General features: G+C 59.6%; 6 protein-coding genes across 11 annotated transcripts; 4 read left to right on the top strand and 2 right to left on the bottom strand.

Annotated features, from left to right (window-relative positions):
* Positions 1–1400: 1400 nt before the first annotated feature.
* On the bottom strand, positions 1401–6037 carry EIF4EBP1 (eukaryotic translation initiation factor 4E binding protein 1). 2 transcript variants are annotated; one of them, XM_042024888.1, is made up of 3 exons: positions 5818–6037; positions 2901–3071; positions 1401–1754 (listed from the first exon to the last, which is right to left on the bottom strand). In XM_042024888.1, exons 1-3 carry the CDS (start codon positions 5963–5965, stop codon positions 1723–1725), a joined length of 351 nt encoding a protein of 116 aa, XP_041880822.1. In that variant the 5' UTR covers positions 5966–6037; the 3' UTR covers positions 1401–1722. The 2 variants fall into 2 exon arrangements, with proteins under 2 accessions (XP_041880822.1, XP_041880821.1); XM_042024887.1 differs by having other exon boundaries at positions 1401–1757; positions 5818–6035.
* Positions 6038–13686: 7649 nt separating this feature from the next.
* On the top strand, positions 13687–17078 carry ADRB3 (adrenoceptor beta 3). Of its 4 annotated transcripts, none has more exons than XR_006015515.1 (3): positions 13687–15014; positions 15916–16099; positions 16322–17078. XR_006015515.1 is itself a non-coding variant. In XM_042024885.1 (2 exons), the coding sequence occupies exon 1, from the start codon at positions 13752–13754 to the stop codon at positions 15012–15014; it is 1263 nt and encodes a 420-aa protein (XP_041880819.1). In that variant the 5' UTR covers positions 13687–13751; the 3' UTR covers positions 15916–17078. The 4 variants fall into 4 exon arrangements, 2 of the variants coding, with proteins under 2 accessions (XP_041880819.1, XP_041880818.1); XR_006015514.1 differs by having other exon boundaries at positions 13688–15010; XM_042024885.1 differs by having other exon boundaries at positions 15916–17078.
* Positions 17079–17575: 497 nt separating this feature from the next.
* Positions 17576–19447, top strand: LOC121663058 (nucleoplasmin-like). The gene is made up of 5 exons (XM_042024886.1): positions 17576–17903; positions 18119–18201; positions 18284–18403; positions 18495–18588; positions 18898–19447. Exons 1-5 carry the CDS (start codon positions 17840–17842, stop codon positions 18981–18983), a joined length of 447 nt encoding a protein of 148 aa, XP_041880820.1. The 5' UTR covers positions 17576–17839; the 3' UTR covers positions 18984–19447.
* A 1459-nt stretch (positions 19448–20906) lies between these two features.
* On the top strand, positions 20907–33940 carry RAB11FIP1 (RAB11 family interacting protein 1). 2 transcript variants are annotated; one of them, XM_042024880.1, is made up of 6 exons: positions 20907–21284; positions 24204–24646; positions 24835–25627; positions 26576–28858; positions 29949–30054; positions 30944–33940. In XM_042024880.1, the coding sequence occupies exons 1-6, from the start codon at positions 20962–20964 to the stop codon at positions 31160–31162; spliced, it is 4167 nt and encodes a 1388-aa protein (XP_041880814.1). In that variant the 5' UTR covers positions 20907–20961; the 3' UTR covers positions 31163–33940. The 2 variants fall into 2 exon arrangements, with proteins under 2 accessions (XP_041880814.1, XP_041880815.1); XM_042024881.1 differs by lacking the exon at positions 26576–28858 and having other exon boundaries at positions 20917–21284.
* Positions 33941–34613: 673 nt separating this feature from the next.
* Positions 34614–37637, top strand: BRF2 (BRF2 RNA polymerase III transcription initiation factor subunit). The gene is made up of 4 exons (XM_042024883.1): positions 34614–34802; positions 35382–35441; positions 35724–36045; positions 36586–37637. Exons 1-4 carry the CDS (start codon positions 34649–34651, stop codon positions 37370–37372), a joined length of 1323 nt encoding a protein of 440 aa, XP_041880817.1. The 5' UTR covers positions 34614–34648; the 3' UTR covers positions 37373–37637.
* An 86-nt stretch (positions 37638–37723) lies between these two features.
* Positions 37724–49229, bottom strand: ADGRA2 (adhesion G protein-coupled receptor A2). The gene is made up of 18 exons (XM_042024882.1): positions 48837–49229; positions 45872–45943; positions 45694–45765; positions 45470–45541; positions 45198–45361; positions 44917–45130; positions 44420–44584; positions 43661–43862; positions 43426–43575; positions 43134–43295; positions 42777–42986; positions 42507–42708; positions 42108–42316; positions 41846–41973; positions 41321–41444; positions 41069–41214; positions 40842–40931; positions 37724–40588 (listed from the first exon to the last, which is right to left on the bottom strand). Exons 1-18 carry the CDS (start codon positions 49196–49198, stop codon positions 39388–39390), a joined length of 3945 nt encoding a protein of 1314 aa, XP_041880816.1. The 5' UTR covers positions 49199–49229; the 3' UTR covers positions 37724–39387.
* Positions 49230–55985: the final 6756 nt, after the last annotated feature.

The raw sequence follows: 55985 nt of genomic DNA, 5'->3' as shown, positions 1-55985 counted from the left end.
GTCCAGGAAACCTGCTCACCGAGGGTTCCCTCGATCCAACCCTTCCCACTGTAAACCCACGCTGGAGCAAGAATTCCGGACAGAGCAGGAGAACGAGCCCCAGCACAAGCACCCGGATTCAGTCCCTGCACACCCTCCCCAGCCTGTCACGGCTATTTCAGTCTCCCCCGAAGGAGGGGAGCTTTGGGGAAATTGCCATCAACATGGGAAGTTTTCCTAAACCAAAAACTGATGCTGCCCCTGCGGAAATTGCAGCTGGGGGTTGCTGTGCCAGCAGTGACCGGAGCAGGAGGGCTCTGAGGACATGAGGAGCTGGACTGCAGCTGCACCACAGCCCAGCAGTGCCATTTTTAATCAAAACCACCAATTTAACACAGAAAAAGGTCTGTCCCAGCTACAGCAGCTCCTCTCTAAACCCTCATCAGAACGTAACTGGTGCAGCTGAGACTGATAAAGTCACACCTGAGGGCAATAAATTTGGATTTGCTCCCATTAAGGTTTCAGAGAAACCCTTAAATCTTATCCTAGAGAAATGCATGTTTATCTGCAGCAATTGCTTTGTTCTGTTACTCATTATTGAGGGTTTGCATATCATAATGTCACCACTGAGCTTCATTAGCAGGTATTTAAATGCTATCTACCAAACCTGATTTGCACAGACGCTCCTTGTGGTTTAGGAAGTCTGAAGTTCAGGCTGTGCCCCGGATTCTCTTCCTTTGAGGTTGCCCCCACCCCCCAGCAGTAGCACAGCAATGTGTCTTACAGACTGTCCAGACCGCATTTATCAAACCTCACTGAGGCTAAAAATGAAGATATTTGCTCTGGGGACCCAATCTGAACATTCCCACAGCAAAATTAACTTTATTGGTTGAAAACGCCCCTCTTGAACCCTGACAGACTTTGTTTCTAACCTCCCTGTGAAACCCTCTTCCCCAAAGCTTTTCTCCCTGCCCACCACATGATGGAAAAGAGAAGTGAGGGTAAAGCAGCATGGAAATTTCAGCAAGGATCACAAACTCAGGCAAACACATGCCAGGAAGAAGGAATTGCAGCAGAGAAGCTGGAGGCTCCTTCCTTTCCCCAGCTCAGAGTCAGGGACCCTCCAAGTGCCTCCAGCTGAACTGATCCCAAATATTCCCACCTGCAGCCTGAGCCCGGCCCCCTGCCAGGCAGGCAAGAGAACGCACCTTGTGACAGAGCCTTCTGGAAACACTCAGGGGACAGTTTCTGTCACAGATCTGGCAGACCAAAACTTGCCCCAGGGACCAGGTGGGACACAGGGGTGTTCAGCCCAGCCCCAGCAGCACAGGGGGTACCTGAGGGTGAGGCACAGAAGCACCTGACCCATTTTAATGCCTCAGGTCAGCAGCTTCTTGATGGAATAAGGGACAGAAGCCACATTTATTGCATTCATCTCCACACGAGGAGACTCCACATGATTTTTTATTTCTCCCTTATATTGCATTTCTGTAACTGTTACAGTATTAAAATGATTAACAAAAGCATAAAACTGGAACCAAAACCAAGGGGTGAGAGTGTCTCCTCCAGCATTCCGAGACCCGGCCCCTGGAACAGGACACGCTCTGCTCTCCCGAGGGAATCATCTGCCTTTCCCAGGAGCAGGAAGGCACTCAAGGCATGGGCTGCTGTAAGCCTGGCTGGTGGGAATCCTCAAGACAACTCCTGGTGCTTCACTGGATCAGCACTCTCCGGGCAGGTGCGTTAGATGTCCATGTCGAACTGCTCTTCCTCACCTGCTGGGAGGGACAAAAGCACAGGTGAGTCCTCAGAGTTCCACATTAAATACCAAAGATTTTAGTGAAGGAGCGACTGGCAGCTGGCTGTGCTTCAGAAATGGGGTCGTTTGGGCTTAAAATCGGCATTCAGGCATCAGGGTTGGTGTGAAAATCATCTTGTGAAGCTCTGGTAAAGGTGTCAGCTCTGGGGGATCCACCAGAGCAGAGGGAGAGAAAATGCCCTTTAAATAATTTATTGTTAACCTGTATTTCCTCATAACAAGGAATGTAGAGAACCACCATGAGGACAGTCGCTGGGACAACCCAGACAGGCACATTTCACACTCATCATCCCAAGAGCTGCTCCCACAGCCAGACAGGAACCAGCGAGGGCAGCCAGGAGCTGTTCCTGAGGACAGGGATTCTCTGGGAGCCACAACCCAGCACCCAGCCTGCATGTCAGGGTGCCAGGGAGCCCAGTGAGCCACTTCAGGTCACAACAGTGTGTCAGGCACAAGGCAATCCTGACTCTAGAAAGATTTTACTTGGAGTGAGCACAGAATAAGAGCCTTCAGATCTTTATTTTTAGAGAGAAGATAAATACTTGCACTTGGTGGGTTCTGGTTGCTTCAAGAAATAACCTCAAATAACTTTAAAACAATTCTTCAAGGGCAACATTGGCTTGTGTTGCTGCAGCAGGGCCTCAGTGAAGTGTCCCTGTCACAAAATGGGGTCAGAAACAGGCAGGAGGAATTTACAACTCAGGCTGATATTAAAAACTCAAGTAAATCCTGCTCTGAATTGTAACCTGAAACTCCAAGCAGCTGCAGCACTGCCCAGCACAGGGAGAGGCAGCAGCAGCTGCCCCTCTGCTCTCCACAGGGCTCCTAAGCCAACAGCAGCTTCCCAAATGCTGAATTAATGGGAATTATATCAAATTACACCTAATAACTGCAAAAGTCACATTGCTGGGGCCCACAGCAGGATCAAACAACTACGAGAACCTTGTTACCCTGTGACACCGAGCCCACTCTGACTTTCCAAGAAGTCATTGGAGAATTGACCACAGTTCACGGGAATCTCCTGGCTCCACTCCAGCTCTGGAATTTCTAGGAACCAGCAGCGCACCTCACGGGTTGTTGGGGTTTTGCTGCCTGCGCTTACCTGCGCTCACTTTCTCCTCACAGTTTTGGACATGGTGGTTTTCAAGCTTCAACTCCTCCACGTTCGGGCTGGTAACGCCTGGAATGTCCGGAAGGTCGGAGGGGGGTGTTTTGGCAACCGGAGAATTGCGGCATTCCATCAAGAACTTACGGTCATAAATAATCCTGGTACCTGGGGGGGGACAGGAACATGGTCAGGTGTCCCTGCCCAGGGCAGGGTGGGGAACTGGATGATCTTTAAGGTCCCTTGCAATCCAAACCACTCAGGGATTCTCGGGTATCTAAGCGATAGCTGTGATGTAGTGCTTCACTGCTCAGTCTGCATCACCTCACCCCAAAGCCAGGTACATTGTCACCATTTCTGCCACTAAAGGTGAGGCATCAGGTACCCAAACGCTGCCAGCTGCTGCCCAGAGCAACACAGGACTCCAAACCCCAGGCAGGGGCTGGAAGCAGCAGATCCAGCCCCTTCCACCTTGCTCAAGGTCACACCAGCCCACAAAGCAAACAGAAAACGGAATTTATTTTCCACTCACGACCAGAACCCACATCCCACCTGAACCTGCAGGTGAATACACACCAGGGGACAGGACGTGGCAGGGCCGTGTCCCTCTGAGCGCTGCCCAGCGGGAATTCCTGCACGGACATGTCCCTTGGCAGAGCAGCAGCTACACACACCTTGCTCAAGGCTTACACAGATTGCTAATGCTCCAAGGGTTAACCAGGAACCACCCAGCTCCAGCCTACCACATCGAGCCTCTGGGCATGGATTTCTAGGAACACCACGGAACACCCTGTTCCTTATAAAGGAATTTCATGGAAAAAGCTCAAAAACCACAGGCAGAAAAGGGATCCCTCCAAACAGCCCACAGCCTTAACCCAGGAAGTGCTGGAAAACAGCGTTTGCTTCCCAAAACAGTGTTTGCACACCCCTCTGGATCAGGTAGGTCCTGCTCTGCTCCTGTTCCAGCCAGAGGGAAAGGAACTTGTCCTTGTGCCCTCCCCAAAAGCGTTAACTAAAGTACACACATGTGGGCAAACAGCTCCCGTCACCATCTGTCCTGGAACAATCAACTCCCTTTGGTTTGAACACTATAAATATAAAATAAATACATAAAACAACATGTCCGGGTGTTGTGTTCCAACCAAGTTCTGCCAGAGAGTTCTCAAAACACTGAAAAACTTTTCACTGATGATTCTGAACTTGACTTGTTTCAGGAGGAGGATCCAACCCAACAGTCAGCTGGCTGGGAGAGGGGTGTTAAATTCCTGGGAAGCTCAGGGAGCAGGACTAGGACAGGGATTCCTGGAACTGCGGCTCATGTACCAGCACCGGGAGCACGGAGCTTCCACGTTCCTCCAACAGCCTCATGCCCAGAGCTCCCGAAAGCAAAGGGCCTGTGGACAGCTGGAGCAGGACACCCTGGGCAGGACACCCAGCCTGGGCTGCCCCAGGCACAAAGAGGCTCCTTCACACGCCCAAAGCCACGTTCCCAGCAGCTCCCCGGTGCTGCCAGGGAGGCCAGGGTGTATTTAGCAGGAAAACCCACCCACCACGGGATGCTCGGCTCCCTGAGAGCACCACAAGGCAGACACGCAGCCCTGCGTGTCTGTCCTCCAGCAGCTCCGAATCCTCCCTCCCTCCAGCAGCGGGGTGATGCCGCAGCAGGGCCGGGCAGCACACGCTGTCCCCAAACGGGCCGGGACAGCCCCGAGCGCTGCCAGGTGGGCACACCCCGGCCACAAACACGGTCCAGCCTCTCCTCTCGCTGCCGACACTCGGCAAGTCCTCGGGGAACAAGAGCTGACAGCCCCGGAGGGCTCATTACTGCGCGCCGCTAATTGCTCATTTCTGCTGTGTTACCCACTCTGGGGAAGTCTCCCACACCCCAACACAATCCCTGCAGCGATCTCCTGCTTTCAGAGGGAACACATGGCCAAAACAACCCCAAACCTCAGCTTTTCTGCACACACAAACCCCGGTGAGTCAGTCAGCAGTGTCACTTCCCCTTCTCTCCGAATTTTAACCCCTGGAATCCTGTGGTAGATCCGAGGGACCAACAAAACCTCCATCCCCTCCCACAGTTTGTTCTTTTGGCTGAACTTCAGGCACGGCTTCATCATTCCTGCTGCTCACATCCACCTGGGCAGGGAGGCAGTGACCTGCATTCTACAGGGTGTGGAAAAAAAATCACCCCAAGCCCCGGCTCAGGGGCACCAGAGGCAGCTGGAATTCCCCACACTGACCCTGTGCCAGCCCCACACTGACCCTGTGCCAGGTGCCATCACCTGGAACCGCGGCCACTTCTCTCGGGGCCAAACTGCCAAAATTAAACACCCAAGGAGGAGACAGGGACACAAAACCTCTCTGATGGAGGAGCCCTTAGCATAATCGGTTTGTTACTCTTACTTGAGGATGAAATCCCCACAGATTCCTCTCCCGGCAGCTTCCTGAGGCTGCACAGGACGTCGCAGCAGACAAAGAGGGAACAAGCCCACGGCCTGTTTGCAGCAGCGGAGCGCTGTGCCTCCAGAATTTGGAGCAATTTGGGATTAGAAATAAAGAAAAAGGCCCCAGGGTTTGCTGACTGCCAAAGAAAACAGCAAATATTAGAGATCAGAATTAATCAGTAACCACGGGGAGGCCGAGGCTGTTCCCTGCGAGGCTCCCGAGGCGCTGCCGTGTTTCCCCAGCACGGACACCTGGGCAGGTGCTGTCCTGCTGCCCCAGCCCCCCCAAACCTCCGCTGCGTCCCGGGATAAAGCGGGGACTCCCCGTTCTCCTGCCGGGACAGAAGGGGAGCGCTCCCCCCTCCGCTCCAACCGAGCCCCCTCCCCAGGTGAGACCTCCCCGCTCTCCCCCCACAAGGGCCCGCCCAGTTCCCCCTCGCAGGGACCCCGCCCGGCCCGGCGCTCACCGCCCGGCGTGGTCCCGAACACGGTGCCCCCCGGCGTGGTGCTGTAGTCGCCGGGCGGCAGCGGGGCCCCGTCGGGCAGGGCGAGGCATTTGCCGGGGCCCGGGATGTCGCGACTGGGCGTCTGCCCCTGGCAGCAGCGGCCCGACATGACGGGAGCGGGACCGGGAGCGGGACCGGCGCTGCCGCCGCCCGCCCGCCGCTTCCGGGCAGCGCCACGCCCCTTCCGGCGGGCGGGCCCGGGAGGGGGCGGGGCCACGCAGTGACGGGGGCGGGGCGGGCCCGGAGGGGCGGGGCTATGCAAAGCAGGCGGGGCGGGGTTTCACGTTAAATGGGCGGGGCCTGGGCGGGGCCTGGGCGGGACCCCCGAAGGGACCCCGGGTCCCCTTTTTGTGCTCCGTTGCCCCCGGGGCACCCTCGGGCCGTGCCCCCCATTCCAGGGTCGCGCTTCCCGTGCCGCGGGCCCTTCGCCACGCGGGGAGCCCACAGAGCCCTCGGGGGTGCTGGCAGCGCTGCCCCTTCGTGCCCTCCCCTGCCCACGCGGGGTGGCCGCCCTGGGAGGTCCGGGTGGTCCCCGTGGGAACGCTGCGGGGACAGATGTCCGCCCGGCTGGGTGGCAGACCCCCATCCCAAATGGCTTTGCCTCCCCCGAGGAGCCGGGAACAAATGCGGGAGGAGCCGGGGGGCCACACACGGGTCCGGCATCCCCCACGCCGTGTGCCCGGGGATGCTCCGGTGGGGCTGCCGGGCCTGGAGCTGTGGAAAAATAGGGTTTGTCTCAATACCTTATAAAAGAAAAGTTTTAAAGAGAGGCTGAATTGTGGTGGGAGGGGCGCAGGGTCGGCTGGGCGGGACCCCTGGGCTGGGCATGGGGGAGGCTGGGGAACCCAGGGATGAAACCCGGGCATGAAACCCCTCAGAGCATCCTTGGGACCACCCTGCTCACGAGTACCCTCTAGAAGAAGCCCTTCATCCCTTCCCTGGTCCCCCCAGCCGTGGCCACAGGGCTCTGCTGACCCTCACCGGACACCGGTCCGGTGCTGACATCTGCTGACGGCCGGGATGCCGGGAGCCAGGCTGGATTCCAGCACGGATGACGGCACAGACACCAGCAGATGCCAGCAGCATTTCGGCAGCGCTCCGCCTGTGTTGCAGCACGGCGGGGTCACCGAGGCTGTGGCAGTGCCTGTCCCTGGGCCGGGGCCTGAGGCTGCTCTCCTGCTCCGGGCGGTGGTGGGACACAGCCAGCCCCGTCCTGCCCAAACCAACAGCCCGGCTCCGACAGATGGAGCTCAGCAGCCACGCACTGCTCCGAACCGTGGCCAGGGCCAGCCTCATCCCTGCGGAGCCACGGTCCCGCTCCGGGGTGCTGGGGGTCCCCAGGGCATCTCTGAGCATTTCCTATGGGGCAGCATTTCGGTGTCCAGGGCAGTGGTCTCCTGCCAGGTTGGGGTATGGACAGGGCTGTTTCTGCCCCCCAGGGTCCTGTGGGACTCCAGGCACGCTGTGGTACCCCTCGGGAGCCCAGGCAGGCTGTGGTGCCTGGCAGGCAGCCCTCGCCCTGTGCCAGCTGCTGAATCGATTACTGGGCACTGGGGCAGGAAAACAACATTTCCGGCATGAAATGACATCAGCAGTGACCCCCAACCCAGCGAGGCAGCCGCTGCCATTTCCTCCTCCTCCTTCTGCTGGAGAATGGACCGTTATGGGGTCAAGGACTGGGGGAAGGTCAGGGTTTAAGGGCACATCCTGGCTGGGGCAGAGCAGGGCCGGCCCTACCACGGTGTCACCATCGCAGTGCCTGCTGGAGTTCGGTGCTCCCGGCAGCACACAGGGAACAGGATTCTCCTGCCCAGCTCCAACTGCCCGGGAGCTGCTGCAGGCAGGGAAGAGGCGTTGGGTGTTCTCCTGCTACCAGCACCCTCCGATTACAGCATGTTCCTCTCCAGGGCATTTTATCTGCCCATTCCATGGGCAGCTCCCAGGGCTGGATAGCCCTTCGTCATCTTCATGTGACACGAGGTTATCGCATTATTGCCTTCTAAATCGGGAGCAGAAGTGCCTCTCCGAGGTGTCCGTCTCTCCACCAGCACTGTCTTTGCTTCTGACCTGCTTTGAATCACTGGTAGCTGAGCCGGGGTGGCTTTTGGTGAAGGACTCACTGCCCTGGCAGGGTCCTGGGGAAGAAAACGTGTTTTATAAGTCATGAAATGCCCCTGTCCCTGGTGTGAGAGCAGCCCCGGGGGATGGCAGCAGGGGCAGCTCCTGCCTGGCCCTGCCATCACCGGCCCCACCAATCCCGACTGGGCTGTGATTACAGGAGGGTTTGCTGAGACAGGAAAAAGGTAACCCGAGGGAAGGATAAACTCCTGCATGGTGGGCAGTGGGGGGCTGGCAGCTTTCATCTTGCCCCATCCATCACCTCCTGTCCGTGTGGCTCCCGCGTGGGAAGGCTCATCCCCAGCCCTCTCTGCACCCCACCCCTCCCATGGAGGCCTGGGGACCCCACTCCAGCCCCATGAAGGACGGGATGATGATGGACCCCATCCCAGTGAGGATGTCCCGGTGCCGCGGCATTTCCACCCCATCCATCTGTGTTTACATTCCCCTCCGATCGCGGCGGGCGATAAGGACAAACCCGGACAAAGCCACATCCCCGCTGCCCGCCCAAGGGCTGTTTGTGCAGATAAAAGTTGCCCCATAAACAAGCCCATCCTGCCTTTGGGAAGGCCATCTCCGCTGGCCCCAGCCCTCGGCAGGAAACCCTGACTGGGACGCCCCTGGCATTGCCGGGGGTGCTCAGCACCCCAAAACGCAACCCTGGGATGTGCTCTTTGGGTCCTGCTCTTGACACCTGCTAGCAACAGCCTCTGTGGCATGGGATTCACCGTGGCACCCATACCCAGAGCCGGAGGGGGAGTGTTTGACTTCCTCCTCCTCTTCCTCTTTCTCCTCCTCCTCGTTGTTGTTGGTTTTCCTCCCTGCAAACATTGGGCTGGAAGCAAACACAGCTTGGTGTCAGCCCCAGGAGGGGCCCAGGGATGGGTGCTGTTGGGCAGTGGGGGCACAGCCGGGAGCTTTGGCAGAGGGTGCCCGGGCATGCAGGGGGCAGAGGAGGGGCAGGGGGAGGCAGCGGGCGGCCCGGTGTCCGTGGTGGGGGGGCTGGCAGGGGGCTCCACGCGGGGCTGCTGGCACTCACTCCCTCATCCCTGCCAGCTTCCCCAAAGCAGCTTCTCTCCCCAAAGCAGGGCTGGACCCTCTCCCTCCCACCTCACTTTGGGGCAGAGCTGGGAATCCCACGGGCAGGGTGCTCCTCTCTCCCTCCGAAAGCCCTGCCTGAAAGCTCGGCTCTCCCTGAGGTCATTTCTGTTGTTGACGTTTTTTCTCGACACTTCCCACACTTTTTGTGAAATCTGGACCCGTGTTATTGCAAACTTCTCCCTCCTTCCCCCACCCCAGTTTGCTTTAGCAACAGCTGAAGGAAAACCAGAAACAATGGGAAAGGAGCTGTGAAAACATCTGTAAAACGTTTGTAGGTCGTGATGGCAGCATGAGGACTCTCCTTTCTCTGGGTACTTGCAGCTGGAGGGAGATGGGACCTGTCAGAAATGAAACCATGGTGCAAGGCGTGATAAAAATGTCAGAAATTGGGAATAACTGCCTGCAGGCACCGCCCTGCTGCTGCTGCTGCTGTAGGAGGCTTTCTTCTCAACAACACCGGAAAGAAAACAGCTTTACTATGATTTATTTTTTAATTTGAAAACATAATTGCGCAGGGATCTGGGGGGCAGGAGCAGGACCTGGGGTTGCCTTAGCGCAGCCTTTGTCACTGGCTGGTTTTCAGGATCTCGATGCCCCTTTCCCTCATTCTCTCACTGCTGCCGTGGCCTCGGGAAGAGTTGCAGCCCCGGGGTGACGAGTGGCTGTGCCTGGTCTCGGACTGCCTGCTCTGGGCACGGCAGGATGGCCCCGGAGCCAGATCCGTGCCTCCATCTCCTCTCCTCGGAAGCGATGCCGGTGGCCATAAGCTGCATTCTCCGTGGCGGGTTTCCCACCCCTCCAGCCCCCATCTGTTCACCCCAGGGTGCCCCAGGCGAGGACAGGGGTCCCACCAGCCCTGCCCGGCCTCTGAAGGACACCACGGCTCCTTCTGCCGAGCTGTGTGTCCGTAGGGCAAAACCCTGTGGGAACGGGCTGATAAACAGGGAGCAGAGTGACCTCAGGCCCGGCTGGGCCAGCTCCGACCTCCCGGGTGCCCGCGCTGCCTCTTTCATCACCACCGAGGCAGGAGCTCCCAGGAGCTTCGCCTGGAAAACAGGATGCGAGTGTTTGAGACGTGGGAGCTTGGAGCTCCTCAGGATCCAGGGCTCACCCCGGGCTGGGATGGCAGCGCCGGGGTGGCACAGGGATCTTCCCCTGGGTGATGGGGAAGCTGTCCTGGGACAGCAGCCGGCTCAGGGGAGCTACTGGACGTGCAACAGGGGGTAAAGCACCCCCGACGCACAGCACAGACCCTGCCTGAACCCCGTGAATGTGGATACACGCTGCCCGTGGGATATTTGCCATGGGATATTGAGCACGCCTTGGGTAACCCACACGCTAAAAACAGCAGCTTGTATTAGAGTCCGTGAAACAGCACGTTTTTAGTGCCTTTTATTATTCTGACACAGAGATTTTTCACTTCCTGCCCAAGCCCTGGCTGACAGTGCTGCAGCTCCCAGAGCTGTGCCCGCCTGTGCCGGGGGAGGAGGGTTTATATGGAGACCAGAGTTTATGTGGAGCTTCCTGCAGGCTTCCTGGGACAGGCAGTACCCAGGGGTTAAAGCTTCATCACAGCCTGTTTATGTGCTGATGAGGAAATGTGGTGACAGAGAATCCCAAACAACTTCAAAGCAAGATTTGTGGATCTGATATGGAAACTATTCTGAAAGTCCAGGGGAGTCTATCGCTTCTGTGGACACACAGCCAGAGCAGGACCCATTCCCAAAGCCCAGCCTGGCCCTGTGCCCATCCCAGCGAGTCCAGAGCTCCCTCCCTGGGGAGGGAATTTGGGGTAAAATGGTTCTCCTTGGGCATCTCCTTCTTAGGCAGAGGGAAGAGCATCCCATGGTCCTCATCCATGTCCCATGCTGTCCCCAGGTGTCCTCCCTTGCGATGGACAGGTGAAACCCCTTGAGGGCTCGTGGGCAGTTTTGGTACCATCACCTGCTGCACTGGGGCTGGTTTTGGACCCTCTGCTCGAAGCTGAAGCAGAGGGGAGAGGGGGACGCTGGTGTGGCCACGGGCAGTGACAGCACTGTGACTCCACCGTGTGATGGGTTTATCTCATGTCCTGTACCGGCGAGTATGTGGCCACGTGCCAGGGAGGGAGCGAGCTCCCAGCTATAAAAAGCTTTTGTTTTATCCATAGCTGCTACTTGAGCTCTCACCCCTCACTCTCTGTGACCAAGCAGAGCCCGTGTGCCCTCAGATGTGTCTGGGATCAGCTCAGGCATCTGTTTCCTCTCTCCGAACACATCTGTGGGCACCAGGAACTTCATGTGCTGCCCAGCAAGGAGGTGCCAGTTCCCATCTGCATCCCAGCTCTCCCCAAGTAGGGATCTCCCCTAATTCATCCCAATTCTCTATGTGTAAAGAAGTAGTTTTAAATACACGTTGTTTATTCTGTAGCAACAGCCAGAGGAGCTGCTCTGATCCATGGCATAAACATATTTTCCCAGAGTTTTCTAAGCAACACTTGACCCATTGGCTTCCTGTGGCGTTTTGCCAGGGCTGGCTCTGCCTCCCCCACTGCCAGTGGCTGTGCAGGTAGAGCTGGGCCAGCAGTCCTGGCCCGTGGCTGTGGTGGGAAAGGGAAGAGGATGCTTCCCCTGGTGGCAGCCCGGGGCTGGATGGTCTCCATCCCTGTGGGGGCTTGGATCAAGGCTCTGGAGCAGCAGGGATGGGGGTCAGGGCTGGATGAGACCCAGCATCTCTGCTTCAGCTTTTCTAGCTGTAAAACTGGGACAAAGATACGGAGCCACGTTACTTCCCCTGCGGTGATGAAAGGCCTGGGACCCTCCCTTCCTCTCCCCAGTCCTGTCTGCTCCCTGGGAATGGGGCAGGGCTTTGAGTCCTCCTGTCCGGGAGTGGTGCTGATTTGAGTTCCAGAGAGAAGACACCAGGATGGGGCTGGATGCCTGCTTGGCCCCTCGGGAGTGCCTGGCTGTCTGTCCTGCTGTGGGCAGTGTGCCTGTCCATGGCTCGGAATGCAGGAGGAGCTCCCTCCAGGGCCCAAAAAGGCCGTGAGGGACTGTCTGCAGGAAAACAGGCTGTAAAATGCCTAGGGAGGGTCTTGCAGCCCCTCTGGTGTCTGGGAGCCAGCACAGAGCCCAGCTCTGCAGGGCAGCTGGGGCTGCAAGGGAAGTGGAGGCAAGGATGGGAAGTGGAGGCAAGGATGGGAAGTGGAGGCAAGGATGGGAAGCAGAGGTGAGGATGGAAAGCGGAGGGAAGGACGGGAAGCCAGCAGCCCCTGGTCACTCAGGAGGGTAGGGGCAGAGCTGGGCATCCTGCCCCATGCCCGGCCTTTGGCGACTCCACACAGCCAAGCCCAAAGCCCTCATTATCCAGGGACCTCCCCTCAGATCTTTACTTTCAGACACAAATCCAGCTCCATGTGCCCTCTGGAGCTGGGGGTGCAGCCACACTGGACAGACGACAGCCTCCCTGCACACGCCGTGCCTGTGCCATGTGCCATTCCGGGGCCAGGACAAACTGCCCTGTGAACAGCAATTCCCTGCTTGGACCCAGCCAGCAGCAAATGCCGGGGCGGGGAGCTGAGTGAGATTGGATCAAGCCCTTGGCTGAGGGCTTACAAAATCCAAAACAGCCTTGTAAAGATCAAGCTCATAAAACCAGGACTCTGCTTTCATAGCTCATGAATGGGAAGAAATGCCAACCAGATCATTTTTACACATATTTTTTCCGTCTTTGTCAACATTCCCCCATTTGGCTGAAACTTCAAACTGCCACATTTGGAGACTGTCTGTCTTAGAAGTTCCAGTATTTGTATAAATAACTGATAGGGAAAGATGATCCACTCTGGAGTCTGCCCAGGGGCCCTGGGAACAGCGATGGGCTGTGGAGCCCTCCAGAGATTGGGTGGTTCCCCAGTGCCAAGGGAGAGGGGCAGGAAGTGCGGGTGGGGGTCTCCAAACACCAGCACCCACCCAAATTCAGGAGGGGGAGCAAGAAAGGTCTCCCCCATTCACTGGGAAGGAGGTTCAGGCAATAAATATGGAAGTGAAATGGTGACTGTGGCCCTGGGTGTCATCTTTGGAAGCGGGGTGTCGCCTTGCCAGCCCTGTGCTGATGTTGGGGCAGGGGGATGACAGGGGTGTCACTGTCCCCACCAGGGACAGTCTGTCCTGCCCAGGGAGAGTCTGAGCACAGCGAGGGGTGCACGGAGAGGGACACATGGGGACGGGCACGGTGAGGGTGGCACAAAGGAGTGAGGGTCCACAGGGAAGGACCAGGGGACAGTGCGGGAATGGTGTGCACGGCAGGGTGCAGGGTGCGTGGAGAACAGGGACAGGTGTGTGGGACTGGGGACACGGAGAGGGGCTGGAGGGCACAGTGAGGGGATGGAGAGCACGGAGAAGGGCGGGAGGGCACGGCGAGGGGCGCACGGCGAGGGGCGCACGGCGAGGGGCGCACGGCGAGGGGCTGAGGCGCCCGGCGGGGATGCCGAGGGGAGCGGGGCGGGCCGGAGCAGCGCGTCCGGGGGAGGAGGTGCCGCCGCCCGCTCCCCTTCCCTCGCCCTCCGGAGCGGGCAGCCCGGGGCCGCCCCGCGCCTTTAAAGGCTCCTCCTCCGGCGCGGAGGGGACCCGGCCCCGCCGGTCCGCCCCAAGGGCTGCGCCGGGAGCGCGGCGGGTAGCGCACGGCGGGCGCGGGGCGAGATGAGCCCCCTCCCCGCGGGCAACGGCAGCGCCTGGGGGGGCTCCGGGAACTGCAGCGGGGCCGGCAGCCTGGGCCGGCAGTGGCTGTTGGGGACCGCCATCAGCCTCACTGTCCTGGTCATCGTGGCCGGTAACTTGCTGGTGATCGTGGCCATCGCCAAGACGCCGCGGCTGCAGACCATGACCAACGTCTTCATCACCTCGCTGGCGTGCGCCGACCTCATCATGGGCTTGCTGGTGGTGCCACCAGGGGCCACCATCCTGCTGAGCGGCCACTGGCCCTACGGCACGATGGTGTGCGAGCTGTGGACCTCGCTGGACGTGCTGTGTGTCACGGCCAGCATCGAGACGCTGTGTGCCATCGCCGTGGATCGCTACCTCGCCATCACCTTCCCGCTGCAGTACGAGGCGCTGGTGACCAAGGGCCGGGCACGGGCTGTGGTGTGCCTGGTGTGGGCCATCTCTGCCTTCATCTCCTTCCTGCCCATCATGAACCACTGGTGGCGGGACGGGGCAGACGAGCAGGCGGCGCGCTGCTACGACGACCCGCGCTGCTGCGACTTTGTCACCAACATGACCTACGCCATCATCTCCTCCACCATCTCCTTCTACGTGCCCCTGCTCGTCATGATCTTCGTCTATGTCCGAGTCTTTGCCGTGGCTACGCGGCACGTCCAGCTCATCGGCAAGGACAAGGTGAGGTTCCTGCAGGAGCCCCCCAGCCCCACGTCCAGGAGCAGCCGGCGCAGGCGGCCCTCCCGTCTGCTGGCCATCAAGGAGCACAAGGCACTCAAGACCCTGGGCATCATCATGGGCATCTTCACCCTCTGCTGGCTGCCCTTCTTTGTGGCCAACATCATCAAGGTCTTCTGCCGGTCACTGGTGCCAGACCAGCTCTTTCTCTTCCTCAACTGGCTGGGCTACATCAACTCAGCCTTCAACCCCATCATCTACTGCCGCAGCCCCGACTTCAGGAACGCCTTCCGCAAGCTGCTGTGCTGCCCACGCCGTGCCGACCGCCGGCTCCACGCCGTCTCACAGGACCTGCAGCGCTGTCCCTGTGCCTTCAGCCCTCAGGGGGGCCCTGCAGAGGACAGCAAGGCGGCCCCCGGGCGCCCCGGGGAGGACGGCGAGGCTCGGGGCAGCGGCAGCGGAACAGAGGAGACTCCTCTGCCCCAGGGCAGTGGCCACCGGCAGCGGCCCCTGGGCGAGTCCCGGCTGCAGGGCGCGCAGCCCGCACTGTGCTCACAGCCTGATGAGTAGGTACCTGTAGGCATTTGCTCGGGAGGGGCTAGGGGGGTCCAGCCCTTTGGGGTGTGCCTGGGGGGGGGGGGGGGTGTCAGTGGTGGGACGGTGCTCCGACAGCGGAGTTCAGAGCTGGGGGAGCAGGCAGACTCCGAGGTGCATGGCAGAGGCTCTGGGGTGTGGAACTGGGAACCACCGCCCTCTTCCTTTATGTTCCCCTAAAACTCTGGCCCCTCCACTGGGCTGCAAAATTGGGGTCGCAACCAGTCCCACTCCAGCCCGCCAGGACCGGGTCTGCTGTTCCTGGGTAAAGGAAACACGGGTGGTGAAGCAAACCAGCTGAGCAGGAATGTGTCCCAAAGCCTGGGATTCCCCCTTCTCCTGCCGGTCCCACTTTGTGCTGCTAAAGAAGGAAAACGCGGGGACCCCCTCCGGAGCGAGGCACTGCGGCTGCCGTCACCAGTCCGGGCTCAGCAGGTTGCTTTGCCCTCCAGCGGTGTAAATCTGGGAAAGGAATTAATTTCATCCTGCTCCGTCCCGTGATGGGAAATGCGCTCCCGGAGCTAGCAGCCCACAGGGTGCAGGGGGCTGGCAGGGGTGGCAGGGGACGCCCATGCTGTGGCTCTGCCCTGCCGGCACCCTGACACCGATTTACACCTCCAAATTGTAGGGTGGGCTTTTTCCACACTGAGGTTTTTTTATTAGTATGACAAAATTGGAGTTACTCTGGTTACTGTGGGTTTTAACCGCGTTTCCCTCCTGACGGCTGAGGGGAGGAGAGGTTTCCTGCCAGACTGCGCGGGCAGCCAGATAGAGGTGCCAGAGGTATTCCCTGTGAAGGATTCACCCGTGCTGGGAACACGGGGCGGTGAATGGTGGGAGGATCTGGCCTCTCACCCCCTGTGCTCCCCTCTTTCAGGTTTGCTGGCGGAGAGACGCCCGCGGGTCCGTCCGACTGACTGGGAGCAGCCGAGAGCTGGGAGGAGAGTGTTTCCCGGCCGGGTCATCATCCCTCCGGCCTCTCCTCTGCCCGCGCTGGCCGCCGCCTTCCCCGGGGACCACAGCCCGTGGCCAGCCCCAGGCTGCTGCCCGGGTTCGGGCACGTGAGTCCGGTGTCAGCCCGGTTACAGCTGCCGACACCTCCCCGCTGCCCCGAGAGCTTTAACCCTCCTTGGGCTGCTGCCTCGGTGGCTCACTGGAGCTCCACACCTTGTGCATGGTGCTCCTGGATCCCTTCTGTGCCTGCCGGGGCGGTGGCTGCGGGTCCCTGTCCCCAGCTGAGCCTGCTGGGTGACACTGTGTCACCTCCCACCCTCTTCTTGCAGGGCCAGGGTTGGAGAAGCAGCACCAGGGGTGCCGGTGCTGGCAGGACCCTCCAGTGCACACACTGACCCAGAGAGGAGGAGGATCTCCCTTGGGAATGCTGGTGGTTTTGGGACAGCACCAGCTCCTTCGTGCCGTTGGTGCTGGAGACCTGGAGCTGGGGAAAAGCTCTGGAGCTGCTCGCCAAGGGGCAGCACAGCCTCAGGGATGTGCGGACAGGGAACAAACTCCCATCTGGGGTGTTCCTGGCTGGCAGTGGGATGTGGAGACCGCCAGCTCTGTTTTCTTGAAGGACGAAGGACCCTGTCGTCCCAGGCTTGGCCAGTTTTGGACCGTCTGTTGAGAAGGAGAGAAGAGCCTCCTGCACGCTCAAGCCCTTCCCAGGATTTCCATCCCTGCCCCAGCTGCTGCATTCCAGGGGTGGGTGCAATTCCAGGAGCTGCAGTGATGCCTTCAGCAAAGGAAAAGCTCAGAGGAATGAGGGGAGCTCCGAGCCTGGAGGACTTCCAAAGCCAGGGAATTACGGTCTTGTCAGGTCTCTGGCAGTTTCTCCCTCTCGTTTGGGACAGATGTCTGTGTCCGTGCCGCTCAGGGACGGGAGGTGGATTCTCATCTCACACATGTGCAGACGTGCTCTGCCCACACCGCGCTGCCACGCAGCACCTTTGGGCCTAAGTTGGTGTCAGTATGTGCAGTGACTGTACAGTTTTTGTCCTGGTTTTTGTCCCTCCTGCTGTGTGAAATAAACCTCCGAATCTCTGTGGTGCCTCCAAATCTGTCCCGAGCAGAGGGTGCTGCTCCATGTGCTGTTCCTGGGTGCCTGCCTGAGGTTCGGGGGGTCCATTCCCCCTCCCGGGGCTGTGGCTACTGGAGAAAAGCCGGGCGCTGGGTGTGCCTTGGTGCTAGCCCCTAAGGCCTGCCACATGTTCCCACACCCCAAAAGGGCAGGCTGAACTGTCAGAGGTGCCAAGTGCCACCTTCTGGTGCAGGGGAATCCCAGCTGCTGCACAGGAACAGGACCTGGGATGCTGCAGGGTCTGCCCTGCTGGGATCCTTCCTTAGTGTTTTGCTTTTAACACCCCGCAGTGATGAAATAACTAAATAAAGAGAGAAAATGCAGCTCGGGGAGTGTTCCCAATTCAGAGCCTCAGATCCCTGTCCAGTGACACTCGGGGGGCTCGTCCCCGATCCCAGCAGCTAATGAGTAACTTCCCAAGCAGTGGAGGGTAGGGTGGGGCTGGCCCAGGGAACAGGGGTCCCAGGGACCGGTGGTCTCACTGCCAGGGCTGGTGGCCTCGTCTCTAATCAAGCTAAAGTGTGCTCAGGTGGGCTGTAGGTGCTGCTGGGGGTGTGAGGGGGTGGTGGGTGCTTTGATGCCACCTCCACCCCCCCACACCTGCAGTGCATTCCCAACCTGCACCTCCCGGGACCCCTCTTTCCTTTATTAGCAGTCGGTGAGAGGGCAGGGGCTCGTTGCTCGGTGGGTGCTGCTGTCTCTGGTGTTGGATTTGCTGCGGAGGATGAACAGCTCGTTTGATTTCTCCCGGTCACTGTCAGAGGATCGGCCCGTGGCTGCGCTGTGGGGTACGGAGCTGTGAGCCCCAGGACGAGACCTGGTGGGAGTGAGCTGGGCATGGTGGCTCCGCTCTGCGGGCAGCCAGGCTGGGTGCGCCTGCCCCTTTTGCACTGAGCGCGCACCCAGGAAAGCCGCCCTTGTGTTTTGGGGTGGGGGGGAGGACCTTTCTTTGCTTTTGGGAGGGGGCAGCTTGTGCGTGCACAGATCCCGCCGTGTTTCCCAGGCTGCCGGCTGGGCACAGGCTCCCGGAGCTGCGTGGTGAAGGAGGATGACGACTTCTTGGATCACCTGGTGCTGCTGAGAACGGTGAGAGCCGAGCCCCGCCCCGGGACCTGCTGGCGCTCGGGCCGGCGGCTCCCTGCCATGGGCTCTCTGCTCGGCCCTGCAGATCTGCCTGGGAGCTGACGCCAGGGACGAGCTGCATGTGGTGGCTGTGGATTCCAAAAACGCCTCCGGGGAGCACAAGCCGGTGCCCATCGCGGCGCTGCGGAGCTCGCTGCTCCCCATGGTAAGGGCAGCCCCACTCACAGCCCCTGCCCAGGGGTGACGGCATCATCTCAGGCTGGGGCCGCGGGTCTCTGAGCTCCGGCTCTTTGCAGATCAGCCTCAAAGGCCTGGAGCTCGTCCCTCCCGTCACCTTCGTGCTCCAGTGTGGAGCTGGGCCAGTCTATCTCAGCGGGCAGCTCGTCACCCGTGAGTGTCATCAAGCTGTGGGCTCTGGGATCACTCGGGGGTGCTCCGGGGTCCCCCAGCATCTCTGCTGGTAGCTCGTGCTCGCTGCTTTGCCCCGGGGATGGAGGGAGGGCTGCTCGGGGGGGATCAGCGCCTGTTTGCAGTTGCAGGCTGGACAAGTCAGTGCCGGCTCCTGGTCCGCTGCCATGGAGCGGGAGGGTGGCAGTGTTCCCACTCCCGGTGTGGGGTGGGATTTGCAGCCGGGGGGCTTCACCCCCTCTTGGCGGGCCAGGGCCACCCCTGCTGCAGCCCTGCCTCTCCTCTCCCTAGTGGAAGATGATGCCATGTCTGAAACCCACGAGGAAGAGCTCTTGGAGGAAGATGTGGGTGATGAGGACGATGATGGAGCTTCATAGGACAGGGGCAGCCTGGAGAAGACTTTGGCTCTGGAGTGGAGCTGGTGTGGTGGTAGGAGCAGCCTGTGCTGGGAGCTGCCAATGCCCTGTGCCAAGGGCGGTGGATCCTCGCAAAGGGACACAAACTGCCCGGGTTTGGGTGTCACCCCTTGTCTCCTCTCTGCTTGTGCCTCCCCCTGCTTGGGCTGGTCCCCTCAGCTCCCCCAGGCACAGCTCAGCCTCTCCTGCCTTTTTGTGCAGGCAAATTCCAATTAATAAATGCAGGAATGCCCTTTTGTGCATAAGTGACCAATTATTTGATGCATGAGCACCCCATCAGCTCCCCCACAAGCACCCGATTCATCCCGTGAGGGTTAAACAGCACAGACTTGAGCACTCAGTCAGTGAGCACAGGTGTGAGGGCCCCAGTGAGGTCCTCGGGTGCCTGGTTGAGGCCCTGTTATCTGAGGGGCAAAGAAAGGGCAGGAGGAAGCATTTCCTTAACTACCTTTTAATTATTTACGTCTTCTGCTGTCTCCGCACCTATACCATGATAAATAACATAATAACTGTGTTAATGGCAACAGCTTAAAATAAGTAAAACTTCCCCCAGTTGAGGTGGGATCTGAGGATGTAGCTTGGGAGGAGGTTCCGGCAAATGGGAATTTATTTATTGGGTGTGGGGAGTTGTTTCTCTGCTGATGCTGGGCTGCTGAAGTCCCTCCTGGAGCAGAAAAAAGAGCGGGTCTAGCTGGTTGTGTGGTTTGCATTCAGCAGCAAATGTTTGACCAAAAGGCCTTTATTCCAAGTCTGTCTCCGAGTGCCACCTCTGAGGTGGGTGTGCACACCCCTTGCAGACACCGGGGTGAAGCAGACAGGGTGTGGAAGTTGGTCTAAAAACCCAATTGATGCAAATTTGGATCGTGGAGCTTTTAGGGAGCTGTTGGGATGTGTGGTGAAAGCGTGGCTGCATCAGCTCACCTAGGGGCTTCCAGCACACGTCAACCCCCTCGGCCTCACAGTCTCTGTACACCCCAGAGACTGTACCCCCACACCTGGACGTGCACCTGTCTGCTCTCACAGGCACCTGTGCAGCCTGGAATGCCCGCACACAGCCCTGCACCAAACCACACACAGCTGTACCTACACCTGTACACACCCGTGCACATCTGTACTCACCTGCATGCACATGTACACCTGTGCACACATGTATACACCCTCACACACACCTGTGCATGCATGTATACACCCTCATGCACACCTGCACACCTGTGCACACAGGTATACACCCTCACACACCTGTACACACATGTATACACCCTCACACACACCTGTACTTACCTGTACACCTGTGCACACATGTATACACCCTCACACACACCTGTACACGCATGTATACACCCTCATGCACACCTGTGCACACATGTATACACCCTTGCACACACCTGTACACCTGTGCATATATGTATACACCCTCACACACACCTGTGCACGCATGTATACACCCTCACACACCTGTACAGACCTGTGCACACATGTATACACCCTCGCACGCACGTGTACTTACCTGTGCACACATGTATACACCCTCATGCACACACCTGTACACCTGTGCACACATGTATACACCCTTGCACACACCTGTACACCTGTGCATATATGTATACACCCTCACACACACCTGTGCACACATGTATACACCCTCACACACCTGTACAGACCTGTGCACACATGTATACACCCTCGCACACACGTGTACTTACCTGTGCACCCATGTATACACCCTCGCACACACGTGTACTTACCTGTGCACCCATGTATACCCCCTCATGCACACCTGCACACACCTGTGCGCCCGGGCCCCGCCCGCCGCAGGCCGCGCCCTCCCCGCGCTCTCGCGAGAGGGGCGGGCCGGTGCCTCCTCGGTGCCTCCCCGGTGCCTGCCCGGTGCCGCCGCCGTTCCCGGCGCGCTCCCGGCGCCGCCGCTGCCCTCGCTGCCATGGCGGCCGCGGGCTGGGCGCCCACCCACGCGCGGGTGACGGTGCTGCGGGCGCGGGGGCTCCGCGCCAAGGCGGCGGCGGGCGGCAGCGACGCGTACGCGGTGATGGCGCTGGGCCGCGACAAGTTCCGCACGTCGGTGGCCGAGCGGTGCCGGGGGGAGCCGCTGTGGCGGGAGGAGGCCACGTTCGAGCTGCCGGCGCGCCCCGCCGCGCTGCGCCTCACGGTGCTGCACCGCGCCCTGGCCGGCGCCGACAAGTTCCTGGGCCGCGCCGAGGTGGATCTGGCGGCGCTGCGGGACGACGGCGACCGGCGGCACACGAGGTGCGACCGGGGGGGACCCTCAGTGTGCGGTGGGGACCGGGGAGAGGTTTGGGGGGAAACCTGAGCGCCCCACCGGCACCAGGGAGAGGGATGCGAGGGCTTCTGTGTCCCACGGGAGCTGGGGAGAAGGATGGAGTGGGTCCTACGGAGGCTGGAGAGGAGGTTTTGGGGGGGGGGGGGTCTCTCAGCCCCACGAGGGCCAGGAAGAGGTTTGGAGGGGACCTGTGCACCCCTCGGAGGTCAGGGAGAGTGATGAGGGGGCTTCTGTGCCCCACGGGGGCTGGGGAGGAAGCTGAGAGGGGGCTCTGTGCTCTTCAAGGGTGTGAAGTTGTGTGAGGAGCCCCAGTTCCCCATGGGCTGTCCCTATTCCTCATGGAAACCTCTGTGTGCCACAGGCATGTGTGGATCTGGTGGGAGACCCCTGTGCCCCCATGGGAATCTGTGTGTCCCTCAGACTGGGGGTCACCCTGTGCCCCAGAGGAGTGGGGGGGTCGTGGTGGGGACTCTTGTTCCCCACAGGGACCCCTGAAGCCCCATAAGTGCCCACGGGGTGACCCCTCGGGGCAGGGTCCCTCCTGGTGTGGGTGAGCCCCCATAGCTGGAGGCCCGCAGAAAGCTTTTCCAGCCAGTCCTGCCTGGTCCTTGGGTTTGACTTTTAAATGTTTCCGTGTGAGTGCTGACGCCGTACAGAGGAAACAGCCAGCCTGACCCCCGAAACCTGCTGTCCTCGGAATGCCGCCTCCTTCCAGCAGGGAATGAGCCTGGGCTCCGCCAGCCGTTTATTTATTTTCCTTAATAAATGCTTAGCACGTGTCAGGGGGATAATTCCGTGTTCCATGGACTGACCCCGCTGCTGTCAGCAGGACTCGGAGCCGGGACGTTCCTGCCCAGCACCAGCTCTGTGTCACACTCGCTGCTTTGAACATAAACACTGGGGCGGTGAAACCCGGGGGTGGTTCCCGGGGGTTTTACTGGGAGTCAGCAGCCTTGTAATGTGCTGGTGACTCACCTTCCTCCTCTGGCTCACCTGAGCACCGGGATGGAGCCGCTTGTCAAGGCTTAATTAGGCCGTGGGTTCATTAAGGCTGTGTCAGACACTGCTGTGTTTACACTGCGGAGCCCCTTGGTCAGCAGAGCTCAGGGCCGGTGCCTCAGGCTCCCGAGCGCGTTCCTTTGTGTCTGGGCAAAGGAAAATTGAGGGGGAGAAAAAATGAAAACACAGCTTTGGTACTCCTGGGGAAATTTCTCATATTTTCAGTTGTTTCCAGCCCTTGATTTCCGGTTTGAAGCCTGTTTTGTTCTTGCTGCCATGGTGATGTGTAGCCATAAAGGATTAGTTTTATTTGGCAGATAGATGCACGTTGATTGACAGGTGCTCGCTAACACAATAAATGCCATTAATGAGATTTTTTGTGGACTGGGGGGTTGTCAGTCCATGATTGCCTTCCAGCCGCCCCCAGGGGTGCCGTGTTCAGCCGGGACTGAGCTGCCTTTGCTGAACACATTGTTTGCCCATGGCTCCCAGGGCACACGGGATCAATTGTGGCACCGAAGCCCTGCGAGCACAGGATGCTCCTGGAAATCACGGGTTGGGAACAAAAGTGCCCAGTGCTGGCTCGTGTTAAAGGGGTTGTAATTGCCAGGCTGCTGCAGCTTCAGGGACTGGGCAAAGCCTCAGTCTCCTGATAAAACCCCTTCCCTGGGTGTCTTCTAACTCCAGGTCAGAGCGTCTGACTGTAGCTCAAGCGTTCATTGAGAATCCCAGAATGGACCTTTAAGCTCATCTTGTTCCACCCCCTGCCTCAGGCAGGGACAACTTCCACCAGACCCATTGCTCCAAACTTGCCCTTGAACGTTTTGAGGGACAGGACAGGCACAGCTTCTCCAGGATCAGCACCCTCACAGGGAAGAATTTCTTCCACATTTCCATCTGAAGTGTCTGTAGCAGATTCCTGAATCCATCTCCTTCAGTTATCCCCATTAGTTTTGAATTTCCTCTGGAGCAAATTGCCTTTTCCTGTTCTCATTTGTTGCTCTCAGTACATCCTTGGAGGTTGAAGCACAAATTTGATGGCAAGGGCACATTTGCATGCTCTGTTTGCTTCCTTTATTTTCCCGTTGCAGCTGGTGAGGAGGAAGAAACCAGCAGTCTCCAGGCAGCCTTTCCTATGGGTTCTGTGGAGTCGGGAATTCTGCAGTTCCATCAACAAACAAAACCATACTGGTGTGCAGTGCTGATAATTCTCTTTGCTGGCTCAAATGTGGTTTGAATGTCACTGAGTGGTGGTTGAGGGCATGTGGGTGGTGGGATTGTGGTTTGGGATGCCCTGGGCACGCCTCACACAGAGCTTGACATTCTGGAGCCGTGTTTGGGGAGGGAGAGGGCTCTGTCTGAGCAATGCCCTTCCTGGTGCGTGCCAGTCACGAGCCTGGAGGGGTGAGTGGAAATCCCCCGCAGTCTGTAAGGCTTGGGTTGGCTCTCTGGTGCTGATTAGGGGTTCCTTGGCTTAAGAGTATTAAGGAGCTGGAATGAAAGGTATGAGGGCGTGGGACCGTGTGCAGCTCCGAGGCTGCTGCTCTCGCTCCCACTTCAAAGCCGTGGCCTCTGCGAGTGTCAGGAGGAGAGATGAAAGGGCAGAGGAGAGTGGCTGAGCTGAAATACAGGAATTCCATGTCGTGTTTCTGTTTTTTCTCCTTTTTTTTAACCCTTCCTGATCTGGGTTTTAAATCAAATCTTACAAATAACTTTCTGTTTACGATAAGGAATGTTTTCCTTGGCACCTGGGGCTGTGCCCATGACGTCGTCATAAGATTAAGGGTGTTCTTTTCCTACACTGTGGGCTGATTTGATTTTTCAGCCATAAGCACCCTCTGTGCTCTCAATTACTGGTGGTAAAAGAAACCTCCTTGTTGCTGCAGGTGGTACAAGCTTCGCTCCAAACCGGGGAAGAAGGAAAAAGAGAGAGGGGAGATCGAGGTGGATATCCAGTTTATGAGGAGCAACATGACAGCCAGCATGTTTGATCTGTCCATGAAGGACAAGCCCCGCTCTCCCTTTGGGAAGCTCAAAGACAAGCTCAAGGGCAAGAGGAGCAGCGGCCTCTCGGACACGGCGTCGGCGATCGTCCCCAGCACAACCCACTCCCCTGCTGACAGCGAGGATGAGGCCGTCGAGAAGGAGAAGAAGAAATCCAAGTTCAAAGCGCTGTTCTCCAAGCCCGGCCTGCAGAAGACGTCCCTGTCGCAGTCGCTGTCGGTGCTGCCCACGCAGCAGCCCGTCACCCCGAGGGTTCGGCTGCGGCCCAGCGACTTCCAGCCGCAGTGGGACGAGGAGGAGTCCGAGACCTCTCCGACCTCAGAACGTGAGTATTGGCACTCGCTGGGCACAGAGCCTTCCTCCAAAGGGTCGTTCACACTTTCCACAGCACTCGTTAAATTCTTCTTTCTGAACAAATTTGTAGGAAGTCCCTCCTGGTACTGAGGCTGTCAGTAGTGTCAGGGAAAAGGTTGTTTTTGCATCTTGAATTTCTCCCTGGTTTTTTTTTTCCAGGATCCTTTGAAAATGCCCTGGAAGAGAAGCCAGCTCCTTCTCCTCTGTTCAAATCTCGTAAACCAGCGTTTTTGGACAGTAGGCAGCTCACCCAAGGAACCACTAACCACACCAAAAAGGATGGTCTCTCTTTGTTCAGCGGCCTTAAATCCAAAAGCGATCCCGTCTCCAAGTCCAGTCTGTGCATCAATGGCAGTCACGTTTATATGGAAGAGACCACGACAAAGGACAAGACTCCAACCTCCTCCCCCTCTCCTCACAACCTCAGGAGGAAGCAGCTCTTTGCCTCAGAGGAGAACCTGTCCTCCAGGTCCACTAAATCACCTGAGGAGATGGGAAGAACCTCTCCTGGTCAGGCTTTCTCTGGGTCCACATCCTTGGAGACCTTCAAATCCATGACTTTGCCATCATACAAACTCCTCAGCAGCGAGGAGCACCTGGACACCAGCGTTCCACCGAGCGTCGAGGCTGTTAGAGAGACCAAAAAACCAGACCACAAAAAGTCTGCCTTGCTCTCCCTGGTCACTGGGAAGAAGGAAACGCTGAAGCCCAGCGATGCTGAGATTATTCCCGACAGGACCCTGCAGAGTGAGGAAAACACAATTCCAGAGGAGAAGAGTGAAGAGGAGGCCAAATGCCCCGAACCCCCAGCAGATGGGGGAGGAGGGAGCCCGTCAGGAGACGCTCACCATGGGGAGGACGCCGTCACAACCAAGCAGCTGCTCAGCCCTCGTGAGGAGGAACGGAAACCCGAGAAAGCTGCGCCAGCCAAGACCAAAGCTGTGAAACCCAGGTGAGTCCCAGCTGCTGCCAGGGGGCAGGAGGGGCAGTGGTGGTGGCAGGTGGCAGTGGGCTGTGTCCTGCCACACCTGAGCTCAGGTGCTGCTCTGTGCATACCTGCAGGTTTTACGCTGGCGTTGGGCGCTTTGATAGCAAATAACAACTCCCAGGTTCTTTCTCAATGTGAAAAAAAGATGGATATGGGGAGCTCCTTGTAAGTGATGCTGAAATAGTGGTTCTCTAGTGCAGGCACCTGTGCAGGTACTGTAGGGTGATTTTTCTTGCTGGATCTCTTGCACAAACTAACTCTGTCTGAGCTGTGTGACTGCAGCCTCCCCAGGGTCTGAAATGCCCGTTCTAACATCTCTGCTTTCCTCTTCTCTACTTGGCTGTGGTCTTCCAGAGGGTAGCCTTGGAGCCCTTGGAGCCCTTCTGCTTTTGGCATCGTTCACAGCAGCACAAAGGGATTTTGTGTGGATTTGTACACAAGGCTTTTTTGGAAATTCTGCTCCTTTTTCCTTCATACACACATATATATAAATTGTGTTTGGAGTTTTATTATATATATATATATATATATATATATATAGGTGTGCCCTACTAATAAGGCTGTGTTTTGTGTATGTCCCTAACTCCTCATTTTCAGTGCTTCTCAAGTTTAAATTTCTTGCCTGTGCAGTGTTTTCCGTACTAACAAACCTGCTTGGGGTGCAAAGAGACGGTGCTTAAAGCAGCAAAACCAAGCTCTGCAGCAGAAGAGTTCTGACATAAGTCCAGTGCTTGGTAAAGATGCAGTTCAGGATATAAAGTCTCGCAGACAGGGGGACCTCTCTCTGAGGTCTCTTTAAAGTATGGTTCATCTCCAGTGGCAGAGCTGATGGAGGCTGGTGCTGAAGCTTGTCTGTTCCTGCCTCGTGTTGCATCTGCAAGTGACATCCGAGTTTTTTGTCCCTTTTTGCAGACTGGGCCTGTCTCCAGAGGAGGAACCCAAAGCCACACTTCCTACTCTTGCACCTGACCCTCTCCCTGCTTTTCTCTCTGTGCACTGTATCAGCAGTGCAAATAATCCTTTTATTTCTAAAGTGGGGCAGACAGTCCAAGTGCCAGACTCTAAAAACATCACCAGTTCTCCTGCCTCTCTCGCTGCTCCTGCTTTTGCTGCAGAGCTTTGGAATGACAAGAACCCCTTTACTCCTGAGTGGGACAGGGCATCCAGAGCCCAGGATCCCAACAGCATCACCCGTTTCCCTTCATCCCATCATCCTGCAGCGTCTGTTCCCAAAGCTCCTCGTCCTGGGCCAGTCTCTGCTAGGGGCAATAATCCTTTTGCTGCTGACTGGGGGCAAGGTCCCGAGGGCTCTGACACAGAGGCTTCCCGGGGTCTCTCTGGCCCACCCACACCTTCTGTCCCCTCTGGCTGTCATTTCAATGACAATAATCCCTTCGTGTCCAAGCGTGGGGGACAGCCAGTGCCAGGTTCCCAGGCTGTCGCTGGTTCTTCCCCTTCCTGCCTTCCTGGTGGTGAGAACTGTTCCTCTGCAGGACGCCCTGGTCCTGGTGCTTCAGGGGGCTCTTCGGATGTGGCTTTAACCAGGGATGTCACAGCTGTGCCAGACCCTCTTGGCACCTTGTCTGACCCCCCTGCTGGCCCCCCTGGGCTGGCTCCAGAGCTGCACTGTGATTCTCCCCAGCTTCAGCCTGAGGATTCTTTGGAAAGCAGTGAGCCAGGCAATGCGAAATCTAAGTCCTTTGTCCTTGGTGGATGGCAGGGTGTTACATCAGGTGATGCAGGTTTGGGTGGGCAGGAAGGGGGAGAGCAGCACTCGGGTTCCAGTGGAAGGTTACGGACGGGTTCAGGGGCAGCAGGAGAGGGAGCAGGGTTTGGGGGTGAGCTGGGAGCAGGGGGTTACCCATCGACAGAGCTCTCTGGTGACAGCACACATCCCACCTGGAGCAGGGATGGAACAGCTGTGGAGGTCACTGGTGTAAACACGGAGCCCTGCACGAGGGGTGACAAAGGTTTTGTGTCTCTCTCCAAGTCCAGTGACAGCCTCGTGCCAGAGGCTGACCAGGCACCGTCCCCCGAGAGCGAGCTCAGGGAGAAGCAGGAGAGCTGTGGTGGAGATCAATGGGTGGAATGTGTGCCCATGGTAGAGCCCCAGGCAACTCCACTTGCTGGAAATGAGTCACTTTCTCCAGTCAAACCAACCCAGAGAGCCTGCCCGGTGTCCCCTCGGGACTCGGGTACAGGAGGGGCTGGCAGCGAGATCCTTGTCCCACCAAGGCCAGCCCCACGGCTCGCTGCACTGCTGAGGAAATGCCCACCCATTTCCCAGGCTGAGCTAAGGGGTGATGTCCCTGCTTCAGGTGATGGTGTGAAATCCACACCAGGGCTTCTGTTACTGGGTGATGAAGCCTCAGCTGCTCGTGGGTGCCTCCCTCAAAGCGGCTCCTTGGAGACTGTCACCCCTCCAGTGACACCCAGAGGTAACAGCAGTGACAGGCCTTTAAAAGAGGAAGGTGATGACAATTTATCTGTCAGTCTCACAAATCTCAAGTCTGCCATTCCTGTTCCCGGAGACCGGGGCTCGAGACTGGCCAATCTTCCAGTGATCCCAGAGGGAGGCTCTGATGACGAGCTGCTGGGGGACTGTCAGGAGGGCTGTGGGGTCACTGCAGGTGGTAAAGGTGCTTTACAGACTGGAGAGCAGCCCCGAGGTCTGACGCCTTTGCACGGAGAACAAAGAGAGCTCTCTGATAGCTCTGCTGCAGCCCTGGTGATCCCGGCTGCTCTGGGAGGAGGAGGAGCTGTTCCTGGTGCCTGTAAGCCAGGGAGTTCAGCTGTGCTGCCTGCTGGAGTGGGTGCTCCCAGGGTCTGTGTCCAGGGAGCTGACTCAGGCTTAGGTGTGACGTCTCATTCCAGGGAGTGCAGTGGTCATTTTGAGAAACAAGAGCTGGAAAGGAGTGCAGGTGTTGAGGAGCGTGCAGAGTGTGACTTCTCTGAGCCTTCTGCTTCCTCTTCCTCCCTGTCAAGTCCTTGCCAGCCCTACTCTTCCTCTCATTCCCTTCTCTCTGACACCCCAAATCGTAGAGCAGAGTCTCCGAAAAAGCCAGCAGCCGAGGGCTTCGCAGATAAAGCGGGAAATTCGGGCAAGAAGAAACTTCTCCAGGCACGGGTTTCACCCTCTGAAACGTTCCCTAACCAAACCCCATGGGGTGGTGAAACCGTGTCTCCCAAGCACAGGTGAGACCATGTGGGGATCCCAGCAGGTACCTCTGTGCAGGGGTGAGCTTTGCTTTGCTTTGTGGGTGCAGATCTGTCTCTGCAGCTGCTGGATCTGACCGGGATCAAACAGCCCTGACTTCCTTCGGGGCCTGGATTTGTCAGGGCCTGGGTCCTGTCCCCCAGTGTGGGGTTGCTGCTGGCTCCAGGAGGATCTGTGCAGCTCCTCAGGATGCTGAGCGGAGTGGGTGCTCATCAGAGCTCTTAGGGGAGCCATTAGGGAAAGGGCAGGTGGAATAGAGTCATGAATACCAGTTGGGAAAATGGACTGGGATTGAGCTGTTTGTCAGACACGGGAGAATGGTCACCCTGATAAATGGGGCTGCTTCATTTCCTGGCTGAGTTGGGCTCCTCAGCGTGATCACCACAAGTGATGCAGCTCAGGCTGCTCCTGAAGATGCAGCTCCTGCTGTGTGGGAGTGCTGCCACTGACCTTTCAGCCCTTGAGACTTCACCTGCACAACTCTGCCTGGGATCTAGGACACCTCTGGGCCAGTGTTTGCTGAAACAGAAGTAAAATTTTCTTCCTGTGTTAAAATTGGTGTTGTAAGTCCTGCTCAGGCAAGTAACGACAGCACTTCTTCGCAGCTCGTGGTGTCAGTTCAGACTGGAAAAGGCCTAATGCTTGTCTTGGGATAGCAGAAGTATTTGATCTGTTGTAAGACCACAAATATGTTCTGATTAGGAAAGTCGGGCTGAAATACCAGTGCCTGAGGGATCAGAGTAGCTGCCCTGTGCTCTGTCTGCTCGTGTAGCCCGACGCGGCTTTTCTTCCATGACACACACAGGATGTATTTCCCTTCCTGCTGCTGCTTTATCTCCAATGCCTTAAGTCAATAAAGATAGTAGAGAACTGGAAAATACTTACAAAACCCCTGTGGCTTAGAAATACCTTGTCTTCCTGAAGCTGAATCTCTTTTCTCTCAGGAGATAGAGCAGGGAGGGAATCTCCCCCAATTTCTTGCTGTATTTGTTTTAGTGTAAAGATCTGTGTCATGCTGGTGTTACGTGTCCTGCATAAACAACAGAAACATTTCTTTTCCTGTTGCAGACTCCATCCCGTGAAGCCAATGAATGCCATGGCAAACAAGCCTCAGAGTAAGAACCTGAATGTCATCAGCACCATGAACGAAAAGCTGCTGGAAATGAGTGTGAAGGTATGGAGGGAAGTGGCACTTCCACTGCCTAAGCTTTGATTTAATTGAAGAGTTTGTGTATTCCGGATAGCTGGGACATGAACTTTCTTTCGGTCAGCTCCCAAGTGTGGGGACAGTCCTTAAATGCTCATTTTCTTGCAGACTGGTCTCTAATAGAGTTGGTGCTGGTGTTTTGTGGAGGAGGTTCTCAGGCACAGCCACTTCCTCGGAGTGTAGTCGTGCAGTTGGGACCAGCACTGGGACTGAGAGGAGCTTTCAGCATAATCCTGGCCTCAGAGGAGACCTCCAGGCTTGAGGCATAGCTTACCTGCCACGTTGATCTGAATGGCTGGGAGCATCCCCTGGTCAGCAGGGAAAATCCCGGGTCCCCTTATTGTCCCTCGGGGTTTTTTTGGGGAAATAGAGAAGTTAGAACTGAAATAATGGCAGTGCCTCCTTCTGGTGTGAGGGGAGAGGATGTGAGTTAAGGGATTCAAACTGACACGCTGCTGTTTCAGGGGAGTTGAAAACTTGCAGTGGGTGTCGTGGTGCTCTGGTTCCACCTAAACTGTGTGATGCACCACAGGAGCCTCTTGTGCTCACACTCCCTGCCTGGGCAGTGTTCTGGGAGCTGCAGGAATCAGCGGAAGTTGCCCAGTACCTCTCAAGTTCCTTAAGGGTTAAAAACAGACTTTTCAAAGAAATAGGAGGAAACACCAAAGGCCTGGGTGGGTGTTTCTTGCTGTTTAACCTTAATTTGGCTTTACCAGTCTGTATTTAAGCAGCTGGTTTAAGCTTTAGGAGGTTTGTTGAAGCAGCAGCTATCACAGTGCTGCTCTGTGTGTTCTGTTGCTGCTTTGGAATGCCCTGTGTCTGCACTGACCCTGCTTTCCCTCCCTCCCTCCCCAAGAAATACGATCCCTCAGACCCTGCCTATGCGTATGCTCAGCTGACACACGATGAGCTGATCCAGCTGGTGCTGAAACAGAAGGATACCATTACCAGGAAGGACCTCCAAGTGCGGGAGCTCGAGGACTACATCGACAACCTGCTTGTCAGAGTCATGGAAGAAACCCCAAACATCCTCCGTGTTTCCATGTCTGGGAACAAAAAGGCTGGGAAGATGTGAAGGGTCTCGGGATGTCGGTGAACAAGGACTGAATTCCCACCAGAGGAGTGTGAGGAGCTGGTGTGGAGCAGGTGGTACCGGTTGTGCTGCCCACAGAAAATGACCTTTTTCCTGTTTCTGCCTTGAGCAACTCTCAGATTGATTAATAGTTCCATCAGGTGTTGTAATGAAGTTGCCTTATCATATTTATTTTTTGTTTTCTTCCCATTATTTGGGAAGATCAGGCATTAATCCAAAGGCTGGTTGTGATGTGAAGGAGGAGGGTTTTTGATGTGTTTTGCTTCCCAGCAAGGCGCTGATGATCCTTTAGGAAGATGTTTTTAACTGGTTTTGTTTTGTAGCAGCTTTGATAGATCAGTTACTTTTCTTTCCACATCTGAAGTTGTAGTGCAATATAAATCCTTGTACAGTAGAGCTTGAGGATTTGATTGCTTCTACAGTAATAATTAACTACACTGGAGAAGTCCAAAGATGTCCCAGCTTCAGACCTGGGCTGTAATTTAAAAGGAATTAATGCCCTGAATGTTGACCATAAGTTGACCAAATCTCAGTTCATCTCATCAAGTGGACATTCCCAAGAGTTCTCCAAGGGCAAGTTTACAGGTTTTTTGGAGTAGGAGACGTTGAGGTTCACGGTACGTTTCTACCATAGAAATGGCATCAATGAATTTGGGCCAAAGGTACATTTTAAATCAGAAGTTGTTCTCTTGGTGTCTTAAAATTTCTGCTTTGGAGGTCGTTCAGAGGAGGCAAAGGCCCCCTGGCTCTGCTCGGTGCTCTGCAGCAGGCCTGGGTCTCACATCTTGTGCCGTGTGGGAGTTCTGTGACCGTTTCCCTTTTACATTGAATTCATTAAATATAAACCCCTTGGATTTTGGAGCTGGGGCTCACCTTGAATGCCCTCCAAAGGTGATCAGTCTTGCAGTGCTTTTTTCTGTCATTCCTTGCACAGCCCAGAGAGGGGAGGGAGCACTGGGGCTCCCATCTGCTCTGGCTCCTTGGGGCTGGCTGCTCACAGTGGGAGGAAAACCTCGTGTAGCTGAGGGGTGCTGGTGTTGCTGGAGAATCGATACCTTTGGTAGGGTCTCAGTGGATTCAGGGATTTCTCCTCCCCATCCCGTCAGACAGCGGGAACAGCTCTTTGCTGGTGAGCAGCCACCACGGCTTCCCCCACTGAAAACTACATGGGGTTTTGTTTTGGTGAGCTCTTGGCAAAGATCTAAAAAAAAATCAGATGCCTTTTTGCACCTCTGGGATTTACCAGGGTAGGGAGAGTCCATAAAAGGCTTAGAAGGAAGTTGGAATACCAACAGAGTGGAAGCAAAGGACCAAAGCTTCATGAGGACCAAAGCTTAAAGCTTTCCAGCCTGAGTTCTGTGGAAATAAACACTCCTACCTTTGGAAGTTTTATTGGGTCACTTCTGGCTCAGGGGTGAGTTCCAACTCAGTTTTCCTACAGCAAAGCACTTTATGGAGGGACTGGAGCAGCTGGATGGACTCTCACCCTGTGAGCAGTCTGCTTACAATTGTCATAAACCACTGGAAGCGACTGGAGACCTCAATACTGTATTTTTGTAGCAAAGAGCAGTTTAATATATTTTCACGGAGATGTAAACATTTATTAGAAAAATCAAAAAAATGCTGTTAATGACATTTTTATTCCTGTAAACTGACCTGCTACCAAAGTCCAGAGCTTTTCTGGCAGAGCTGTCCCTCAGGGGCAGGCTGACCTCAAACAAGCCTTAGGAGTTGAGAGTCTTCCAAGACTTCAGGTACTTTTATCTCATTTTAGTGTTATTTGAGCAGTGGAGGCATTCTCTCTTTTCTCCTGTCCCCTCTGCTCTGAACGAAGGGTCCGAAATGCAGGCGGCCCTGGTGGTGGTGGTGGTGAAATCCTGAGTGGTGCTGCTTGGCCTTGCTGAAACTGCTGCTGCTGCTTCTTGTGCCTTCCCGAGTGAGGAAGATGAAGGATTGATTTGTTTCCTCCTTGTGCCTCGGGGGATCTCTGGACAGAGGATCCTGTACCTCACTGATAAATTTGTATTTTAGACTTTATTCCGCAGCTTTCCGATGTTCTGGGTCAGAGAGGAAACCCTGTTGTGCCCTGGAACAGCGACTCAGCGGGTGAGAAACCCACACTGGTGTTACTGGTCACTGTACCTGGGCACAGGGGAGCAGGACTGGGCTCGCTCTAGGACAGTCCGGGTCCGACGGCTGCTGGCGGCACCTCGGGGTGTGCGACGCTTTTGGAGCCTGGGTCTCACGGAACTGGCCTCGTGTGCATCGCCACTGCACAGAACCAAAGCAATAACGTGTGCTTGTAGCAGAGATGAAGCCTTAAAACCTCTAACACCCTCCCCTGGCAGCCTTTTTCTGCCAGCTCCAGCCGTGTCTGTTGGGATGGACCCCGAGCTGTGCAAGGCTCTTGTCCTGGGGTTGTTCTCTCCAGTGGCTGCAGCTGTGGAGCCTCTTCCCGAGCAGACCCAGCGCTGGGGGGGCCACAGGGGGGTCACAGTCCTTGACTTCCCCAGCTCCAAAAGCATTGCACAACCCTCATACCTCGTTTTTATTGGCAATACTTGTTAAAGCCTTCCTTCAGTGTGGGGGGACTGCCATTTTACATCCTCAAGGGCCTTAAGAATCAAATATATTGTTTTATTATTGAAGGATCTGAGTGCATGTTCCCTGTTTGTACTCTCTGCTTTTAGCCCAGGTACTGTTTGTTTTTAAACACCTTTTGGTTTTACGGAACACTAAAATAAAAATACCTTAAATCCAGTGTTCTGATCACTGTGTCTTTGTTCTGAAATAGTTTCAAAAGGGCCTCGTCCCCTCCTTGTGACCAGCTCCGCTCATCCTCCAGCTATTTTGGGGCTGGTTTCATCCCTGCAGCGACCCATGCAGGAACTTCCTGGTGAGCACCTCGCAGGGTGGGGAAACCTGACGGACGGGCTCGTCCGCATCTGCAGAATCGAGAGTTTCTGTAAAGCACAAACAGTGACCGTGTGAAACATTCTCGGCCCGCAGCGAAGTGACCCCGGCGCTGGTCCCTGATGGCAACACTGGCCTCAGATTGCGGGGATGATGGAAGGAGGAGGAGGAGGCGGAGGAGGCAATCAGCCTCCCGCAGGCGGGGCCACTCCGCCTCCAGCCTGCCTTGGCTGCAGGAGCCCTGAGCGCGGTTGCCGCCCTGATCCTCCGCGGCGACAGGCGCCGGGGGCCCCCGAGCCGGGCTGATGTGCGGTTCCCCGCCGAGGAGGACGCGCTGTCCCCTCGGTGCCGCCGCCCTCCGCAGGCCCCGGGGCCTCCTGCCCGGCGGAACTCGCGGGGGCGGAACGCAGCGAGCGCGGGCGGCGCCTCGGCCGGGCGGGCGACGGGAGGCACTGCGAGCTGTGCCGCTATTGGTGGGCTGGGGCCGGGCGGCGCCGCTATTGGCTGTTGGTGGTGCGCCCGCCCCGGCGCTCCCCCAGCGCGGCGGCGGCGGCGATGGCGGCGCGGGGCCGGTGCCCCGAATGCGGGTCGGCGGCGCTGGTGGAGGACGCGCACTACGCGCAGCAGCAGCTGGTCTGCGCCGCCTGCGGCTGCGTCCTGGCCGAGGGGCTCCTCACCACCACCTACACCGAGGAGGAGCATCTGCGGGGTGCGGCACTGGAACCGGGAGCGTCCGGGCGCGGGGTGGTGCAGAACCGACCGTGCGAAGCGCGTTTGGGCCTCTCTGAGTCGGTCCGGGAAGCGAAGCGCTTTCCTGAGCTGTGTCTCGGTGCGCGGGGCTCTCCCGGTGCCCGCTGGGCACTGTCGGGTCAGAGAGGCCGCTTCCTCTCCCTCCGTCCCCCCGAACACCATCAGGGTTTTCCATCATGGGGCACACCCGCAGCACTTCCCTGCCAGGGTTTAGGCTTGGAGCCGGTGATGAACTTTTAATTTAAAGTGTGGAATCGCTTATTATTAAAAGAAATTATTACCATCTCATTTAAACCTCTTAGAAGAGCTTTAAGTGCAGTGGAGCAGCCCCGAGGCCATTGCCTGGCTCTGTCTGTAGAGAAGGCATGGCTCGGAGGAGATCCCACAGCTCAGTGTTGCCTGTGCTGCTCTAACTCGGGGCCCTCAAACAATTCTGATTGTTGGAATCCGGTTCTGTGGGCATCTGGTTGCCGCAGAGCCGAACGACTCTGTCCCCTGGATTCCCTGCAAGACTGACTGATCCAACCCTGTTTTCCAGAGGTGGCCTATTCCCAGAGCACTGGCCAGAAGGAGCAGCTGAGCCGCTGCCTGCAGCGAGGTAAGAGCAGTTCCTCCACACCCCGATCCTCCTGGCTGCTGCTCCAGTTTGTTGCTAATGGTAAAAAAGTGTTAAAAACCCTTCGGAGCTGGCGGCAGAGCGGGGGGAGGGCAGTCGGTGCTGCATCCAGCCGGTGCCTCCCCTGCCCTGAGGGCCTGGGAGGTGTTTTAGTGCCATCTGTGGGGCTGCTTGTGCCCGTGCCGGGGCTGGGTGAACGCTGCCTGCTGCAGTTCTGAGGAGAAATTGCTTGATCCGATGTCTGAGGGCAGCATCTTCCTGCAGGGATCCGGCGGGTCCAGGACCTCTGCAAAGTCCTGCAGCTCCCAGCAGTGTTTGAGGAAACGGCCGTGTCCTACTTCCAGAGGGCTGTGCAGCTCCCCACCTTCCACCTGGTCAGCCTGGAGAAGAAGGAGCTGCTGGGGGGCTGCTGCGTGTTCGTGACGTGCCGCCAGCACAACTGGCCCCTGACCATGGGCACCATCTGCTCCCTCCTGTACGCGAAGCAGGACCTGTTCGCCAGCGTCTACCTGAGCCTGCAGAAGGAGCTGGGGCTCTCCGTGCCCGCCCTGAGCCTGGCAGACCTGGTGACAACGCACCTGAACAGGTGATGGGGCCCCTTCCAACCATTTCGCAGCCCTTGTTTGTCTTGGGTGGGTGGAGAGGCCGAAATGTGGCTGTGGGCAGGGCTGAGGTGTGACACAGATGTGTGTGCTCAAGCTGGGCTGCCTTTTGTCCCTCCCTTGTCACACCTGGGCTGTCATCCTCATCCTTCCCCGTTCTCCTCAGTTTGGAGAGGGCAGAGAGATGCTCAGGGAGGCACCATGAATCACAGAATCCCAGAGTCACTGAGGTTGGAAAAGATCTCTGAGGCCATCGAGTCCAACCCGTGCCCGATGCCCACCTTGTCACCCAGCCCAGAGCACTGAGTGCCATGTCCAGGCCTTCCTTGGACACCTCCAGGAATGGGCACTCCAACACCTCCCTGACAGCAATTCCAATGCCTGAGAAGCCTTTCCATAAAGAAATTCCTCCTGATGTCCATGAGCAGCAGCCCGTGGCAGGAGCAGGGTGTGTTTGTCCCAAAGGCCCCCCTGGAGCCTGGTGTCCCAGGTTTCCCCTGACCGTGGCCTCTTTGCTCCCGCAGCTTCCGGCTGTTCCAGCCCGCGGCCAACGTCCCTGCGCCGTTCCTGGAGGACAAGGAGAAGCTGTTGGCCCGGACCATGGGCATTGTGGAGCTGGCCAGCGAGACGTGGCTGGTCACCGGCCGGCACCCCGTGCCCATCGTCACGGCCGCAGTGTTCCTGGCGTGGCAGTCGCTGCGGCCCGGCCCGCGCCTCTCCTGCCCCTTGGCGCGGTTCTGCCGCCTGGCAGGGGTGGATCTGCCCCCGCCAGCCCACCTCAGGCTGAAGGAGCTGCTGGAGATCCTGCTGGGAATGGCCTCCCAGCTCTCCTGGCTGCGCGGCTTCACCTTGGACAAGAAAACGGTGGTGAAGCACATTGGGGACCTGCTGCAGCACCGGGTGTTCCTGCTGAAAAACGCCTTCAGCCAGCAGGACGGGGAGGAGCATCACGACACAGCCCCGGGCCACGGCTCCCCAGGCCAGGACTCCATGGGCCAGGGCTCCCTGGATAAGAACTCCCTGGATAAGGACTCCCCAGGCCAGGATTCCCCAGGCCAGGGCTCTCCCAGCTCTCCTCCGGTGGCACAGAAAGGCTGTCCCGTGGCAGGGAAACGCCAGCGTGGGGGCACCCTGAGGCCCCTGCTCCCACCCTGCCTCATCCACCCGAGGAAGAGACTGCGTCCGGCAGCTCCGAGCGCTCCGGACTCGGCTGCCACGGGCGACGAGCCCATCTCAGACACTGAGATCGAGCAGTACCTGCGGAGCCCTGAGGAGATCCGGGCCTTCAGGAAGGCCAAGGCCTGGCTGTGAGGGTGGCCATGGCCCAGAGGATAGTGCTGCCAGGGAGAGTTTTGGGACCAAAAGTGTGAAGCCCACCAGGGACAGAGTGAGTGTGCTGCAGTGACAGTCACCGAGGGAATGAGGCCGTGGGGAGGGAGCAGGCTGGGTCCTCCTCAATATGCTGGACCAAAATGGAGCTTTTTATGGAGTGACTGCTTCAGGTCATGTTACATTTCTGTTATAAATAAATAAAGGTGCAGGTGCCAGGTTTTCCAGGGCAGGCACGAACTTCTCATTCTTCAGCAGAATGACTTTGTGAGGGTCAAAAAACTGCAGGCCAGGCTGTATTTGAACATGAAGTCTGAGAGAAGTAACAGCAGATCTTGGCAGATTGACATATCTTTAATATATTAAACAAAACATATCTGCTAGAAACATTCTATTCATATAAAAATGCAAAAAGACCCCCTTAAAGGCATTTCTTTGGCATATTTCCCTTCCCTCCCCCCGGATATTGCAGGAAGCTCTGTTGATATGTCATTCGCTTGTAAACAGACAAAACAAAGTGTAATTAAGAATACAAAGCTTTTTCTCTAATACTGTCACAATGCAGCAAGCGATAGAACCATGGGGCATCAGCCAGGCTGGGGAGGCTGCAGGAGCCACAGCAAGGGTTTGAACTGTGTTAAATACCAGGGACAATGAAATATTTAAACATTTAATTGGGCAGAGAAGCCGAGGCAGGCAGGCAGTGGCATGTTAAGCCCAGGGGTGCCCCAGCCCTGTGGGGTGAGTGGTTCCCAGGGGAGACTGATCCCCACTAAGTGCTTTTTCCTCCCCCCATCGTGGCCCTGCCAGCCCCACGACCCCTCGGAGGTAGCTACATAATTAAACTCATTTGCATGGAGGGGAAACTGAAGCAGGGGAGGCACCAGGCTCCCACCTTCCTCCTGTGCTTTGCTGCAGCCTCTCTGCGGCCTGGCTGCTTTACCTGTGTGCTGGGAAAAAGGAGAGACTTGTTTTTCAGTGGGAACAATAAGTGCTTATCCAGGTTCCAGCCCTTTGCACCATGGGAACTGTCCGAGGAAGGTCCCCAATTCCTTGGCATCATTCTCCTGCATTCCCAGGAATGGTCCCTGCTCCCCAGAATGGTCTCTGCCTTCTTAAGAGCAAGCCTAGGTCTTTTCTGAGCTTGAGCCCCTGGATTAAGGACACAGAGCTGCTCTGGGTCTCTCCCACATCTTGGTTCTTTGGTGCTTTGGCACAGAGGGTCAGTCCTGGCTCCAGCAGCAGCACAGCTCTGCCAGCCCACCCCACTGCATGGCTTGAGCCTCTGAGGGCCTGGGAGCCTTTTCTGGCCGTTATTTTAGTGTCTGGCATTAAAGCAGTGCAGACAATCGCCTCACCTTGGAGCTGAGGCTCCTCTTACCTTGTGCTTGGCTTTTCGATATGGCTTCAGCACCGCCCAACCCCCAGGGCTGACACGCGGGTAGGAACATTCCAGAGGGAGCAGCTGCTCTCCAGAAGCAGTTTGCTCAGGCTGGGGCTGCGGTGCCTGGACGTAAAGGGCACTTGGAGTGGTCCCTCAGCGGGAATATTGCAGTCGTGGCACGAGTGGGCCCTGGCCCAGCGCCCGCTCCCAGGGCACAGGGGCGGGAGCGGGGCCCTCGCGTCACTTACGGCTCTGTCTATACATATATACATTCAATAATATAGCTTTGAAAAATAGACGTTTCCTCTGTATAATATAAAATAGCATTTAGGATCAATCTCAAGTGACATGCAGGAGTGATTAAAGCACGGCTGCAATTCTGGCTGCTGACGGGCAAGGATTGCCTGGAGCCGCCGGCACCGCGGCGGGAAGCTCGGAGCCTCCTCGGGGAGATGGATCGCGCTGTGCCCGGGGGAGCCGGAGCCGCCGGCCGTGCCGCCCACCCCTGCTAGTGCATGTGGTGATTCCCGCAGCGCTGCCACCGCCATGGCCCGAGCAGCTCCGGCCGCGGCTCCCGCAGGAAAACGCTGCGGCCGTTGGTCCTTCCCCACCTTCACACGGTGGTTTCGCTCTTCCACAGGCCTGTCTTCATGCCGGCCACGCTGTCGGCGCTGGCCAGGTTGATGTCGTACTTGCTGCCCTTGAGGCCGCCGTTGTGGCTGCCCACGTTGAGGGGGTACGAGCGGCGCTTCGCCTCCCTCTCGGCGCTGCCGCCCGGCCGCAGGTTGTCCCGGCTGCCGCTCCTCCGGCGAGCCTCGGCGAAGTCGGGCACCCGCCGCCCGCCGTCGCTGCCCTCCGAGGGGCTGGGCACCGCCTCCCCATCCTGCGCCGCCCGCGGCCCCGCGCGGCCGCCGCTGGCCGGGCTGGTCCTGCCGCTGGGGTAGCTCTCGGAGTGGCTGTTGTGGAGGCTCCCGCTCTCGCTGGACGGGTGGTCCGAGGGGCCCCGCAGCATTTTCAAGCGGTGGTGCTTCCCGTCCCGGCACGGCTTAGTTCTGCCCCGGTGGCTCCTGCGGCCGTGGAGGTTGCTGGTGTGCCTGACGGGCTTCCCGTCGGCAGGGTCCGGCTCCGGGCAGGGCGCCGGGCGAGCGTCCGCCTGGCTCTGGGCTACCTGCAGGTTGGTGAGTTTGCAGCGGCCCCCGGCAGAGCCGGCGCTGCTGGGCGAGGAGGAGGAGGAGGCGCCGGAGCGAGCGGCGTCTGGGTCGCAGCCGATGAAGACCTGCGAGCCGTCCTCTGGCCCCAGCCCGGGGTGGACGTAGGCCTGCATGGGCAGCGCGTTCCGGTACGACGGGCAGCAGGAGAACCAGGAGCTGAGCACGTCCCGGCGCCGCAGGCAGTGATGGACGAAGATGAAGAGCCCCAGCGCCACGGCGGTGACGCCGTAGAGGCAGCTGAAGACGATGTTCAGGTACCAGCGCTGGGACACGGCCATGGCGCCGAACGTCCACAGGGCCACGTACAGGGCGTGGGTGGCCACCAGTGCCCAGAACTGCACCCGCAGAGAGTAGACACCGTCCCCCTCGGGGCAGGGCGGCCCCGAGTGCAGCGTCACCGAGATGGACCCAGAGTCTGTCAGGAGGTCGCTGGTCCCCCCCAGCCGTGGCGGTGGTTCCAGCGGCTCTGGGATGTCTTTCCGGTGTGAGGGTCGGCACTGGAGGCTGAGCCCGGCACAGAGGAAATAAATCCAGGTGACGAGCAGGATGAAAGCCACGGGGACGTAGAAAGCGCCCAGGCTGGGCCGCCACACCAGCCAGCAGCTGTGCGGGAGGAGAGGGGCTCTGAGGGGTCGTGGTGTGGAGCTGCTTGGCACCCCTGCCCTGATGGCACGGGCTCTGTGGAGCCGTGCTCACTGTCTGGATGATTTTTTCCCAGTATACGGGTAACTCTCGGGAAAAACCTCACCGACCTTTTCCCAAACTTCTCCAGATTCCCAGTGCCACCAGTTCCCCTGCCCCAGCAGAGGGAGGCCACCCATGTGGGAGGAATGAAGGATCAAGCAGCGGCACTTACTAGGGGTTGTTGTCATGGTAGTTTTGGATGTTGACAGCTGCTGTGATCCCACAGATGATGAGGGGGATCCCGCCAGCGATCAGGTAGAACCTGGGGGGGGGGAAGTGTCACTGCACACCTGGAGCCCGTGGGAGAGCGCAGGATGGGCTTGTCCAGAAGAGCAAGTCCCACCCCAGCCCCTGGAGATGCCCCCGCGGGGCCGGAGCAAGGGCAAGGGGAGTCCATACCGCAGCATGGGTCTGGGGGCTGCCTGGGACGTGTCCCCGTCCGGCTGCTGCGGCGCCTTCCAGGTCACCTCCTTGTAGAGCACTCGGGCTTTCACTGCCATCCAGAGCAGCGTGGAGAGGGACGAGTAGTGCAAGATGATGCCGACCTGCGGGAGGAGGCCTCGGTTGGGGAGGGGATGCTGCAGACATGGCCGTGCCCCCCAGTCCCTGTCCCACAGGACCCCGCGGTGCTGGGCTCTGCCCGGTACCCACGGCCTGGCACACGGCCCGGTAGCCGGTGAGGGTGATGCCTCCTGCGAAGACGGCGGCCGTCATGGCGATGTGGAAGCAGAGGTTAAGCAGCATGTGCCAGCCCTTCCGCGGGATGAGGATGGTGCTGGAAGAGCAAGAGGCACAGTGGGCACCTATGAGCTCCAGCCCGACCCCGGGAGAGCCACGGCTCCCTTCGGCACAAATCCTGCATCTGGGGGGATGCACCAACAGCCTGTCCCTGGCCATGGAGCGTGGCTGGAGGAGGAGATGTACAGGTGCGTGCCTGCACATGGGCGAAGGACCAGGACCCAGGGCACCTGGGGCAGTGCCACTTGCCGGGCAGCACATTCCTGGAGGGTCATCGCCTGAGAACCCATGTCCTAAAGGGCCGTGTCACTGGATGGCCATCCCCGCACACCTTCTCCTGGCTGTTGGCACCTGGGGAGCTCCTCCCGCTGCCCAAAGAGATACCCACCCCAGCACAGCCCGCAGACCCCCACCACAGGCACCGAGACGCTCCCTCACCCGTGGTGGACGATGTAGGTGATGATGGTGGTGAAGAGGCAGAGCAGCAGCACGGCCGTGCAGGTGTACATGGCCGGGTGCAGCACCTCGGCAGCACTTTGTGCCTCGCTGGGGAACCCACTGAGCTCCTGCACAGCACAGCACAGCCCGTCAGACCCCACAGCACCCTCCCTGTGCCCCTGACCCACCCCACCACCCTCCTGCAGCTCCCCCACTCCCCACCGCAGCAACACTCCCACCCTGCTGCTCGCCAGGCACCTACCATGAGCACGGCCACGTTGCTGAGGTGCCGGCAGTGCAGGGAGGTGACATTGGGCTCGCGGGCGGCCAGCTGGCACCCCTCGGCGCTCCAGCCCCCCATGCCTCCCAGCACCTCGAAGTTCCAGTACGCAGCCACGGGGTCCGTGCCCTCCCCGGGGTGTCGCAGGGACACAGCCACTGGCTCTGACAGGTTCCCCACTCCACAGCCATCTGCAGCCACAGAGAAACCTGGTCAGCAGGACAAGTGACGCCCCCAGAGGGGCTGGGCACAGGGGACTCTCCACATCCCACAGGCACACTGCCATCTCCCCATGAGGACCCTGGGGATGCCGCTGCACTGCGGGGGCACCAGCACAATGCCCCAGGGAGCCCCAGAGGGCACCCCCCATGCCGCCCTTACAGGTTCCAGCGTAGATGACGGGGGTGGCCACGCTGCGGCGTTTGCCATCGTCGGCCAGGCGGGAGGAGTTCCCGGTGCTGCAGAAGAGTTTCCCGTTGCGGAAGACCAGCAGCTGGAGCTTGCAGTCGGCCCCCGGCATGGCTGGGACTGGGCTGGCGAAGAGGCTGGGGGGCAGCTGGATGGAGGCCAGGGCGATGCTGTTCTGCGGGTGCATGGTCACTGGTGAGCAGGGGCCAACCCCCAGCCCCCCAACCCCCGGCATTCCTGTACCTTGATGTGGAAGCTGGTCAGGGAGACGTTGGGCCGCCCCGTGGTGCAGCGGAGCCTGAGCTGCTGGTCGGGCATGGGCTCGGCCCCCTGCTCGGCCGAGGGGGGACGTCCTGGGGGGACCCCCTCCCGCCGCTGGAATGCCACGCAGCTCAGCCCCACGTAGCTCTCGGGCTTTACCACGTAAGCCTCGAAGGCGATGTTGCGAGAGTTCTGCCAGGCACAGCACCGTGGGGTGGTCATCAGCCCTGGCACGGGCAGAGACCCCCCTGGCATTGCCAGAGACCCCACACCAGCATCCCACCCACTCCTCCCTCTGCATCCTCCCCGTACCCAGCCCCACCCCATGTTCCCCCTCACCACTGCCATGTGCTGGGAGTTGCTGCCCAGTGTGTGGGCTGCGATCCTCTCCAGGGAGCGCACGATGCTGGAGCAGGCCTTCTCCTCCTTCTGAGACATCCACAGGATGTGGTCGTCCACCAGCATGATGTTGCTGGCCATCTCCACAATCACGTCTGTCAGCTGGGGACAGCAAGCGGCTCTGCAAAGAGCTACCGCCGTCCCCCGTGGAAATCCCCCAATTCATGCTTTTCCACCCCAAAAGCACCAGGCTGCACTGGGGCAAGCAGGGGACACCCGCAGTGCTCATTACCTGCTTGATCTGGTCCACGTAGCCAATAAACTTCTCTATCATCTGGGCCACATAGAGAACATCAACCATGTCTGAGAAGTTGGCTGCCTCGGCCGTGTAGACGCGGAGCTGGTGGGCCAGGGTCAGGGCGTTGGAGGCGTTGATGGGCATCTGCGGGGCGGCACGGCCACGGCGGGGCCACGGTCACCGGCTGTGCCCCCTCCGGCCCAGCCGAGCCCCCGGGCCCCCCACTCACCAGCACGAAGGTGTAGAGCACTCGGGTGATGTCGTTGGTGTAGAGGCAGTGGGAGTAGTCGCCCTCCTCCCAGCGCCCGGTGCGGTCGCAGCGCCGCCACGCCTGCTTCTCGCCCGCCGAGCCCGCGCCCGCCGGCCCCGCGGCGAACGGGTGCTGCAGGCAGGGCTGATAGGCTGTGATCCCTGCCAGGGTGCGGGGCCACCTGCGGGCACCAGCGCACAGTGACCGCGGGGCACCCGCCACCAGCAGCCCCGCCCCGAGCCTGCTCCCCATGTGCGGCCCCTGCGCAGCGCCACCCGCACCCCCTCCGCAAGCCGCCGCCGCCGCCGGGCTCTGGGGACGCTCGTGTGATGCTCCCCCAAAAGCCCCCATTCTCTCCAATCCCGAATCCCACTCGGCTCCGGCAGCGCAGGGGGAAGCAGCGGGCGGGGGGGGGGAGGGGGGGTACCGCTAATTTAAGCCACATTGACTGTGCCAGTAATTTCTATTCCGTAAGGGCCCCGCCGGGGTTACGGCGGGCGCCCGGAGCCTTTCGTCTCGTGCCAGAGAAATTCCAACACCTCTGCTGCTGGAGCCAGGCTGCGCCGCCGGCACGGGAAGCCCTTCAAAAGCGCCCGCGCTCCCCGCGGCCGATAATCGCTACCAGACGCGCGGTCACCTGCGGCGAGGAGAGGCCCCCGCACGCACCGCTCGCTGTCCATGCGGCACCGGCCACGGGTGTCCCCCCCGCCACAGCACTTGCGCCACCGCGGTCCCCACCTGAAGTCCCCGCGGTTGTTGGTGACCCGCTCGGCAGGGCAGTAGGATGCGGAGGTCTCCAGCACCACGATCTCCACCTTCTTGCTGACGTTACCCTGGGAGGTGGAGACGGCGCATTCCCACTCGCCGTTGGCGGAGACGTGGATGTTGGAGAGGATGAGCTCGCTGCGGGCAGAGGAGACGGGCTGGCGCGGCGGGGCTACCCCACGGCGATCACCCAAGCTTGGGGGCGTGGGGACACACGCCGTGAAGCACCGCAGGTACCCACACTCGGCAGCCCACCCACGGCACTTGGTACCGACAAACCTGTGAGCCCCGTGCCCACGAGTGTCCGTCCCTGTCCCCATCCCCATGTGGTCTCTATTGCCATCCCCATCTCATTTCCATCCCTGTCCCCATCTCATCCCCATCCCATCCCAATCTCTGTCCCCATCTCTATCCCAATTCCATCTCCATCCCAATCTCATACCCATCCCATTCCCATCCCTATCCCTTACCTGGTGATGAAGGTGCAGTCATGGATGAGGCTCTCCTCCACGATGATGCCCGTCTGCTCATCCTCCTCCACGGGCTCGCGGTTGTGGAACCACCGGATCTGGGTGCTGTTGTCCAGGTACGTGGCCGTGCACTGGAAGGGCAGCCGGTCGCCCTGGAAAACCACCTGGCGCAGCGACGGGATGAGGTGGTGGGTGTGCAGCTCCGGGGCTCCCGCTGCAGGGGACACAGGTGAGCCCGCGCCGCCGCCGCCGCCGCCGCCCCCGCCCCGGCCCCGGCTCACCGCAGCGGAGCTGCCCGTCCCGCGCCCCGCGCAGGGCGATGCCGCGCAGCTGCCGGGGGAACGCGCACGCCGTCCGCTCCGAGATCTGCGCCAGGCGCTCGCGGGCCCAGGGCAGCACCCAGCGCAGGTTGCAGTCGCACGTCAGGTACTCGGTGGCAAAGTCCCTGCAAGGGATGGTGTCACGGGGCACCTGCAGGGCTGGGGCACCCACCAGCCCTGAGACCCCTGGCAGGGGCCTCCCTGAGCGCTGAAATCCCAGGGCACCAACTCACACAACTTTAAGGGAGGGGAGCTCGTCAAAAACACCGGGCGGGAGGCTGGAGAAGATGTTTCCGGACATGTTCCTGTGGGACAAGAGAGAAAGATGGCATGGAGAGGGCCAGGGAGCTGCTGGGAGAGGGGACACCTCCCAGGCCCCTTGTTGTGCCCACACACCCCCTCACTGTCAGGAGACAGGGGACAGGGCTGGCCAGGATGTCCCCAGGGAGCTACTTACAGTCGGAGGAGGTTGGGGAGCCCCTGGAAGACGCTGGCACTCAGGCAGCCGATGCGGTTGTTGGAGAGGTCCCTGCAAGGCGAGTGAAGGGGCCATCAGGGCTGGCACTGCCCCACTGTCCCCGTTGTCGTCCCCAGGGCCAGCCCGGTGTGGTCCGAGGGGCTGCACCGGCACTTACAGCCGCTTCAGCTCGGGGAGGCCGAGGAAGGCACCGGGCTGAACTGTGCTGATCAGGTTGTTCTTCAGGTCCCTGTGGGGAGACAGACACAGATCTTGGGGTGCGCTGTGGGGAGCCCCGTCCCCAGGAGACGCAGCACGGGGAGGCCGAGGCCAAGAGCACACCCGTTCCATCCCCAGCCCCCGTCTCCTTCCTTGCCCCCCCCCCCCCCCAGGTACTGCCAACCCCCTGCGAGGGCCTCATTAACACTTTTCCATCCCATTTCTCTCTCGTTATCTCTCCGAGGGATGCAGGGAAGGCGCGAGGCTCCCCGCTGCTCCCGGGGGGATGCCAGCCCCTCGGCACACCCTGGGTGCCCTGCGGAGCACCGAGGGTCCCTGCACGCTGGCACTGGCTGCTGGCATTGGCCCCGCATTGCTTCCAGAACAGCGGTATCCCGGCGGGTTATCTCCTGTTGCGGGATAAGAGCAGGGCTCTGCGGCCCTCGGGAAGCTCGTTTGAGCAATTAGCCTGATCAGGGGCTCGCCTGGCACAGCCGCGCGGGGTGGCTGCTGACAGAGCGGGGAGCGCTGGTGGCATCGGCCACTCTGTCCAGCCCCTGGGACCCGAGGCAACTTCTGCTGAGCACCGGCGCTGTCCGGGAGAGGAAATGGGATCCATATGGATCCGTGTTTATTTATAGCAGTCTCCACAGGCTCGTCGCTGGGTCTCCCGCTGCTCTGCCTGCGGCCCTCGGGACACCCCGTGAACCACAGCCCCGCTGGAGGGCCACAAACCAGTGCCCAGGATGGGGAGCGGAGCAGCCCCTTCCAGCAGGCCCGGGGTGCGGGGGGGAGTCCCGCCGGAGAGGCGAGAGGGGCCCCTCAGGGAGAGGAAACGCAGCCGGCGTCATCCCGGCCCTTCCCGGCTGATGCAACGGCCCTGTCCACGCCTGCCTTTCCCAGCGTTCCTGACGGACAAACGCAGGTCCTGGCAGCGGCCGGCGGTGCAGGCAGGCGTGCGGGCAGGTGTGCACAGGTGAGCGCCGGTGCTGAAGGAACAGCTCCGCTCACCTGCACCGCCCCCGCCAGCACCCGCCGCACCGACGGCAGTCCCGCTGCCGACATCCACCCCACACACACCCGTCCCGCAAACCCCGCCTGTTTGCGCCAGGAGAGACCATCGGCACCAGCCCCCTGCCCCGCTGCGTGTCCCAAGGACTCCCACGCCCCAGAACACCCCCAGCACACCCTGCCAGCCAAAACGCATCCACTGACAAAACTTGCGGCCCCTGGCTCAGGTCTGGGGGGGTCTGGGTGCTGCAGGGACCACCAGCCGGGGATGGGACCCACCGGGGACCGTGCTGGGGCCCAGGGGTTTGCAGCCAGCCCGGCGCTTGGCCAGGGGCAGCCTTCCTCACTCAAGCACTTCCTCCCGCGGGCCACGGCCGGGGCTGCTGCTGATTTCCGATAAGGCTCCTCTCTTTCTCTGCTCTGCGCATTTGCCTTTGCATTTCCTCCTGTCCCGAGCCCCCTCCTCCCCCAGCCCCGGCGGGGTGAGCTGCAGGCGTGAGAGCCAGCAGTGGCTCAGTGCCACGTGTGCATGGGGACACCCCGCCACCACACGTGCATGGAGACCCCAATGACCACGAGTGCACTGAGATCCCCACTGCAGCAAACCAAGGACCTGAGCCATCCTGATTCACCGCCCAGAGCACGCTGGGCTGCACCCGCTGCAGCCCAGCAGACAGACAGACAGATGGACTGAGTCCATCCTTGTCCCTGCTGTCACCCACCGAGCCTCCTCGCATCTCCCCGGGGCCGTTCCCAAGAGGGGCCCTGCTAATGAGCGCTCGCGGCCGCCGCCGCATACCGTCCCCACTCAGACTCATTAATCTCATTACGCCGCTACAAATCACTGGAGATGCCAAGCCCGAGGGGAGGTGGTCCTTGGGGGCACCGCTGACATCCAGGGAATGGGTTCTCCCCATTATGCTGGGACTCCAAAGCACCCACGGTGGGTAGCCATGGTGGGTGGGGGCCTTGCCAGCCCCAGGATGAGAAGCGAGGGGCCCCGCAGCCCCCACGGTGTCCCCGCCATGCCAGCACGGGCTCCCCATGGGGCACGTCTGTGCTGCGGCCCCAAACCGACCCGATGAAAACAATTATGGCTCCTGTCGAGGGCAATCAGGCGTGGCACAGTGCAATGTGGCCGGCCGGGGTGGGGGAATGCTGCCCACCCCCCCCCCGGCCTCCTCTGACCCCGTGGTGAGCAGGAGGTGACCTGGGGCGGTTGCTCTCCCAGGACATGGCGACCTTTAGGGGCACACGGGGGCTGCAGATCCATGGCCCTCCCCAGCTGCGGCCCCCCGGCTGCGCCACGACTCGTCCCCTGTGTCCCATGATCCCTCCCGTTCATGAGGGTGCAGTGCCCGGAGCAGGAGGTGACCCCACACCTCGACCCGTGCTGGGGAGGACTCAGCTGTGTGGGATGGTGTCCCTAAGGTGACTGCTTTTCACTCACCCCAAAAACAGTCCCGTGGGGATTTCCACGGGAGCCCGCACAGTGCAGGAATGCGCGAGACCCTCGCAGGGCCATGGCAGGGAACAAAACACCCTCAGTGCCGGTCCCTGTGCCTGCATACCTACAGATCAAACCCATATGGGGGCCATAAATCTCCCCTCCTCACAGCTCCCTCCATAGAGATGCCTTTCATGGAGAGATAAGAAAGTTGACTTTGTTCGGGGGGACAATGTCGCTTTTCATACCGGCCCTCACAGAGCGCGGCCCCCCCGGTGCCTCCCGCCCCACGGCAGCTCCCGGGGTCCCTGCGATGCCCGTGGGTGCCAGTGGCAAATTCTGCGCTGTGGTGCTGGTCCTGCTGCAGCACATCAGGAGCCGAAAGCGAGTGATGGTGCTGCCATCCACCGTGGAAGCCCTGTCTGCATCCCACTGCCCTCTACCCTCCTGCCCGACCCTCACTCACAGCTTCTCCAGAGCCCGCAGCCCGAAGAAAGAGCCGTTCTCCAGCACCGTGATCTTGTTGTTGCTCAGCAGCCTGTGGGAAGAGCAGAGGGAGAGGGGCAGCCCCGTTACCTGACCTGTCACAGACCCCCAGCCGTGCCCTGGTGACCCAGGAGGGGAGTAAGGACAGGCAGACCCCCACAAGACGCCACTGCCCTGGCGGTGCCACTGCGGTGGTGGCTGTGGAGAACTCCAGGGACAGGCTTGCGTGGCCAGGTGGGAGCATGGAATGCAATGGCCGTGTTGGGATGCTCTGCGTGGTCTCCATGCCATGGACCACCTGGACTGACTGCCACGGGATCCCCGTGCTGGCTCCTGGGGCATCACCTTGGTGCAAGGAATTACACGTGCAGGAGATGACCCCCGCCCCAGCACCAAGAGGACACCCCAAGGACCTGCAGCCAGGAGGGGGCCGCCTGCTCCTGATGGTCATGGCATTGTGGCTATCCCAGCAAGGACATTTTATCCCAAAATGAACAGCTTTGCTGACCAAAGGGCCCCTTGTGGGGTGATGGGAGAGGACGGAGGGCGCCAGCACCCGACGATTCAGCCAGGAGCTCATTAAAGCTCATCAGTGCAATTAGCAGAGCCAGACCCAGCTCCCGGGGACCAGCGTTGGCTCCCCGGCGCTCCCGTACGGCCCCGTGGGCACCGGCGACGCCAGCGCCGGCAAAGCGACCCGGAGACGGAGCGGGAGCAGGCGGCAGCCGGGCCGGGAGGGCATCCTGGAGCCCTGGCCGGGGGGAGCCGCGGGAAAAAAGGGCTCATTGAGGGCCGGGCCGGGGCTGTTTACACACGGGCGGGCTCGGCGGCCGGGCTGAATGGCCGCTGTGTGCTGCAGCCCGGCCCCTCCGGACGCGCTGCCCGCGGAGCCGCCGCCGCGCTCGGTTCGGGGCAGGACCGCGACCGGGACGTGCAGCCCCCCGCAGGCCGGGTGGGAGGGAAGGGCCGGGGTCTGGCAGCGCAGCCCCCGCATCCTGTGCTAATGAGGAGCCGCCACCGGGCACCGGCGCGCCCGCGGGGCCCTCGACCCGGCCGGCGGGGAGCGGAAACGTCCGGCGGCCCCGACAGCTGCAAATTGCTTCCACACGCCGGCGGCCGGAGCTGCCACGGCCAGGGCCATGTCTGACCCTCTCCTCCCTGCCGGGAGCATTCTTTGCCAAGGCTCGGCTCTCCCCAGCAGCGAGCACCGGTGCCGGCTCAGCCCAGGACCCTTCCCAGAGCAGGGGACAACTTCCAGGGATGTTTCCATCGCTCCTGGCAAAGCCCCAGCAGCCCATGGCGCGCCCCAGTTCCCCGTCACGGCCGTCGGTGGGGGCTGTTGCTCAAGGCCGTGCGGGCCCCAAGGGCTCCAGGAGGTTTTCATTCCAGCGGCAGGAGATTTCACAACCCACAGCACGGGCTGTGCGGGGAGATGCAGCTGTGGCTCCAGCGTGGTGGCAGAGCCGGCAGGGCCGGAGCACCAGACCTGCACCGCACTGGGAACGCGGCCCTCGGCTGGCCCCCGGGGACGGTCGCTCTCCTCACAGACCCCCGGCACCATCCGCACCTCTGCCCTAACACCACAGCTCCAGCCTTAAAAGGCAACGCTCCTGGCTTCCAGCAGGAGCGGCTGCCCCCGTGATCTGCAGCCAGCGACACCCTCCCCGGGGGTACCCCGGCCGAGGGCAAAGCCACCCCTGGAGCCCCTCCAGAAAAAGGCCGGGACCCCGCACGGTTCAGGGCACCCTGAGCTGTGGGTGCTGCCCAGGTCTGTCCTTTCTCAAGGAGAAGAGATCCTTGACTAAAAGGAGGGGTTGGCACAAAAAGGCTGTGCTGACAGTGACAGTTTGCCCAAAACTTTTCTTCCTGGCAGAATTCTTCCTGGGTAGGGATCCTGGCTCTTTTCTTCCCTGTCCCACAGAAGCCATCTGGGTCGCACTCCCCAGTTACAACCCACATCCTCCAACACGGGTTTGTTTTGTTTTCTCTAGTTTCATGGATATTATGTTCCAAATTGTTTTCTATTTGGGTTTTTGGGGGTTTTTTTTGGTTTGTTTTTTTTTTTTTTCTTTTTTTCCCCAGGAAGTTCTCATCAAGCTTCACGGCACTTTCCATTCCCACATGTCCACAGGCAGCAGAGCCGTGTGTGGGTCCTTGGCATTGTCCCTTTGCAGGATATTAACTGAGAACCCCCAAAATACAATGGGATCAGTGTGCCCACGAGGCCACCCCAGCCCAGCACACGGGGGTCATGGGCCAGCAGCCCCTGAGCCACACTGGGAGCCCAGCTGTCGGCATGTGGGGATGGACCCGGAGCCCCCCACTGCATTTCAAACTCCGAGAGCTGTCCCTGGGAGGAGGGATCAGCCGGGGGGAAGGGGATGGAGGGCTGTAAGCCAAGCTACTGCCCCCAGCTCACCGAGGCCAAGCAGCTGTCGGTGGGCTGGGAGATCCGGGCAGGGGTTGCAGTGGCTTCCCATATGCTCACCGAGGCCCGGGGGTGCAGAGGGGACCCAGTGCCCTCACATCCCACCCATCAGCAGGCTTGGCAGGCCATGGAAACAGAGCTGTGGCCTTTGGAGCTGTTACTCAGCTCCGGCCCCAGGCTGGGACCCCTCAGCTCAGCAAGAGAACCCCCAGTCCAGGCTTGGAGCGATGTGCCTGGAGGGAGGGCTGGGGATCCCTCTCACCAACCCAGCTGTCTCCATGCCACTCCAGAATCCTCCCACCTGGAACGGCACCTCCATCCTGCCCGGTGCCCTGAGACCCTCCGGCCGCACGGAGCGTGGGCGGGTGGGGGGCTCCTGCCGGGGACAGCCCCGCCACGGGGACAATAATCGGCTAATTGAGCGGTGGCTGGAAAAGTCCCTCTGGACAATGCGGGGATTAAGGACTGGAGCATGAAGTCAAACGGAAACGATGGGGGATGCGTGGTGGGGATGGCAGGGGGAGCCCCAAGGAACACCCTCCCATCCCGGGGGATCTAGGCCTGGAAGGGGTGCAGCATCCATGCTCCAGGACTGTGGGGGCTTGGAGCCCGCGAGGCTGCCGGCAGGGAGATACAGTTCCCTTCTTCTTCTTCTTCTCCTCTTTTTTCATCTCAAAAAGAGGAGCCAAAAGTGAAAAAAACAAGATTGTTTTTTCAAGCGTGCTGGAATCCACTTGGATAAATAACAGCTCCAGAAACTGGGCTGCTGAAACAATAAACTTCCTCTGGACCCAACCAAAAAAGGACGCGGGGAGACGGTGGCTCCCCAGCCTGGGCAGGGCAGGCAGCGGCGCGGGGGTTCCTGGGGGGGCCGCGGTGGGGGTGGGGGCCCGGCCCGGCTCTGCTCTCCAAGTGCATTAATTCAAAGCATATGCCCGGAGCAGATACGGCACAGGCTGCGCCCCGAGCATGGCTCGCTGCTCTGCACAGGGATTTCGGGAAGAGAAAAGAGGGGCCCCGGGGCTGGAGAGAGGTGCTGAAGGCTCTGGCAATGAGAAAGGTTCTGGAGGTGGCAGTATCACAGGGGGGGCACGCAGCAACCCAGAGGGACCCCACAGAATCCCAGCGGGACTATGCAGCGTCCCAGAGGGACCCACAACATCCCAGGGGGGAACCCACATTCCAGGAAGGACCCCACAGTTCCCAGAAAGAACCTTGTGTTCCGAGGGGAACCCTACAGCGTCCCAGAGGGGACCCCACAGCATCCCGGAGGGGACCTCGCATCTTCCAACCCAATGGGGCTGGAGAACCAAAGACCTGGCAGGGATCCCCCCTCCCTGCTTTGTTTGGGTGCTCAGGGGCTCTTCCCCTCCCTGTGCCATGCCTGGGCGTTTCCTCCAGCCTCACGTCACGCCGGGCTATTTCGGATGGTGAAAATTATTGTTCCAAGCCTCGGCTTTTGTTAGCACAGGAAAAATAAGCCCCGGAGAGAGGGCAAAGCCTCCAGAGCTGGCCTGGGCCGGGATGCTCCGACTCACCAGGCAGCACCACGACCTGCAGCCCCTGGAAAACCCAAACCTGATGGAGCTGCAGCCCAATAAACAACAAATAAAAAGCTGAAGAGGGCTTGAGAAAGGAACCATCTGCAGGGCCCGGGATAGAGCGGCCTTGGAGTGGGGAGTTCAAGTAGAACTGGAAATTGGTCATAAGTCAAAGCCCTCTATTCCCTGCAGACAATCTGTAATTTCAGTGCAATCAAGCTGTGCACATAAATGAGGCCTGTGCTGGGATTCCACATCTGGAAGAGGTTTGGGCTCCCGCCCGTGTGACAGCGGGGCTGGCCGAGGCTCTCCAGCTCTCGTTAGGGATATGGCGCTTTTTCCATCAGGCGATTAGCACAGGGGTCAGCTGGGCGGGATTAAAGCCTTGTTAATCCCTGTCTGCAGCACCCCGGCACCTCACAGCCACGCTGGAGGGACAGCCCCGAGAGGTGCCAAATCCCCTGGTCCTAACTGGAGCAGGATGTGGGGCTGGGGGCCACACTGCGCCCCAGGCTGCACTGGTGCCAGTCCTGCCAAAACAGCCAGGCCACCTCTCCAGGGCCACGAGTCAGAGCGGGGTGAGAACCCCGTGCACCAAGGCTGGCACCCCTCCTTCCTCCCTGCAGGGAGCTGGGCACAGGAATTAACCTGGGTGTGAACTGGGGCGGGTGTTCGAGGGCACACACCGTGTAACGTCTGCTGGGGCTGCAGGGGGTTGTGAGCATCACCCCCTCCCCACACCCACAGCCATCGCTGGAGATCCCTGCGAGGGCCCAAGGGAAGAGCAAGGAGACAGCTCCGCTCAGCAGACACTCCCCATCAGACACCAGCGTGTCCCCGGGACTCTGGGACCATGGCCGAGCCCAGCAGTGGCTGCAGGGCAGGTCCTGGGGCCACAGGCATCCCTCATCCCTTGTCCTTTGTCCCTCATCCCTGCTCTGCCTGTCCGTGGGCTGCGGTGCCAGCGCGCATTTCTCAGGCGTGGGGGGTAAATGTGCAGCAGCTGCCGCGGAGGCAGCGCAGGATTCCTCAGCACAGGCCTAATAATTAAAGATAAATAAAGCGAGAGTGTGGGAAAAAGCCAAATGAGAGGCGGGATGAGGGACCCACAGGGTGACAGAGCTCCAGCCACTGAAGCTTCTCTGGCCACCTGCCTGTCCCCAGCCACTGCCTGGACAGCTGGACCTGCGGCCGAGCCAGGGTCCCTCCCGCGCTGGCGGCTGCTGGGAAGAGCCTCCCCGGTGCACAGCACTCAGGCACGCCCGATTCCAGGCTGGACCGGATGAGCGCTGGAACACGGCTCTGCTTTGAAGCGTTACTGCCCCAAACACATTTCCTGCAGCACAGGCAACAGCAGTGCCGAGCACCCGGGGGGACAGAGGGGACCTGAGCACGCCGGGGCACAGACAGGACCTGGCACCCCGGGGCACGTGTAGGAGCCCTGCTCAGACCCAGCTCACCCGCAGAATTCAAGATTCGGCTGTCCCCAGCAGGACGTCCCCAAGGCACGTGCAGCCCTTGCCACATTCCCGGGCCCCTCCACTCCCTGCTCGCACCCCAGTGGCTCCAGGAGACGCTCCCAAAGTCGGAGCCTCTGGTTTTGATTGTTCCATCTGGAAAGGGTTTGGAATAAATCATGTTTACTGCGCGAGAGCAGAGCCAGGGTCACCGCATATTTGTAGGTTTCTGCCTACGCCTGTAGGTTTCATGTCACGTTTTAGTGGGATCGTGTAATGCCCTAATGCTTCTGCACGGTCATCCCGGCCCCTCCGAGGGGGCCCTCGGCACAGCCCCCACTGGGAACAGCTGGGGAGGGCACTGGAGCAGGCATGGGATGGGATGCTTTTCCCAAATGCAAACTGACAAAGGACTAAACATCCCTGCGAGCGTTTGCGCGGGGCTGACATACGAGGAAGGGCCATATGAGGAAAGACACGAAGAGCAAAGCTCACGAGTGTGATGGAGAGCCCAGCTGTCACCTGCCTGAGGCCCCCCAGTGTCCCCCACCGAGGGAAGCCCAGGACACCCCTCAGTGCTGCTGTTCTGGGACAATTTATGCTTTTAATGTGACCGTTGCACTCAGACCCTGCTCACGGCACCATCCTGTAGCCCCGGCGTGTTCCATGCCTGCACTCCTCACGGGGACGCTGGTGCCAGCGGTGTCACCTTCGCTGCCACCATCACCCCAAACCAGAGCAGCGGCAACACGCCCCAGCGGGTTCGAGGATGTGAGAGCAGACAGGACGAGGCAGCCCCCAACCCCAATCCTCTGCAGCGTCCAACCAAACCCACCCGAGGAGGGGAAGGTGGGAGCCACGACCATGGGCAGGCTGGCATGGGCAGGAAGCACAGCCACGCCGACGGGACAACACTCCGGGTGAAAGCGACGTTCCCCCCGGCTGCAGCGCTGCCAGCCCAGTCTTCAATCCAGATTTTAATTCAAACATCTCCTCTGGAGTTATAAATAAACCCTGCAGCGAGCAGCGCGCGGCTGCCAGCTCCAGCCGAACCCCAACCCCCTGCACGGGGGCCGCGAGGAAGAGGAGCCTTCACGGATTAAGCAGCAGCTTTAGACCCTTTGCACAAACCCCGAACCCATTAACTGCTCCTGATCGCTGCTCAGTAAATATTTCCAGGGACAACAGTCACTTTCAAACAAAAACAGGCTTCCCAGCACTCAGAAACGCTGCGGAGGGAAGCAGGAGAAGGAGCCCGTTTCCTGGATTTCCAGCTCACGTCCACACCAGCCCCGCGCTGCCGCCGCGCCGTAGGGACAGCGGGGTCCCCTCGGAGTCCAGCGCCACAACACCCCTATAACGCGATTTGAGCCACGTTACGCAGCACCGAGCGACGCTTCCGCTGGTGCAGAGCAGCTTATTGAGAGAAAAAAGTAACTTCGTCGCGCTCCCGACCCCACGGGGCTTCACCCCCGGTCTCCGTGTCCCCGGTCCCCGTGTCCCCGCCAGCACCTGCCCGCCACGGGGCGACCCGGGGATCCCCCGCCGCGCAGCTCCAGCACGGAAAGGGCTCAGCGCGATCCACGCGTGGGTTCTCGTCCCGCTCAGGGGGCCCCGGGGCAGCAGCGCCCGGCCGGGGCGGCGCGGGGCAATGCCGGGCCGGAGGGAGATGCCCGGGGAGACGCCGGGGACTGGGGGATGCC

The sequence above is a fragment of the Corvus kubaryi genome, unplaced genomic scaffold, assembly GCF_017639235.1.
Source record: "Corvus kubaryi isolate FWS band 111438036 unplaced genomic scaffold, C.kubaryi_AGA036_p1.0 37265, whole genome shotgun sequence".
NCBI lineage: Eukaryota > Metazoa > Chordata > Aves > Passeriformes > Corvidae > Corvus > Corvus kubaryi.
This window is presented reverse-complemented; position numbering and strand designations above follow the sequence as displayed.

What these genes read in the sequence shown, in the direction of transcription:
- EIF4EBP1 (XM_042024887.1), bottom strand. Translation starts at nt 5,965, where the DNA reads ATGTCGGGCCGCTGCTGCCAGGGGCAGACGCCCAGTCGCGACATCCCG. An exon ending in GTTCGGGACCACGCCGGGCG is followed by an intron (nt 3,072 to 5,817) that starts GTGAGCGCCGGG and finishes GTCCCCCCCCAG; the next exon opens with GTACCAGGATTATTTATGAC. An exon ending in TGAGGAGAAAGTGAGCGCAG is followed by an intron (nt 1,758 to 2,900) that starts GTAAGCGCAGGC and finishes TGTCCCTCCCAG; the next exon opens with CAGGTGAGGAAGAGCAGTTC.
- BRF2 (XM_042024883.1), top strand. Translation starts at nt 34,649, where the DNA reads ATGGCGGCGCGGGGCCGGTGCCCCGAATGCGGGTCGGCGGCGCTGGTG. An exon ending in CGAGGAGGAGCATCTGCGGG is followed by an intron (nt 34,803 to 35,381) that starts GTGCGGCACTGG and finishes CCTGTTTTCCAG; the next exon opens with AGGTGGCCTATTCCCAGAGC. An exon ending in GAGCCGCTGCCTGCAGCGAG is followed by an intron (nt 35,442 to 35,723) that starts GTAAGAGCAGTT and finishes ATCTTCCTGCAG; the next exon opens with GGATCCGGCGGGTCCAGGAC.
- RAB11FIP1 (XM_042024880.1), top strand. Translation starts at nt 20,962, where the DNA reads ATGGCGGCCGCGGGCTGGGCGCCCACCCACGCGCGGGTGACGGTGCTG. An exon ending in GACCTCTCCGACCTCAGAAC is followed by an intron (nt 24,647 to 24,834) that starts GTGAGTATTGGC and finishes TTTTTTTTCCAG; the next exon opens with GATCCTTTGAAAATGCCCTG. An exon ending in ACCAAAGCTGTGAAACCCAG is followed by an intron (nt 25,628 to 26,575) that starts GTGAGTCCCAGC and finishes CCCTTTTTGCAG; the next exon opens with ACTGGGCCTGTCTCCAGAGG.
- ADGRA2 (XM_042024882.1), bottom strand. Translation starts at nt 49,198, where the DNA reads ATGCCCCAGGAGCCAGCACGGGGATCCCGTGGCAGTCAGTCCAGGTGG. An exon ending in CTGCGGGCTCTGGAGAAGCT is followed by an intron (nt 45,944 to 48,836) that starts GTGAGTGAGGGT and finishes GTCTCCCCACAG; the next exon opens with GGACCTGAAGAACAACCTGA. An exon ending in CTCCCCTCCCTTAAAGTTGT is followed by an intron (nt 45,362 to 45,469) that starts GTGAGTTGGTGC and finishes CATCCCTTGCAG; the next exon opens with GGACTTTGCCACCGAGTACC.
- LOC121663058 (XM_042024886.1), top strand. Translation starts at nt 17,840, where the DNA reads ATGAACAGCTCGTTTGATTTCTCCCGGTCACTGTCAGAGGATCGGCCC. An exon ending in GGAGCTCGCTGCTCCCCATG is followed by an intron (nt 18,404 to 18,494) that starts GTAAGGGCAGCC and finishes GGCTCTTTGCAG; the next exon opens with ATCAGCCTCAAAGGCCTGGA. An exon ending in CAGCGGGCAGCTCGTCACCC is followed by an intron (nt 18,589 to 18,897) that starts GTGAGTGTCATC and finishes TCCTCTCCCTAG; the next exon opens with TGGAAGATGATGCCATGTCT.
- ADRB3 (XM_042024884.1), top strand. Translation starts at nt 13,752, where the DNA reads ATGAGCCCCCTCCCCGCGGGCAACGGCAGCGCCTGGGGGGGCTCCGGG. An exon ending in CTGTGCTCACAGCCTGATGA is followed by an intron (nt 15,011 to 15,915) that starts GTAGGTACCTGT and finishes CCCCTCTTTCAG; the next exon opens with GTTTGCTGGCGGAGAGACGC.